Source organism: Mus pahari, chromosome 14, assembly GCF_900095145.1.
Source record: "Mus pahari chromosome 14, PAHARI_EIJ_v1.1, whole genome shotgun sequence".
Classification (NCBI taxonomy): Eukaryota; Metazoa; Chordata; class Mammalia; order Rodentia; family Muridae; genus Mus; species Mus pahari.
The window spans coordinates 39,558,843-39,630,319 of record NC_034603.1 but is presented as its reverse complement, the minus strand read 5'-3'; the positions used below and the strand labels follow the sequence as shown (position 1 = coordinate 39,630,319).

Here is a 71,477-nt window from a genome sequence, read left to right as displayed (position 1 = left end):
TGTTCCTTCTTCCTTTTAAGAAGATACAAACCTGGAACCTTGTTCCATGAAGCCATTCAAGAGGATAGAGGCCCAGGCAGCCTTGGGGAGTATTGTATTTACTTTTCTGTGACTGTGATAAGACATCCTGACCAAGGCAACTAATGGAAGAAAGAGTTTATCTGGGGCCTATAGTTTCAGAGTGTTAGACTGCATGGGTACCATGGCAAGCAGCATGGCAGCAGGCAGCCAGGCATGTTGCTGCAGAGTAGTTGAGACTTTACATCTTAATCCACAAGCACAGGGCAGAGATAGCTAACTGGGAATGTTGTGGGTTTCTGCAATTCCAAAGCGCACCCCAGTAACACCTCTTTCCACAAGGCCATACCTCCCAATGGTCACACCTTCCCAAACAGTTGCACCAACTGGGGGCCAAGTATTCAAATATAAGAGCCTATAGGGGTGGTTCTCATTCAAACCACCAAAGGGAGTGAAGTTAAAAGCACTAAGCAAACAAAAGAAGAAAATTATGCTCATCTCCAGGGGTGATTAGCACCCTCCCAGTAGAGAGAAGAGAGGCAGAGAGAGAGAGAGAGAGAGAGAGAGAGAGAGAGAGAGAGAGAGAGGAGTCAGATGATGGCCCAGTGGCTCTGTCCCTGCTGCCTCCTATAGGCCTCTGGCAACCAAAGGAATCAAAGTGGAAAGTCAGGGCAGAAAGGAGGCAAACATTCTTAAAGGCTGCCTCCACAGAGGATTCTTGCTTCAGCACTTTGGACAGAAGCCACAAAAGAGTAAAATGAAGCGACAATCTGCAAGTGTGGTCTTTCTTTTTCCAACTCAGCGATGGCTGCCAACAGCAAATAACATCATTTCAGGCCGTGGGAGAACCGCAGCTTTCGGGAACTTTTGTCCCGTCAATGTAAATCTCTCAGCACCGCCTTCTGCCTTGGCAAAAATTTTCTTCTAAATTACATTACACATACCCGCTCCCACCCTCATCAGCCATACACTTCATATTTTATCTACTGGGCAATCATCAAATATGCCTTTATTTGATTTGGAGTCTTTGGAGTCATTAAGAAGAGGTACTTTCCTTTTGTGTCCAATAAGAGTCAGCATACCAGACAAAGAGGATACTGGTAGCAATGATGATGATGATGATGGCAATGACAAAGACTACAATTATGATGATGCCCAGAAATCTGAAATCAAGAAGGGCCCACAGTTTGAGGACCGAGTGGAAATATTTCCTTGGGTTAAGGTTAATTGTAGGGGACCTTGGAGTGTCATGCAAAGCCCGCACTAAGAAGAAATTGCAAACTTGAGGTACCATGAACTTGATTTTGTGTAGTACGGATATACAATGACCCACTCCAAAGGCAATAATGGTCACACCCTGAATTTGATCACAGATCACAAGGGCATGAGTAGAGGATCCAAATAAAAGATTTGCTAGTCATATTGCAACAGTGTCAATGTCTCCATTCTCATAAATGTAGCCAGACTGAGCAAGGTTTTGTTAGCAGTGGAGAGCAAAGGGAATTCTCTGAGCTTAGCTAGTCTGCCTCTGGCTTTCATCATCACCCTTCAATAACCATAAGGGAAACTGAGGCAGAGCAGCCCTTGATCCTGGAATCACAATTCAAACTTAGGCAGAAGGCCAGCTCTGTGCCTTTGGACACATGTGATGTGCTGTTCAGTCTGGCCATGCTAGTTAGCTGGTGTTTCTCTTTCTCTCACTTGGCCCTAGAAGCTGTTGGTCCAGGAGGAGGAGGAGGGTGAGAATAGGCTTTAAGGTGCATCAGCAGAGAGGGAGCCACCCCCTTCTAGTGGATGGTATTAAACAAAGAGAGCTTCATCTTCTAATCACATTAACTCACCCCAGGGGGTGTTTCCCGGCCCATTATCACATGGTGTGGCTGGCTGGATCTCCATTTGTCACAGCAAACATCAGGCATATGGTAATGGTCCTGTAAAACATGCCCTGTTGGGTCTTAATGTCTATTTAATGACACCTGCTATGAAGGCTCCCATAACTGAACTCATAATGGGAGATGAGGGGATATTAGGTTTTGGAGAAGGAGAGTTCTCTGAATGACAGGCTGCTTCTCTCCAGGAGGCCCGTGCTGGGATGGGTAGGGTTGAGGCGCCTGGTCGGAAGACTCAGATTTTAACTGTAGCAGGGGTGCTATGAGCCATAATGGCTCAAAGTCCTCTGTCCTAATGCAGACAGGGAGACCGAGGCCCCGAGGGAAAGGAACAGAATGGGCGCAGTGTGGAAATGGGGCTTCGCATCTCTCCTGTTCACCTTTAATCTGTTCTTATGATTCTCAAGCATGCCGCTGCGGAGGAAAGGAAAATAGAAGTTTGGTGGCTAGAGAAAAATCCGAGGCTGGAGATTTAGTTCTAGGAAAAAAAATGTCCAGACTCGCTCCTTCCTTTTTTTTTTTTTTTTTTCATGCTTAATCCCCCATTTTATTAGGACTTATTAATTGTATAAAGTTATAGGTTTCATTATAAAATTTCATAAATATATATATATATAGTATTCTTTTGTCATCTTCAGTCCTGTTATCTTTCGCCAGGCTCCTTCCCACACAGTTCTAGCACAGAGAGGTCTGAGCCAGAACGATTCCCTGACCGTGGAGACTATGGAAATAAGTAGAGTTGGTGCTGGTGCCCAAGGATGCCCCTGGCAAGTTAAACTCCTTCCACCTACCTGCTTGGTCATCCCAAGGCGTGTGGTTTTGCCCTCACTGCCCCAAGTTGGTGAGCTCTGCCACACACGTGTCTCTGGAAAGAAGACGAAAGTGTCTCATGAAGCCTTGTCTCTCTGTGCAAGAGATGATGCCCTCACCAGGAGTCCCATCTGCCTTTCCGTGGCAAGAACTGAGATGTGGACACATGGCTGCTCACTGCAGCAACAGAGTCTGGAAAGAAGGCTATTCTTTCCCAGGGTGCATTAGCACCTCCGTGGGATCCCTGGGTGCTGGGTAGCAGCTGGCTATGGCTACATAGCATCTATTAACTTCTTTGATTCCGACAGCAAGCCTGTGCTATAGTTATCAGTGAATGCACTTTCATGAATGAGGAACTGGTGGGACAAATAAGTTTAGACTATGTTTCCAAGTCTATACAGTCATTCCTTAGAGTAGCAGGGGACAGCATGCTTATCTGTGGATCCTATGGGCTCCTAAGAAGCCTGAGGGCAGGAATGTGTTTTTACCATTTTGCACATCTTCCTAGACCCGCATTACTGGTGTCCAGTTGGTTGCCAGCCTGGCCATTCTGAGTTGAGTACAAACAGATTCCACAAGGTTTGCTTTGCTGCAGGGAGTGTCTTCGCAACATTGCAATCGTGTCTCACTGAGTCCTATCACTGGGTGTGAAAGGCTGAATGGTTCCCAAGTCTGTCCCACCCAATCACAAGTATGCCTTTCAGGATAGTGTCCAAAGCACACTTTTATTAAAGGAAACTGCATTTGACATCGACATATGGTAAAACTTTCATTCCACCTCTTTGCTGGTTCATATGGTCTGAGGAAGAGAAAAAAGGCAAACTCATAATTACTATAGATTTTTTTAACATACCCATGGGTAATTGCTCTTGACTATAAATAAGGACAGTTGCAAGAATGATCATCTCCTCTGTACTTGGTTTGCTTCAGGATAAGAACTATGAAGGGCACTTCGGAGTGCCATTATTTGTGTTTGCATCTTTTTCTCTCATTTAAATGGATATAATATGCCTTATCCCAGGTTCAGGCCTATTCTGTGTATTTCTTCTGGGGTCTAGTATGAGTGGTGGCATCTTACTGACAGGTAATCTGTAGTGGATCTGTAGAGCATGGACCAAAAACCGCAGCCACATCCAGACATTTCACACTCTGATTTCATCATATTCACCAGCTGCTTGCTAGTGTGAACAAGCTGTATAGACCCCGTGGAAGTCAAGCCAGAAAAGACGGTTCCGTAGACCATGGATCCAGTGTTCAGGTAAAACCCCACGAGACAGAGAAGAGGCTGGGGAGACGGCTTCACTCGGGAGGGTGTTGGTCATCCAAACATGAACATCTGAGTTCCATCTGCCTAGAGCCAGTGAGGCACCTGAGACTTTTCATCCCAGGAGGAGATCAGAGGATCCCTGGGGCTTGCTGATAAGCCCGTCTAAGAAAAAGCAATGAGCGAGGAGCGAGGAGCGTCAGATTCAGTGAGAGAGCTTCTCTCAAAAAAGAAAGTTGAGAGTGACTGAGGAAGACGCCAAACATTGACCACAGCCACCACCACTCCAAATACAGGAAGCATAAAAGAGTGGGAATATACCACAAAGGAACCTCCAGAGACAGAGAGAGTAGAAAACTGAGATGGCAGAGGGAGCAAGAGGTGCTGAGGGTGGAGAGAGAGGGGAGGCGGAAACTCCACCTAGGTTATACCATACTGAGTTAGGGGTCTTAATATCATGAAATAAGGTTTCCCCCAGTAGACCCAGCCTAAACCGTCGCAAAGACCCCTCAACCCAAAACTGCTGCAGAAGCAAAAACTGCACTCATTAAAAAGTTCAGACTTTCCTGAGTCAGAAGGTCTGTTGATGAGATCGGGAGCAGAGGTGCTGATGTTGGGCACTGATGAGGTACCTACCTCAGCTCTGAGATTTGGTCTACCCCAGACCAGTTCATCCCGCCTGCCAATTCCCCTGATGCTGCCCCAGCCCCAGATCATGCCATCCAACCAAGTTTTTTTTTGTTTGTTTGTTTGTTTTTCATCAATGCTCACCAGGCATTGATTAGGTTTTAATTGTCTATCATCTGTGACACTGTCAGCCAGGTGCTTTCCTGAAATACCACTGTGTTTTTGAATCCTGCCTCTTGGTCCATATCTGTGTTTCCCTTCCGTCTCCCTGCACATTTCTTCTCAGCAGCTTTTCTAGGCTCATTCAGATTTCTGAGAAGGAAAATATCGGTGGCCAAATGAAAGAAAAGATGCACTTGGTAGTCGGTGGTCCCAGCACCTTTGCCTTGGAAGCAACCAGGGCTCCGTGCTGATGGTGCATGCTGGGAGCTGGGATATAGTGAACCCCTCCGGATCAACTGCCACATGGAAGCACTGATACCCACTTCCAACCTGAATTATAATGCCCATACAAGTTCGATCCAGTGTTGGCTTGTGTGTCACCTCCAGCTCTTCTAAGGTGGCCTTGTGCCTGTGTCATGACATCTAGGTCTCTCACAAGGACCCAGCCAGGGTTTGACAGGTTGGTGTGCTGAACTGATGTCTCTTCATGACTGGGGTAGAAAGGAAGGCAAGTATAACCTGGGGCTACAACTTTAATCTGTATCCTGGTCAGGACTTCAGACCCTATCTGTCTTTTCTGTCTCTTTCCACCCTTCACCCGCGGCTGCACACTGAAGTCACTCCCATGTTAGTCTAAATGAGCCTATCTCTAGCCCCACCTCCTCCATCATTCAAGGCTGAGCTTAGTGCTACTCTGTGCAGAGAGCTTCTCGGATTTCCCACCAGGAAGCAGTTCCTTCCTCTAAACTCGCTGCTCATCTCTGCCTCTTCTAGAGCACTGGTTACGCTCAGCCTGTGGCACTGTCATCTCTGCCTGTTGCTTACCTGTCCCCCTTGCTCGATGGATGTCCAGGTCCACGAGTTGGGATCTGTTTTAAAGTTTGATTGAACTCCAGAATTTGGCCAGTTATTCAAATTGAACAAGTTTTTAACGAACCAATAAATACTTGGCCAACAAATTAGGGGTAGGGGCAGTCAGGAGAACGCTCCTCTCTCAAGCTCGTACTTTTGGAAGAAGAGAAGTGAAAGTCCATGTTTGTCGAATCCAACTCTTTGCAGAATTATTTTGTGGTCTCTTTCATTGGGCCAATTACATTTATGAAGATAAATTATGACAGTCGAGAACCCACTTGCGTGGATTACTGTGTGCTAACTACATAATTAGCGGCCTCGTCTAGGAAGGGAGTTTGTTAGATATTTCCATAAGAAAAAAAGACATTATGATCCATAAAAACAATGAGCAATGATAATTTCATTTTTATTGGTCATTTAAAAACATTCACTGATAATTCTCCCCATGCTTAATAGGCATATGTATGCTTCCTTCAGAATACACCCATAAATGCAGCTCGGAAAGCACTCTTACATAATCGTTCAGCCTCGCTTCCATCATCAAAGACTTTCAAAGACGGAGAGAGAGCATGGGTTCAGCAAGGGCATTTGAACAGGTGGTTCCTATTATCCTGAATTCAGAGCCTGGTACCTGGGACAGGTCCAGCACTCACTACCACATTGTTCTCAAGCCAGAGGAGTTGCACACCTGAAAGCTTTTATCCCTTGCCTTTCATTTGAACTACCAAACAGCCATAAGCCACAAGCTCTTTGCTTTTATGATAACCCCGATGCCTCTGGAAGTCCTTCCAGGAGACCCAGAGCCACAGGCTCAGCTGAAGGCAGAGCTAATTAAACATTAACTGTATGATTGACGGACCAAAGACTGGCAAGTGAATTAATGAAGTTGCATGATAGCTCCTTGGGCCCAGTTGGACAGGATGAGCCATCTCCAGTCCTACCCCTTGAGATTCGGGTAGAGACTTCAGATCTACCACCACCGCTTCTCAACTTGTCTAGAAAGAGAGTCTGATGGTTGAGCACCCTGGGGGCTGGGTGACAGCCTCTTATGTTCAGAACAGCAGCAACAACAAGATGCTTTCGTGCGTTTCAAAAAAACACTGCAAGAAATGATTTCTATATCACTGGCTGAAAATCAGATTCTCCACATGAACTGTGTGTATGTGTGAGAGAGGGAGACAGACAGATGACAGACAGACACAGAGAGAGGGAGGACTGCTGGACTCAAGAGATACTTTTTCCATCATGTACAAGGCCAGCAAACCATTGAGAATAAGGGAATGGAGTTGCTAATTGGCAGCCCTTCAGAGGGAAGAGCCCAACTTCACTGCCTTGGCAGCGTGCTGACTTCATTCTAGAAATGGTATCTGCCCATTAACTAATGCTTTGAAGCGCTTAGATGCCTCTTCCTTCATTCTTTTCCCCCTTCCTCCCCTCTCTCTGTTGGGTAGAGGTATGTGTGCAGGCACCTGTGAAGTTGTGTGTGTGTGTATGAAATATGTACTCACATTTATATGTAAATGTTTGTATATGAATACATGTCTAAGTGAGGTAGAAATTGTGTGCATGTATCTCTGTATGTGTTTACATGTCCACATAGTAGTGTATATGTATGGTCTGTATTTGTATGTGTCTATGTGTGAACTTTGTAAGTTTGTTTGTGAGACTAAAGGTTGTGTGTGTGTGTGTGTGTGTGTGTGTGAAGGTATATGTCTTTATGTTGTCCTCAGTGTTTCCTCATGACTACGTCATCAGAATTCTCCCTATGCAGGACAAGTTGGGGCAGAGGTCATATAAAGAATGTTCTTGAGCCCTTCCTCTGTATATTAGGAGCCTGGCCCTTGTCTTTGTGTCACCTCTGGTAGAGCAACAAATCCTGTGTTCTCTCCAGGATCAAAGTGTGTTTGCCATAGCTTTCTGTGGAACTTTCAGGTCTACAGCCTGTTGAGACAGTTTTGTCTCCTTAAGTGTTGTATCAATGCTTCCTGCAGCATCTATGGTCTCTACTGCAGGGGGAGGCCGGCTCATCATCCACCCTTTCTCTTACCCTCTGCATGCTGTCGGCTTGCTGACTACGCTGTCTATCCTATGACATTGTATAGAAGCTTTGGGAGAAGTTTGTCCTAGAGGATAGTGTTAGCAGAGCGTGAAGGAGCCCAGGTAACCCACCTGTGCTGGAACTGGGCACAACTCTGTAGTCCAACCTCCTGAGGATAGGCAGAGTTTGTTCTGGGCCACAAAGGATGAAATCCCTTGGCCCATCTTTGAAGTGGCACCCACTGTCGTGGCTGTTTCTGTACATGCCTTGGTGGAACTGCTGCCACTTGCTTTCACTGCTTGGGGTCTAGAAAATATCTCACTATAGTCAGTGGAATGGACAGCTTCTCTAGTGGATTATTTTTGTCTTATGACTTATTTGAAAGTTAACATGTGTCTTTATTCATCAAACAGTTAATGGCACCAAATGAAGGCACTGGTTATTATGAGAGCTGCCATTTTTTATTGGGGAACTCCATTCCTTTCCAGTTAAATCCAAGTCATTATGCTATCTGCCTCATGGTATTGTGCCGGGGACTGAGGACAATCATATCCTAACTCTATAAACGCCATCTGTTATTACTGCCTTTGATATTGTCACTGTTACTGAGTGACAGTGGGGGGTGCACAGCATGGGCCCTGCCCATGAGGAATTCACAGTCTAGTTGCCAAGGCAGATATGGAGCCCGAAGCAGAATGGTGGAAATGAGGCTGTAGGGATACCACAGGAGAGATCTTCCAATTCTGACTGAGAGAGAAGAGTCGCCTCCCAGGGGAGGTGGGTCCATTCAGTTTAGGCCGTGAGGGATGTTTAAGAGTTGAATGGTCCAAGAGGGAAAAGAAAGACATTCGAAGCAGATGGGAGAGCTGCCATCTAGACTGACTGAGGCATACATGAGAAATTATACTCCTGGAAAGGAGGGCTATGTGGGTATGTTGCCGGTCTCCAGTGCCAAGCCAAGTGGGCCTCTGTGTTTTCTTCCACAGGCCATGGAAGTGGTTTAACATCTTAAGTAAGGGGTGCTGGTCCCTGCCAATGGTGAAATCTGTCATTGTAAAACTAAATAATTTACTAAATGCTGAGAAATATTTGCAGGATTAAGAGGCCAGCTTTTCAGTTCTTTGGCTGTGCAGTTGTTTTCTGCCAAGGGTCAGGAAGGATGGAGTTACAGTGGGACTCTCATGTTCAGAGCATGCAGCCAACTTGACCTTACCGAGCACCGTAAAGAAGAAAGAATTTAGCACCATTCAAGAATTTTTTCTGGTTTATACACCTCTGAGGGCCTCTGAGGGGGAAATTACAGGGAGGAAATTGAGGCACACACGGTGATGCATAGAAGTTACAGACACACGGGCCAACCAACGCCCCAGTTCTTTTCCTGCCGTCCAGCTCCTTTTGTGGCATTGGGGACAAACAGCTTCACTTTTTTTGAAGCCCAATTTCCTCGTCTGTCAAAAGAGACTAATGCTGGTGACAGTTTCACAGAGCTACAGCACCGTTCCATCTGGGTGCTGGACAGACAGCAAACCCTCAGTAAATGGCAGCTATTATAAAGACTGGCTACAGATGCCTTCCGACCCTGCTGAAGTCATTCTCCCTCAGCCGTGCTCTGAGCAGGACATGTCCAACTGCAGGAGTGTTACAGGAGAGTGGAAGTGAAGAGGGAAGCCCCCTACCAGGAGCTCATGCCCGAGGAGACCATAGTATATCACGTATCCTTCAGCACTTCAGATAAGCGGCCAAGAAGCATATCATGTGTCTTTTTTCTCTTTTGGACCTTTGAAGTATGAGCTATAAATGGGTAAAAAACACATCAACCGCTCTCTCCATGAATATTTATTGAGATAGCACTTTTAATACAGAACCATTTGAAAAGTGAACCTCAGAGGAAAACTGCGTCTTTCTCAGCCATTGATCTTAAAATATTTCCTATGAGTGCACTTGCACTTGAAATATGACACCCCGCTTTTTCTTATTTATTCTGGGTGAAATCACAGGGACTTGGCCTGGATGGTTTTTACAAGCCGAACAGAATTGGCAAAATCATCTTCTGGATCAAAATTCGACTTTTTATTCTGGGCTTTGGTTTGTTAGTTTCTGTCAGTTTTCCTCAAGATGTTTCTGGGACTCACAACAGCCGGTACAGGGGAGACTGGATGCACACGGCTAACAGGTGATACCTAAGAGTGGATGGTGAGATCATCTCTACCGGCGGTGGAAGGGTTGTGAGAGTTATCTTGTCCAATACCCATCCTCACAGGTGAGGATGCTTTTAAAGATTCTCTCAAATAGGATCCTCGCCACCACCCTTCTGCTGTATAGGCCAAGGTTAGAGGAGTAAGAGCCAGGAGGTCTGCGTGGAGCTCTGAATGTCAATGGAATCCATAGCTCTGCTGATGGCAGGAATATGAATGGTTACAGACATTTCGGGTAACAGGCCACGTTTTGACTAACATGACAATAGCACATGCCCTTTGAATGCACAGTTCACTTTGAGGACTCCAGCATATAACAGCCCTGTGGAATGAGGCTGGCTGTGGTCTCTGTTGTAAAGGGTCGCACTTCAACATCAAGAAGCAGCCTGCATCCAGACAGAGGAGGCAGGTGACTAAATCGTCCACTGATTCTGCAGACTAATGGTCTCAAGCCCACACGTGTTGATTGCTATTTGATGAGAGTGCTCACCTCCAAAATACAGATATTTACTTGCATGTATTATCTCTTGCATGCAGGATGAACAAACAAACACAAACCATAAATTTTAAAGAGTTGAGTTAAGAATAAATAGGGGTCAGAGTTTGACAATGTTCTTCCTCGTGCTAGTGGGGTGGAGCCACCATATCAGAAGCTTCACCTGCAGGTGAACATGCTGCATTGTAAAGGACAGAGTACACACGATTCAGCAGAAATAATAAATAGGTGCATTGTATGATCATGTTATTTTTTGAAAAAAAAAAAAACCAATGCTATCTCCCTAAGTTCTACCTGTTTTTGTAGCTAGAGGAAGACACAGACTTAAGGAGGCTGCTTATCATCCGTGTGTCACGTGAGTTGATATGAGCGCAGAGAATGGGGTGAATGTTATTACTGCTTACTCTATCAGGATGCTAAAGAGGAAAGTGGGAAAAAGATTTGGGGAAAAGGTTTCAAAAGGTTATTAAATATGAGAAATATTAACGAAAGGGTGCTAAATGAAAATAATTAGAAGCTATGACTAGACAGGCTCATGTCTATAATCCCAGCACTTGGGAGGCTCATCTGGGCTACATAAACAGTGAGTCCACGACCAGCCTGATCTTCAGACTTGGACTATGTCACAAAACAAAACAAAACAAAACATCTAGGGGTCACTTTAGCGCATCAAGATAAAAATAAGTCTCTCATAAGTTAGCATGAAAAGGAATCAAAACCAAAATGAGTAAATGACAGACCTGACCTGATGAGGTGACAGGGTTTCTTTTGTGTTTGGATTTTAGAATTATAGGTAATGTCTCCCCTCAGCACAGTGACACCATTTATCCCTCGGAGAGCTCAGAAGGACCACGTGACAGGCTCCACGGGCCCAGCGTTCCCATGCGTCCATTCCACACAGTCAGAAAACAGGCCAGGGTCCCTCATGTCCAAGCCCAAGTCACCAAAAGTCGACTTCAGTTGCTTCAGCCTAGGTTACAGGGCTCCAATGGTCCAACGAATGCTGGCCAGGGAGACAAGTCACCACGTCAAACCCAGTGTCTGCTCACGAACATGTTAGAGTTGTCCTAATCGAAGGCGAGGGCATCTTCCAAAGGTGCCCAGACACCTGGTGGTAAAAATCAGTTCTAAAACTCAGGTGGGGGATTTGCCCACTCATTGGAGTTGCTTCATTTTCTACTTCCCAGGGCTGCTGACCCTGAGAAAAGCTTGCTTGTTGATTGAGGAGGTCAGGGTAAACAAAAGCAATTGTCATGGGGCATCTCTGGGAAAATGAGAGATTAACCCTCAGGGCTAATGTAGTTTTAAAGAATAAGAATTGGTGATGGTGTCTGTGCTGGGCTAGTTTTTCTCAACTCCACATCAGAAAATCATCTGGGAAGAGGAAGGTTCAGTTGAGGTACAGACTCTATCAGATTAGCCTGTGGCCATGTCTGTGGGACATTTTAATTAACTATAGATATGGGAAGGCTCAGGGTGGGGCCACCCCTGGGAAATTTGGAAATTTGTTAGAGCAATTAAATGCTAATAAGGTGAAGGCGATGAAATAGATAGTTTCCTTAAAGATTACCCTCCATCACCCGTGGTCAGGTAGAAATGGGAAATAATGTAGTGCTGGAGTCTGATTACTCTGCCTGTACCCTAAGATGATTGTAAATGGACTCTGGATTTGACCTCATGACTTGTCTTCCTGCCCAGGGTTCTTTGGACCGTTGGAGCCTTATAACCTAGTCTGAAGCAAGTGGAGTCTACTTGGTCGTGGGTGGTCTTGGCCCTGTAAGATGTAAGCGGAGCAATACAATGACAGCAAGCCAGTAAGCAGCATCCCTCCATGGTTCCTGCTTCTGCTCATGCTTCACTTCCTGCCCTGGCTTTCCTCCATGATGGACTGTGATTGCTTTTAGTGATGGTGTTTATCAGAGCAATGGAAAGCCAACGAGGACAGAAATTGATACAAGGAGTGGAACCTTGTCTTACACGACTAAGCTATGTTTCCCTGACAGGACAAAGGGCTTCCTGAGATGGGAACCCTCTGCTGAGTGTAAGGGTGGCAGCAAGTGTGGGCATAGATGTTGCCTCTGCCCTAGCTAGGAATAGGACTAGTAAGGTAGTCCCATACAGTCCCAGCCATACCAGCACAGGAGGCTGGGCCGATGCATGATGTCACTGGCTCATTTCCATCTATTATTCTTGTACAATTGAAAATATTCACAAATTTGCATTTGGCATCTCTGGGCCAAGGTAGCTTTTAAGCTTGAAGGTTTGCTCTCTGGCATCTCAAGCACAATTTATCCTCCTCCTAGTCCTACATAGCATCACATGGCTCTTCCTGTAGCTCATTATAGCCAAGTCAGTCCACTGAGAAAGGAGGAGGGTGAGCATGGAAGGGCCCCCGGTGGTACTTGTGGAGTGGTTACCCGTATCATCACTCAAGGTACTCAGAGGAGCAGAAGACAGCATCAGGCCCAGGATGCCACCATAATCAGACCTCAACTGTGCCAGAGCTGGCCCCACTGCCCTTGGCTACTGGGCTGTTTGAGAGGAAAATTGAATTATAATCTTAACATCCTTTGTACATTTGGAAATTTGTCAGAGCAATTAAATGCTAATAAGGCGAGGGAGATTAAATGGATAGTTTCTTTAAAGATTACCCTCCACCACCCAAGGTCAGGTAGAAATCGGAAGTAATGTAGTGATGGAGTCCAATCACTCTGGTTGAATAAATGTCACATGAAAGTAGGGAGTCATTCGGTTTTCTATATTTGAACATCTCATTAGAGTCCGTGCCATTTAAAGATGTATTGGGTGGCAGAAAGGTGACATTTGAGGTCTCTCATGGTAAGCCAAGCCCTTAATTATCTGATGGAGGTTAATGTGTCTATGATATGGGGGAAACCTCAGCATAAAAGGATTAATGGATTCTGTTAAGAATGGGTTTCATGGTGGGCCATGAAACTAGCATGGACCATCCACTGGAGTGTCTAGCCAGAGTGAATCTTTCTTGTTGGTTCCCTGACACGTTGAGGTGGAGACCATGGAAGAAGTGATGGTGGTGTCAGGGGGATAGCTCAGTGGGAAATGTGGTTGCTGTTCAAGTATGAGGACCTGAGTGTAGACCCCCAGAACCTCTGTAATGATGGGCATAGTAGCGTATTTGTAATCCCACCATTCTTGACTGTGAGATGGGAGGCAGAGGTGATGGAAACTGGCAGGGCAGCTGGCTTCACGGTAGCAAGTGTCAAAAGGTTATATCTGAAATAGGTTGAAGGTGAGGACCGATACTCAAAGCTGTCTTCTAACCTTTATGCACTGCTATAACATGTAATACCTATACTTGAGTTCTCTCTCTTTCTCTCCCTGTTGACCATGGTTGTAAGGAACAAGGCTGTAGAAAACCATCACTCATTTCCAATAGTGATTAAGGCAGGTGCCCAGTCTTGACTGTAGAAACAGCGGAAGATGCTGAAGGGTGTATAAGGGTAAGGTGAGGTCAAGTGCAAGAAACCTCAGGTTGGGTCATGACTTCAGGATCCATCAGTGGGCAAGCAGTAAGGTCTTGATGCTGAATGCCCTGGAGGTCTGTGTTTCTCTGTACTCCTGGACTAGGCTGGACGATTTGCTTCTGATGGGTACAGTAATAATCCCAGTAATGTGATGCCATTTCCAAGAACTGGCTTCAGAAGATAGTAGCTTATGGCTTGCTCGCTGTCTCTAAGTGTTATGGATCAAACCCAGGGATTTGTGCATGCTAAATAAACAGTTTTAACCAACCTAACTATACCAAGCCCCAGAAGGGAGACTTCTATCAAAAGAAAAATGTTCTGCTGTAAACTTCGTGGCTGGTTTTAGGTAAGGAACTGTAGAACCATGAGAAGTAGGGAAGCTGTCCCGAGGCAAACAACCATAGCAAGGCTCTGGTATAGAGCCAAGCCTTATAGGCTATCATTAGACTGTCTTTCTGGACATCCATGGACAGGAATTTTGCCAATTGGTGTCCTGTTCTTTTCCAAGAGTTAGGAACAGATGGTTGGCCACAAACTAGCGTGGTGGCTCAAAACCATCTTCCAACACAATTTGGTGTATGCCATATTTCTCTCCTATTCACACCTGCTGCTTTGAGCAGTTACAGCTCTGATCCATCTCTGAACTATTTAACAAACTGCTGATGGCGACACTCCATTAATTATCTTCCAGGATATCTCCCAAACAGCAAACACATGGTTTTATTTCTCAGGACAGTATTAGTATCTTAAAAACTCCTAACACCTAGGTGATATTGGATTTCTATTAGTTCCTCTTTTTATTCTACCTACATTCCCTTGGCCTCCTGTGTAAACCAAGTCTTGTGCTGGTGGCTGAGGTTACAAAGATAAATACAAAAATACCACACTACCCTTTTCTCAGGTGGCTTAATGCTATAATGATGAGAATATATGAATACAGCTTTTCAAGTGAATGGGAAGTGTTGAAGAATATATTTATTGAATTAAAACAAGCAGAAAAAATGTGAAGGAATGAAGAAAAATTATCATTAGTATTTTGTTTTGCCCAGGACACTCTCCATTTGGGGAAACCTGATCAGAATTAAGAAGTCAAGCAAGTGGGAGTCCATCTGCAGTGAAGTCAGGTCCTATGTTTTGAGGGGGCTACAAGAATCCCTCTTTTTTACATGGTTATGTTGATGAGTTAAGCCTAATCAATTTAGAATCCACAAGCTGGATGAGGATTTAGATGATCCTTAAACTTTAATTGTTTTTAAAAGAAGAAATTCAGTGAGCTGAGATACTTGCCCAAGGCCATGTAACAAGCAAATTATCCTCCCAGATGGGAGCCCAGGTCTTCTCAGTTTGCGTCAGTATCTGTATGAGGTTCCTAGCATTTCTGCGAGCTTCAAAGACCTGATATTTTAGGCTTGGCAAAAGATTAATCACCAAGTATTTTATATATATTTATACATATGCATATATATATATATATATATATATATATATATATATATATATATATATATATGATGAGATATATTATACTAGGCCAAGAAAACACATGCTTCATTCCAAGAGTCACTGGGGCTTTGGCATTGGCATCACTTGATCATTCTTCCTCCAGCAGACAGTGCTGCCATCCCCACATGATACAGTGGTTCACTCCCACTTTGGAAGGAAGAGCACACATCTAGCATGTGTCTGGAGGTGGCCCAGAGCACTTCCCTTGAGCAGCTTTCCAAGCAGTAGGGATGCTTGATCAATGGCCTTAAGAAGGGAACGCAAGGACTCACTGTTAAGTGTCTTGGCAATGGATTAGCAGTGAAAAAAGTAGTGTCACTTCTAAATGAGCCAATAGACACATATTTAATTTCCATTGATATTTATATACGTGCGTGTGTGTGTGTGTGTGTGTGTGTGCACACGTGTGGCAGAGGACACCCTTGGGTTTTCTTCTCCTACCACGTGAGTTCCAGGAATTGAACGTAGATTGTCAGGCTTGTCAATAGATACCTGTGATGATTTGTATACTTGGCCCAGGGAGTGGCACTATTAGAAGGTATGGCCCTGTTGGAGTAGATATGGTCTTGTCGTAGCAGATGTGGCACTATGGGTGTGGGCTTTAAGACCCTCATCCTAGCTGCCTGGAAGTCAGTATTCTATCAGCCTTTAGATGAAAATGTAGAACTCCCAGCTCCTCTTGTACCAGGCCTGTCTAGATGCTGCCATGTTCCCGCCTTGATGATAATGGATTGAACCTCTGACCCTGTAAGCCAGTTCCAATTAAATGTTGTCCTTTGTAAGATTTTCCTTGGTCATGGTGTCTGTTAGCAGCAGCAATAAAACCCTAAGACAGTACCTTTACCCATGAAACCATCTTGCTGGACCTCCATTAACTCCTTGAGAAAGGGTTAGAGATGCAGTGTGGAGGTGATGGGATAGTCTAGGGATAGAGCAACCTTTCAGTCCCCACTGAAACCCCCATCCTCATAGCTTCACCTTATATGGCACCCATTCTGAACCTCGTTTTTCTCATCTGTAAGGTAAACAGGCTAAACTTTGGTCAATCTCAGAAACAAGAGTTTCTCCTTCCCCACATGGAAATAATGTCTATCTCTCTCAGACACCGTGAGAACATGGTGACCCATAAGACCACTGATGCCATTATCATCCATAACTCTACCTTCAGACCAAGAATGTCATCATGGATATCTGAACCTGAATAAAGAGCTCTCAGGTACTAAGGAGATAATTCACTCAGCTCATGTTATGCTTACAGCATCAGTTGGAGTTAATGTCATCTCTGCTTGATATCACGAATCTTCATTTTATAGATGCAAACACATTTACAATTTAGGGTAGATTTGCTCATATCCCCATGGTAGGAGCTGGGGTTTCTATACTGTTTCTTCACAGTAGGTAGTCTCAGGAGGCCCTGTGAACTCTAGCTTTAATGACTACGAGGTAACTGTGAACAAACATACTCACATTGACCTCCTGATCTTTGCCCTTTCTCTACACACCCAAAAGACCTCTACTCTGGCATACTGTAGGCATTCAGACATCCCAAGAAGAGCTCAAAGGAAGGAACAAGATATCACTTCATTTGTCCATCTAATTTTTAGTCCACACTGGGGCTAAGGGGGCGGGGCAGAAGAGATGACTCTGGCTGCTTCACCCCAGCTCTCCGCCAACAATACCGTTTCTGCTCTACCCAATTTCCATATTCCAGTTGGCAAAAGCCCTAGAGCTCAATGGTTCACCATGTGCTGTATTAGTTGTCTTCATTTACACTGACAACATACATGCCAAAAATAACTTAAGGAAGGGAGTGTGCACTTTGGTTCACAGTCTGAGGACACAGGCCATCGCTGAAAGAGTAGCAGCTGGAGTAGAAAGCAGCTGGTCACATTTGCTTAGGAAGCAAAGAGAGGGGAGTGTTGACGTTCAGCTTGTCTTTCCTCTTCACTCAGTCTGAGACCCCAGCCCATGGAATGATAACTACTCATAGTCAGGCCGGGTCTTCCCATCCCAATGAACCCAACCTAGAAACTTCCTCAGAGACACGCCCTAAAATTTGTCTCCAAGGTGATTCAAGATCCTGTCAACTTGACAGTCAGTAGTAATCATCATACTTACCTTCCTTTGGAAGGCAGTTTATAGCTCATGAAGTCACTGTCATCTGTTATTTCTTGAAGTGGGCCTCACCTGCAATCTAAATCGATTACTAAGAACACTCTCTATTACCACATGATTTTCTCCACAAAAGTATTATGGGAAACACAACAGGGCCAGGCTTTTACAGTCATTATAGTTGTTATCCTGGTCTTCTTATCTGTCACGCAGAGACAGTAATCAAGTAGTAACTACATCAAAGGGTTGGTGAGGACTAACTGAGACAATGGACTGTCAAGGCCAAGTCTCCAGTAGGAATTCTCTCCTAAGGATATTCAGGTTACCTTCTCGCACTGACTTATACATGCCATTCATCTTGGCACAGCTTCCTACTGAGTCTCTCACATCCAGCCTCACCTGGAAGAAAGCCATCTTCCAATCCCAGCAATTTTCTTCCTTCCCTTAGGGACAGTAAGTCTATTAAGGTCTCAAGTCACCTGGCCATCCTGAATCCTCTTACACATCAAGTAGAGGCTGACAAATGCTGCCCAATATAACCCAGAAAAGTCTATGAACCTTGCTCAGATGGTTGCATAAGGACCAGCCATGACAGCCAGGTACATGGACAATATTGTTGATGAAAGCCCAGGCCAAGTGTTTTACCTGATGATGTGAGTGTCTTTGTCAGGATTTTATTGCTGCAATGAAACACCATGACCAAATAAAAGAGTTGGGAAGGAGAAGTTTTATTTGGATTACACTTCCAGATCACAGCCCATCATTGGAGAATGTCAGGGCAGGAACTCAAGCAGGGCTGGAACCCGGAGGCAGGAGCTGAAGCAGAGGCCATGGAGGGTGCTGTTTACTGACTTGCTTCCCCTAGCTTGCTCAGCCTGCCTTCTTATAGAACTCAGGACTACCAGGTCAGGGATGATACAACTACCATGATCTGGGAGCCTCCCCCATTGATCCCTAATTGAGAAAATGTCCTACTTGGATCTCATGAAGGCATCTCTTCAACTGATGCTCCTTTCGCTGTGATGACTCTAGCTTGTGTCAAGTTGACACACACAACCAACTAGTATGGTGAGAGTCAGATTATAGTCCAGAAAATAATGGGGGGCTGTGGGGCCAGAAGAAGAGGTGAACAGACATGGGAAATAAAGTCAACCTCCACCCCCACCCCCTCATTTTTGGAGAGACTGAGACCAGAGAAGGAAAAGCCCACAGATCATCATGCTCCCCATTATTCAAATATCTGTCTACTCATGTCTTGCTGAGATCAACACACCCAACAGCCAGTGAGATCAGCACGGGGTCAGAGGTTAGAGTAATCAGCTCCTCCCTAGCTCTCTACAGACTGCTTTGGATAGATTGGAATTTAGCATTCCCGGTTTCTGAGTCGAAGGGAAAGTTGAGCCCTAAGGACTTTTGCAGCCATAAGGATAACATTCAGTTCTTCCCCCTGATCTTGGGGCCTCCATGAGAACCAAGAAGCGCTTGCTACTTTTAAGAGGAAAAACTGCATTCTGATGTGCAAACATGCTCGCATATTCATGCACTCAAAATCTAATTTTAGCTGCAAGAAGCTTCATTATAAGATGTTCACATAATTAAGCAGTTTTCTTCCCAGGGCCCGGGAGCCTGTCTATTCTTCTCTCTCATTTACACATCACTGAGATTATCAGAATGTGTTTTAGTTCTTTAAAATTATATATTTTGGTTTTTCCAAATTGATCCACAACAGGAGATAAAATCCATGAAAATTACATGTTTTAAACACAGGTTTGTGCCTTGCTACTAGAGTTAGAATCTGTAGATGGTTAGGGTTTGGTTCTTATTGGGTCCTGATGCAGTTGTCACAATGCTCGCCTTTCCAGACAGATTGACTTTTATGATTGGGCTAGTGGGTATGGCACCATCCTCTACAGAGCTTAGAGATACAGATGAGTCAAATGGACTTCTCTAAAAGGGTGGTCAGATATCCCTGCCTATTGGGTATAGCTGATGGTCAGCCACTACCACAGGACCTTTGCACTCTTTTATACATGCAACACAGTGAACCTCAAGGCTGTGTGAGCTGGTGGCACTCCATCTGAAAGGAGGTAAAGTTCTTAGGTACCTGGTAGCCCCAGGTACTCAAGTTGGGGTACACATCAACCCCAACTATTCAGTTAAACTCTCTGGGGCTGCTACTCTTGCAGACTCCTGGGGTGGTAGGGGAAGTCTAGGGGTGACTAGACTCTGTCAAGTTTCCCTCCACACTTTGCCCTTCTTGGCCTTCCTTTTGGGGTCTATGGGGTGTCTAGCAGTAGGCCTGCTAACTGCCTGCTCTCCGAGGCCTGAAAAGCAGGTGTTTCCTGACTCCCCTTCAAGGCATCATAGACACGCCTAGGGCAGACCTCAACTGTTTCTTCGAAGTGGAGCACGGAGCTATCCCAAGCCAGTACATTTTGATGGAGACTCCAGCCTTCCCGAATTTATGTTGAACTGAGTAATCCTGAGGGAGGGCCAAAGCATAAGTTCTTCAGATTTGGTCTTTGCATGGTGCCTCAAAGATCCTTCACATTCCATTGGTGTGATTTACAAAAGTTATTTCAAGTAATTTGTTCCTCTACTTTGTCTTCAGACTCCTAAACTCTGTCTTCCATGTGATCCATTTTGTTGGTGAAGCTTTTCCCTGAGCTTATTTGATTTATTGATTTTTTTTTTCCTTTTCATTTCCAGTTTGATTTCAGTTTGGGTTTTCTTTAGAATTTCTACCTATTCATTGAATTCTTAGTTCATATCCCAAATTGTCATTTCATTCAGTGTCTTGTTCTTTTTCCACACCTCAAATGTTTTATTCTTATATTCTTTGAGTTCATTCAGGTGTTTATCTGTCTCTAGTTTAAAATTTTTGAACATGTTTATAAGTGACCTTTTGAATCCTGTGTCCTGTGGTCTTTCCCTCTCCCTAAGTTGTTCTCTTTAGGGGTGATAATTTCAAGCTCGGCAATTCTTGTGGGGGTCCAGATTGTTTTAACTCCTGTATTGCTTATGTGACTCCAGTGAGACCTGGACATTGGAAGTCAGGCTGAAGGGTGATAGCCTGCATGGATGAGTAATGCTGGGCCTAATATCCAGGGGTTCTGAAACAGAAATCTAGTGGCAGGCACGGGATGCCTCCTTGTGAGGTGTTGGCCTTCTTAGTTAGGGTTTCTATTGGTTTGATTAAACATAACGACAAAAGCAACTTCACTAAGGTAAGTGAGGGCAGGACTCAGAGCAACAACCAGGAGGCAGGAACTGGGGCAGGAGCTATAAGGAGTGCTCCTTAGTGCCTTGCTCCCCATGGCTTTCTAGCCTGTTCTCTTGGGACAGCCCTGCCCTCACTAACCTGCGTCCACTAACAACAATCATTAACCAAGAAAATGCACTAAAGACTTGCCAACAGGAAGATCTGATTGGGGCATTTTCTTAGTTGAGATCCTCTCTTCCAAACTGACTCTAGCTGTGCCAAGCTGACAAAAAGACTAATAACCAGGACTGTCATGGAGGCCCCAGGGTAATGAGAAACCAAAACAATATACGGCATTCCTTTTGGGTGGCCAGAGAACTAGTTGAAAAAGTCCTATTGCTGAAGATATCACACATCTTGGGTACAACAGACAGAGAGAATTACACTGTATCTGAACTGGCAGCTTCTTCCCGATGGTCAGCTTTCACAGCACTGCAAGGCGCAAGGCAAACTACTGGGGGAGAAAAGACTTTGTCACAGTTAACTTCAATTGTCAACTTGTCATTCCTAGGAAGAGGGAACTTCAATTGAGTTTCCCCCATAAGATTAGCCTATGGCCACAGCTATGGGGGTATTTTCTTGATCACTAATTGACGTTGAAGGACTCAGGCCACGGTGGGTGGTACTATCCCTAGGCAGGTGGGCCTGGGCTGTTTAAGAGAGGTAACTGAGCAAGTCTTGGAAAGTAAGCCATTAAGCAGCATCTCTTAGTGGTCTCTACTTCAGTTTCTGCTTAGATTTCCCTCAAGGACAGACTGTAATCTATAAGGCCAAATAAACTCTTTTTACCTCAAGTTGTTTTTGGTCATGGTGTTTACCATAGTGACAGGAAAGCAAACTAGGGCATTGATGACTTTACCTGAGAACTTTAGAAACTATGGTATCAACCTGCCAGACAACACGTGCCTACTGGTGCAATAATGGCATGGCTGTTATGGGGGCAACCCAGCAGTCTAAGCTTAATTTTGAGGCCCATTCCATAAAAGGGAATCCATGCCCGATTCATTAAAAACCCATGGCTAGGGAGGTTCTAGGCTGTACAGAGAACTTACTAGTGTTGTTTATGTTAGGTTGATGCAGGATCGTACTGTGTTAAATGTGTTTATACGCATAGGCAAATGCTACTCTCAGTTTTCATTGGGAAAACTACTTTCAAAGGTGATGAATAAAGAGACTCACGGCTGCTCAAGATATTGGGAATAAGTGATGGTCGTGTACTCAGCACTAAGGAAGATGTTCAAACTACCTACCATCTCTAAGGATCAGAGAACAAGTCAGAAGAGGAGGTGGTAAGACTATAGGAACTGCAAGGTGGATAGAGGAACTACAGAGTCAGAAAACGCTGTCTTCTGCCCTGACACAGACAACTGAATCAAGATTTCATGGCTGCAGTGGTTGCTTACAATGGGTCAGTATAAGACTAGGCATGTTAGTAAGTCAATCAGAGACGGGTATGTGTCCCAAACAACTCTACTCCTTCATGATGAACAATGCGATACTGATGGATTCTGAGGATAGGTCAGATACTTACTGTCTTTAGTTGTGTCCTCACTGATGAGCTCACCGTGCCCCCAACAAATAGTTCCAAGCCCGTGGTTTCACAGATGGCCCCGATCAAACTTGGTGGGTTACAAAACAAAATAAAAAGACGTGGAATTGGGAACAGGACTTATAGGCAGGTGGTAGAGAGTGATTTAAAAGGAATAGATTCTGCAGAAAGGACATAGAAGCTTAGGAACATATATACATCTGGGTGAGGCAGTTCTGTGGTAATACCCCCACCCTACTGTCCCAGACAGGGACTCCAGCCCCCATGGTCTAGCCAGGGAGCAGGACTGGGTCTTCCCATGACCACCTTCTCAACTGTCTGCACTGCCATTGCTTCTATACGGCTTTGCCTGGGCTGAGGGATGTTTCCCCAGTGCCTTCCTAGGACACTACACCCTGCCAGGGTCACCTTACATGGAGAAGCCCTCCAGAGTTCAGGCTCACCCTGCTCTTCACCCTTCCCAGGGCTCACCAATCCCTACCTCTTACTCCCACTCCTGTACCTTGTTCCCAACCCACACCCATCTCTGAGCCCAAGATATGCAGCAAAGGTGACCCAAGACGGCTATGCGTGTAAGCAGTTATTTTGGTCTCAGGCTGGCAGGCTGGGAGGAACTGTAAAAGGCTGAGAGCAGAATCCATGTTTATGTCCCTCTTCTGTCCATATCTGCACTTAGGGTTATTCCTTCACGTACACGCACACTAGGGTCTCTAGGTCTCTGAGCCTCTGTACACGGGCACCGGATGCACTCCACCCACCTGTCCTTCCCTTCTTAGCAGACCTCATTCTCACTCAAAACCACCTCAAGGCTGCCATGAGGCATTCTCTGACGAGCCTGGGGATGTAGCTCAGCCTTTCTGAGACCACACAGCACATATATTCCTCTGTGATGGGTTTCCCACTAAGACAACCCCACAGCCTGTGAGATGGGCAGTAAGGGGCAAGTGGGAGTTGTCACACCCACCTTCTTCCCTTTGAGCAGCACAGAGGGCAGAGTGGAGGTGACTGAGTAGACTGTATCAATATTTTACTACCCTTTGGTGAAAGAGGACCAAGGATGGGAAGCAAGGTTGGCTACAAAGATAAAGACAGAGAGTGTGGCAGAGGCAGTGACATGGTAGTGGTGCCAGACTGAATGCAGTATCTGGGAGAGCTACATCAGCCAGGGAGAGGCAGCAGTATGCCAAGCCTCTCCAAGGGACACCTAGCGCTTTTTTGTTTTTGTACAGACCAGCTAGCCTTGAACCCCCTACTTACTTGAAGATGACTGTGAGTACTTGATTACATTGCTTCCAGGTCTCAAGTGCTCAGCATGTGGGTGGATATATCGGGGTGGCTTTCACAGAACTTTCTGTGTGACCTTCACAAGGCAGGGACCTGCTAGCATGTGGGGCAACTGGTCCTAGTAGTCCCTGAGACATTACCATCTAGGGTCTCCCCTGTTGGCCACAAACCCCTCCTGCTGCATATGGTCTCCCATTGAGTCTGGAGATCCCCTGAAGGCCAAGCCCCCATCCCATGCTTTGGCCCTCACTCCTTATGGGCAGGGTTTGATGCTCTGGTTTCTCAAAACAATTGGACAAAGAAGCAAGTGGCCTGTAGCTGAAAGAGAGTAGCTGGGCTAAGCTACATAGCAGTTGGTGTCCTAAAGTCAGCATGTGTGCTTGTTGGGGTTTGGGGGGCTCATGTTGCCACAATGTGGCCAGTTGCCATCTACAGAGAAGAGAGAGGCAGAGACACAGTGTTTGCAGTGCCAGGATGTCACAGCACACACATTTATAGGATGCCAGACAAGCAACCAGGGTCATACTATACCGATCAGCAACAGTCTGTCTGTGCACCTCCTGTCCCCAGTGCATTACTCAGATCAATAGTGCCTCCCCAGCACAATATTCCAGAGCCAAGGGCCCCCAAAAGCCAGTTTGTACGCGACTGAACCCAGGAAACCCAGAGCCTTCTGAAGCCTGGGGTATGTGCACATGTGTATGTGTGAGGCAGATAGCCAGTCTCTGGCACGTGTGTGTGTGTGTGTGTGTGTGTCCATTTCTGTCTGTGTGTGCAAAGCTGGGAGTGTCTGACCCACCCCACTCAAGTGGCTTAGGCACATTTAAAATGGTCACTGTGAGAATGGGGTGATGTCTAAGTGTGTCTGAGGATGCGTAACTGTCCGGCAAGGAGTGTCCTGTGATGCACATCCCTCTGGTTAAGCCTTGTGCTGCCTCGGATCTCCTGCACACGAAGCAGCACCTTCAAGAACACCCTGCTGACTGTGTGCCAGCCCCCATGCATCCCAGGGGTCCATGGATCAATGCACTAGAGCAGTGTTCAGCCCATTAGTGTAACCGCATCTCAGCAGGAGCAGGAAATCAGGGTGGGCCTATCATCTGGGCACATACTCCCTGGGCAGTCCAGCCCAGTTGTGGTCACGCAAGGCCTGGTCCACTGTCCTGATATAGCCATTGATCAAGTCCTTCATCTCAGGGGTGAAGGGCTCTTGGTCATGAGGGCGCCGGCCACGCCGCCTGAAGCTGCCCTCTTTGTTGTTCTCAACACAGAGAAGCCGCTCCTCGCTCACAGACACATTGAGGAAGGCCACCATCTCCCGAAGTGTGGGCACCAGGCTGTGCCTCAGCTCCTCATAGTGCACGACCAGCAGCCGCTTCCCATACTTGAGCCAGTCTAGGACATGTGAGGACCACCAGGAGGCATAGCTATTCACAAAGTCCGGCCATTCTGGAGAGGGGAGAGAATGAGTCAGGATTGCCTCTCATCTCGTGGCTACTGGCTCTGGAGGGCCTGACTAGGAGCAGGGTGCTGCCAGCTTTAGACTTCTCACTGCCCACAGCTGACCCATTTGGGAATCCAGGGTGAATCCAGGGTTCCTATCAGGTTAGACCTGGAAGAGTCCTAGGCCTGCCTGGAAAACAGTGACCTTGGGTGCCAAGTAAATACAGTCTGCCATGTGACTAGCAAGAACTAGCTCTCTCCTGTATGTTGCGAGTTCTTTGCCTTTTGCCCTGGGACTTTCCTGGACAGTGAGGAGTCTGGGTGAGCCTGTGGGATCCAGGGCCTGATGACATAGCAGGATAAAAGGATCAAAATCAGATGGTGACCCAAGCAATCCATCTCAAATCAGGATATATAGCAGATATAACAGGACATATAATCCACCTCAAATCAGGGTGATATAACACATATTGAAGTCCGTAGACCCCAATATGATCGCACGTATAGAAGAGGCTTTTGGAAGGCAATGTAGGTTAGAGGAGGTCGTGAGGGTGGAGACCTTGAGATGGGATTAGTGTCCCTCCAAGGAGACGATCTCTGCCACGAGGCTGTGAATGCTGTCTGAAAGTTGGAGAAAGGCCCTCACCAGACACTGAGTCATGCTGCTTCTAGGACCGGGAAGAATAAGGAACTATTACTTAAGCACCCCTATCTGCGGTGCCTTGTTATAGTAGTCAAAGATGTCTAGGAAGCAGGGCTTGAGACCCAGCACTGCCAACCACCACCCAGGCACCTTGATCAAATCAAGCTATTCTGGGCTTATCTGGAAAGCTGTGAATGTATAGTGATTTCCCTTTAGAACACAGTGGAGTTAGTAAGGGCAGCCTCGGAAGGGCTGTTGTGCTGAACCCTGAACGCCGAGCAGGCATGCACACCTTCTCCCCTTCCTGAATGGCATGTGGGTATGGCCTCCTTTTCTAAAGGAGGGTCGAGTTGATTCAGGCAGAGGGGCAGTCAGGGCCATGTGCATCTAGAGCTGTCTCAGCTCTGTGCAAGCTCTAGGTACCCATGACTTCATCACACACCTGGGTACCCATGACTTCATCACACACCTGGGTACCCATGACTTCATCACACACCTGGGGGTGGGTAGAGGAGAGTTTTGGCCTGCCATCTGCATGGCAGTCATAAAAAAACGTCACACTGTGTGGACAGAGCAAGCTTGGAGGAGCTGGGGAGGAAGTGTGAGCAGCCAGGCCTTCCAGAGCCAGGAATGTGCATTCTGATCCTGCTTCACGCTGCCACGTGTCAGTCCCCTGCCCAGGCCATCCAACCCTCACCTTTGCTCTTCCAGTTGCGGTCAGGGGCATAGCCCAAGTGTCCAGCGCACTTCCTGTTGAATTCAGCAACTAGGGACCGGTAGGGGTTCCGGATCAGCAGGATGGCCGAGTCAAACATCTCAATCTCCCTCCGGCCACTCTCGTGCGTCTTCACACAGATGGTGCGCCGGCTCCGCCAATGGTCCTTCTCGCCCTTGAACCCTGCTCAGGAGGAAGGAGAGGACCTCTGTGGAGGAAAGAACCCTTGCTCTCATAGGGGGTGATCCTATCTATGCAGGAACACAAGGACTGGTGACATCTGAGGTTCTGGGGGACAGGATGGGGACAGGCGAGGCCCCCACAGGAGTGACTCTTGTCTCAGGGAAAGTATGCACAGGAGGTGTCTACTAGTGAGAAAGATGTTCGTCTCATCACGAGGCAAATTGTTTCTTGCAGTCCCTAGGAGTCAAGGGGTGGGGTCCTGACCCTAGACCCAGAAGGTGGCACATGCTGGACTTTCCTATTGTAAAGAATTTTACCCCAGGACTAGAGGGATGGCTCAGCGGTTAAGAGCTCTGGTTGTTCTTCCGGAGGACTCAGATTCAATTTCCAGTACCCACATAGCAGCTCACAATTGCTTGTAATTCCAGTCCCAGGGCTTCTGATACCCTCACACAGACATATGTACAGACAAAATACCAGTGAACAAAAAAGTAAACTATATGTAAAAAGATATCCTTAAAAAAGAATTTCGTTCCAGATGAAGACTGAGGCTCGGAGTCGGTGTGTGACCTGTACAATGTCACACAGCATTCTGACAAATGTAGAGCTCTGTTCGTATGCCCTTGGGTGTCCCTGTAAAGCTCCTATCTTCTAGCCACCTCTCACTGGAGATAAGACAGCCATCATCAGTCAGTGGCTGACCTCATGCCATATCCCACCACAGGTCCCTGGATTATCATGTGATTAGGGAGTCCCTTCTGCGGGCTCCAGGGCAGTTCTGTTGAAGGCCTTACCCACAGCATTTGACAACCCACAACCTAGTATCCATGAAAGGACAGCTGTCCTCCAGACCAGCATCTCTGCTACCTGTATGCATCCTCCCTTGGCTCCTTGGTAAATACTGAGTGCTCAGAACCCGAGTGACAATTGGTTGGAAAGACCAGACTGTCCTCATGGGTCCCCAGAGACACAGGATTCCTTAAGTTCTTATGGCTCCTTGTGCTGGACTTTGGATCATTTGATGGCTGATACTGTTAACTCAATAAGCGTGGACCTGTCTAGGAGACAAACCTGGGGGTGGCAGGAGAGGGATAATACCTGTGAGGGATTATGCAGCCCCTGGCCATGCCTATGGGGATTATCTTGATTGGGTTAATTGAGGGAAGAAGACCTACCCTAAAAGAAGGTGACACCATTCCCTGAACTGGGATCCTAGACCCCACAAGAAGAGGAAACTGGCTGAGTACAAGCATTCATGGCTTTTGTTCTTCCTGACCACAGATGGATACAGTGTGACCAGCCACTTCAGTCCCCCGCTCCCTTGACTACCCTGATGGACTCCATCTCAAACTGTCAGCCAAATAAGCCCTTGCTCCCTTGAGTCGCTTTGGCTAGGGCACGTTGTCCCCATAACAGCAAGGATAAATACAGAAGCACTAAAGGAATAAAAGCAGAGGCTATGGTCTAGAAGGTGGTGTGGCTCACATGCAGAGCCAGGGGCTCAAGGGAAGAGAGCAGAAGAGACCAGAGAATGGGATGCTGTGGAAGGTCTTTCCGGAGAGGTATTGCCTAGAGTCCTTATCTCATAGGTCAGCCTTGCCCAGGACACCCAGCTTAGGGAACAGGTTCCATAAGTCTCCACAGTCTTGGCTTGGAGTTTTGGAAACAAGAGTCCAGATGTCCCCCTTTGGCAATGGTCGAAAGACACCTGTTTCTACAACGGCAGCAGGGCTTCCTGGGCCTGGAAAATGGAACTCTCGAACCAGAAGTGAGGATCCCCACCAAAACTTGCTACTGCCATGGGCCAGATACCAGAAGACTTTGCCTTGGGTGACCTTACCAAACATGCCAATTATGACTATGAATGCCAGGCTGCTTGTCTGAGAGCTAACAGCCCAGGTGCCTCCTGGCACCACTGAAGCTGGCTATACCACGATTTGGCCTCTATCTACATGTATATCCAGGCAGCTGGTACAGGCCTTCAAGGCAAACATTGTAGGTCACTGCAGCCCGGGTACAGGGGCCAGCCAGAGAAAGCAGGACCATGTGCTTAGCTGGCAACTGCCCCCGTCCTCGTCCCATCTGCAGGCACCCTGAGCATCTCTGGAAGATGGGGCTGGGTTACACATATGCACAGCCAGTTTGAGAACTCGTTGCCAAACACAGACACATCCATCCTCCTGGGTTGTTTTTTGTTTCTGACAGTGTTGGAGGTTCAGCAAACCAAACTCCGGCTAAGAAACCCAGAGCAAATGCTGTGCCACTTGACAGCTGAGAAATGCATTCTGCCAAATTCAGATGCCACTTGACTTGTCTGAGGGTCTTCCTTCTCAAGCAGCATGCAGACTTGGGCCATTTAAGTTAATTTACTCAGTATAACGAGGCCTCTTATTTCTCTAAGGGAAAGATTAGAAAACATACAGTTCTTGCCCATTTCTGGACCAATTTAAATAGCTGCTTTTCTATTTTTTTAAAATGAGCTACCCCTTTGCCTAGAAAAAAAAAAAAAAAAGAACGAACAGATTGAACAGATTAATGTTCATTCTTAATGACTAGGGGTCTATGGGAAAATTCTAGCGTTCCAAGGAGGGCTGGTGCTGTGAATAGTCCTGGTGCTATTTGTATTTTGATGCTAATTCCGTTTTCTCAGGAGGAGCGTCAGACGAGATGGAAATCTCATACACAGGTGGAAGTCATGTACGCAGGTGACTTCTTGTGAACCTTCTTTCCACCTTAACTTGTAAAATAAAGGCTAGAGCTGGTGATTGGGCAGGGGGAGGGAAGGTGGAGCTGAAAAGTTTGGGGGGGGGGAGAGGAGAGAAGAGAGGACGGACAGGAGGAGGAGGGCGGAAGATGAAGAATAGGACGATCCAGATTCCACGTGGCTTTAACTAGCCACAGGTAGCTATGAATATCTTATAAAGGACTGATAATTACAGGACAATTTGTCTTATCTAGGTGGGCAATTAATATCATTATCAATTGGCTCTGAAATTAATGTGTGGGCATCTTGTGAGTTGAGAATTTACTTATATAAATCTGACTTATAAATTACAAGCCTCTAGAGTTTTGATATTACCGGGTAACTGGGATTTGGGACCGCTGACCACAGGGGGTGGATGGCTGGGAATGTGAGCGGAATCTGCCATCAGGAGAACCAGGCGTTGGGCGGTCTCTGCTTAGTGCTAGTCATGGAGGCAGCGGGGTCGCCGGGCTGGAGAGTAGCCAGCAATAGCACAAGTTGGCTTGTGAGAGGGTTACGGCTTGTCCCCACCCCCGCCACTGCAAGCCTGGCTTACCCTTGTTGTACAGGGTTCCATCGAAGTAGTAGCTTCCCGTGTAGAAGCCGGTGGCGTGTTCAATCAGGTGCCTTGCCCACGTGTTCCCAGCTCCGGGGAAGCTTGACAGAGCCACAAACCCCTTAGACTTGTCAGGCAGGAACTTCCTGTCTGTGCACCGGGTGTCTGAAAGTCCACAAGTCACCATGAAGTCCCCAGAACTGTGAGCTCAGATCCATGGTTGGAATCCTCTGGACAGGGACTGCTCTCATTAAGGGACCTGCCACCTACACCTTGTTCTGTAGCTGGCGATGGCTGGGAATCGGGTGCTCTAGAGATTCTTGCCCCACTCTGTCTCTCTGGGACAGTCAAAGCCTCTTGACAGAACACTGAGGACTCCAGATTCTGCTAGGGGAGGTGGACAGGGCTGTGTCTGGACCTAGCCATGCCACTGCAGTGCAATGAACTGAAGCTGGGTAACTTGAGTCCCACAACTGTGCTTATGCTCCCGCCCCAGAGCTGCTGGCAGAAATACAAGTTGCTGGGGTATGATCCCTGGAGACACTGAACAACAGTGGGGATGGTTCTCCCGGATGCTCCTCCCTGAGGCAGCCCTCCTCTTCAGACCCTAGCCCTCTCCATCAGTCCCTAATCCTCCCCATCAGTCCCTAGACCTCCCCATCAGAACTTAGTCCTCCCCACCAGTCCTTAGTCCTCCCTATCAGTCCCTAAGACCAGCACAGGTGATGTGATGATGACACTCACCTCGGGGGAGTGCCAGCACATGGGGGCTTCTGAGACCTAAGTACCCTTCTTGTGGTTCTGAGTCTTAGCCCTTGCATTATCCCACTGAGCCTTGCTCTCTTTGCTCTTCCTTTCTGCCTCTTATGCTACCATTACCAAAGGCTCATATTTCCAAAATGAGCCTGGTCTCACCCTACCTTCTCTCTCTCTCTCTCTCTCTCTCTCTCTCTCTCTCTCTCTCTCTCTCTCTCTCTCCCTACTCAAGAGACTGGACACTCTACATACCCTATACCCTGGGGTTGCACAGTCAGGCATACCTATCCTCTCTAGCCTTAGGAACTCTATGGTCCAGGAAGTATTCAGAGCTCACCTTGCACGGGTGTCTGGTAGACCTCGCAGTAGCCAGGTATCCCTTGTGCCTCTGGGGCCTGGCTGCACAGTGCTCCATCCACGGCATCCCGCAGGCTGAACTGGGGGGTAGGGTAGGCACAATAGCAATCCCAGCTGCGGAGGATGGCCAGAGGAAACTCCTGTGGAGAAGGAGAGGAGGAGTGTGAGGTGAAGGAGTGGCCTGTGCCTGTAGCTCAGGTGTGAGCTAGACCCTTGTGGAGGTGCGGCCACTCACACAGGGTCAGCAGGGATGACCACCAGGCTCTGTGTCCAAACCAGAGATAGTCAGAGCAGTGAGAGGTGACTTCTACCCTGCAGGAGCTCAGAGTGGACAGTGACAAGCCGACAGTCACCGCACTGCACGAGACACACCATGGGAGGAGAGGTGAACAAACTCCAGCAAGCTGAGCAGGTCTTAGAACTGTGGCATCTGACAGGAGCGGGAGGGTGGTGAGGCTATCGGGGAAGCCAGCTCTGCTGCCACAGGGCAGCTCAGGGTGTGGTGTGCCACACTGTTAAACAGACCTCGAGCCCCTCGGCTTAAAGGTCCCACAGCCGAGTTGGGGCAGATCCCTAAAGTCTTGTTTTCAAAGATGGAAGAGTAGAGAAATACAAGTCTTGTTCCTTCCTGACATGCTCAGATGATAGGGCCTTTCTGAAAATGGGAAGCCTCCCGCCAGGCGAAGGAACTGGAAAAACCTCCTTTGGAGGCCCCAGCCATCTCTCAAGTGGGCTCCTGATCCTCTCTGGAGTGTCTGCATCATACAGCAGAGAGAACATTCTGAAGACCTGGATGTGAATTCTAGCTCACTTGGTGTGCAACAATGGACAAGATGCTTAGCCACTCAGAACCGCACCATAGACCAAGGGTAATGAAATGTAACGGGCAGTCTGATGGGTAGATGAGCTGGGCCCCAATGCTTCGGCACTGTAGGAATGGACCATTTTTGGCTTCCTTATCCAGTTAAGTGTTAACCACAGCTTATTAAAAAAAATGCACCCACTTTCCTCACATATGTGAGCATCCACTATGTGCCAGGAGGTAGGAGGGACATTCAGCCCTACCCCCTCGTATCCCAAGGGGAGTGGCAGGCCTCTTAGGCACTGAGCCTTCGTTAACAGAGGGAGGCAGTGGGTGGGTGTAGGATGATGTTTGCTGAGAAGGGAGCCGGCGCTGCACAAACCTTTTTATTTTTTGCCCACAGCAAGAAATCTCATAAATAAATAAGGAAAATCAATAGCGTTTTCTGTGCGTGGCTTGGTAAAGCCGAGGAGCTGTGCGCTCGTGTTAGACAAGAGATAGTGTTGCAGCCAGGGGAGGTGAGGCAGAGCCTAAGGGATACAGCCAAGAAGCAACGCTGATTGCTGACCCTCCACGGCGGAGTAGACCCTCTCCTCTGAACCCAGCAACCCCTGACCCCCACCCTCATCCTTCTTCATACCAGGATGGCACTGTGCTTGCTGGCATAAGGGGCCGACAGATCCAATCATGTCTCTTACGTAGACTCCACGCTGCTTTATAGATAAGCCTCTTTGGTGGCCTGATTCTCATCACAACTCAGCCAGCTTTTCTGAAAGCAAGCTTCCCTGTGGGGGTGGCCTCTGAAGTCTCCACCATCCCCCTTGCGCACATCCGAATCCTGCCTCATCCCTCAGTAGTACCTTCATCCCAGCAGGGACTCCCGGGACCCCATGTTGCCCCTTGGAAGCACACAGTAGTGCAGTGGTGTCCAGCTCCTTCCAACACATATAGGCTGTGAGGGTGGAGTTTCAGAGCGAGACTCCTTATAGAGTTCATTAAAATGAAGCCATCGGGTTGGGATGGCCCTTCATTGTGAAGGGAGTCCTTACAGGCCAAAGCCCAAAACATCTAAAGGCAAGCATCCAAGGATGGTAGGAGATGCAGGCCAGGGAGAGGGGCTTTAGGAGAAACCGAGGCTGTGGGTACCACCACCTTGTGGTTCCAGCTCTAGAGTCCAGGGCGAGGTTAAGGTTAATGTGTGTTGTTTAATCTGCCTGGCTAGTAGTACTGATACAGCAGCCCGAATCAGCTAAGACTATTCCTCAGCTATCAAGTCAGGCTCCCACCTCAGGGCCACTACACCTGCTGTCCCAACTGCCTGGAATGTCCCACCTCATACACCCTCTCTCTCTTTCTCCCAGCCACCATCTCAGGGAGGCCTTCTCTCTGCGTACCCTTTTCCAAACTGCAGTCCCCTCCCACCTCCTTCCTCGCTGTGCATGGGTTCCTGATGAAACGCTCTCACCCCAAAGTGCACACAGCTTGGTCAGCCTTGACGGACAGACCTGGAGACAGGCGGTATTTCCACCCACTTCAAGGTTCTACTGTCCTTTCTCCAACATCTTTCTCTCCCTCAACTTAAGCGTTCCATTACCAGTGATCAGCGGTATCTATTCTAGAACGCCGTATAAATAGAATCACCGGGTGCGTGATTTTGCGAGCCTGGCTTCTTTCATTCAGAAAACCATTCGTCTCGTCTGTCCTCATTGCTTTACATGTCGGGAGCTCATTCCTTCTCCCTAGACCATAGAATTCCACATGTGGATGGACTGTGTGTTGACCAACTCACTCTTTGATGGCCGTCTGAGCCGTTTCCCGGTTTTTAGCGTGAATTAAGCTGCTTTGAGGCACCTAAGGATGAAGATCTCATGTGCGTGCACCTGCCCATCCTGCCTTGTTCTTCTCCGATGTGCTCACCACCACACTGCACATTGCTGACTTTACTTCTTTAACTGGCTTGTTGTCTGCTCCATTCCTGACAATGTAAACAGGGAAGGGATTTCTGTGTCCTGTGTGTGACAATATCCTTGGGGTCTAAAACAGTATCTAGTGTGTGTCAGGAGTTTTAGTAAAAGTGTTTTATATATGAACAAATGAATGAATGAGTGAATGAATGAATGAACGAACATCCTTTCTAGATTCTGCCAGCATCGAAAGCTCTTGGCAACGAACCATGCTGTACTTCTTCAGAGGGGATGAGGGAGGAGAAAGCGGCTATATCAGAGCAAGCCCTCCCAAGCCCAGGGCCCTGCTATCTGAGATTCCTGCTGAGGCCAGCAGTCTCTCTAGCCTAAGTGTTCTGCTGAAGCCCATGGGCTCCGGGGCCTCCCCAGTGACACTGGTGTTGTGGTTCACTTCCATCGTCATATCCCAGGGCTGCCCGTCTCATATGCCCATCGCTGCCCCCACCAGTGACCTAAACCTTTCTGCTTCCCTGAGTGGATTAAACTGTCAACTTTCCGAGTGTTTGCAGAGCAACGGGAGAGCTGCAGACAGTAATGCAGTTTTATTTACAACATAACCGCCTCGGCGACATCACTGGATTCTGAAAACACAGAACAATTTTCAGCCCCGTGGGATTTCGAGGACACGATTTCCATAAAAATTAAATATTGATGAATCTTATCTTTCTGCCAACTTCCCAGCTCTACCATGCCCCTGCCCCCACTCCAACCTTCAATGAGAGAAAAAGACAGAGGGATGGAGTGTGTGTGTGTGTGTGTGTGTGTATGTGTGTAGGGAATTGAAAAAAACCCAGGCAGAAAAAGCAAGCAGAAAAGCCAGAGCTGTGTGGGGCTGCTGGAGTCAAGCTGAGTAGGGAGAGCCAGCTAGGCCTGTATCCTGGGACACAGGATGATTCTGCACCTCTGGACATGAGCTACGGTATCTGGGATGGGGACTCAGTAGGAGTGTGCACCAGGCAAGGACCAGGTCTTGAGACAGAACAGAGCTCTGTAGCTTGCCTGAAGCCATGAGCAAAGGCCTAGCCTCTGGCTGTATAAATCTTCATTCACAAGAACGGGGACTAAGGGCTGAAGTGATCTCTGGTGCCTTTCAGAGAGTACTTAAGAGCTGTAGTTTGGGGGTGTAGGTACGGCTCAAAGAACAGTGCCAGAGGCTTCACCTGCAAGACCTCCAGCACCTTCTCAGTGCAAAGCCCTTTCCACACATCCAACCTCAAGATGCTGGCGGCTCACACTGAACTCCCTCCTATGCACACAGATAAGTCTAAGCATGATGGCTTGGGGGAAGTCAGAGTGTCCACAGAGGACCTGTGGGTATCACTAGTGTGGCATTGTTTTGGGAAGGCCTGAGTCCATGGGAGATAGACAAATTAGACCAACTCCCAGAGAATACCTTCCATGAAAGCCAAACACCATCAAATAGAGAGTTGGTGAAGATCCATCCAACTACAAGGAGGCTGGTATCCATCAACCAAGGCAAGATCTGGCTTCTCCCGAGTCAGCTGCTCAAATGTCCCACCATCTAAGGAGCCAGGTTAGGCAGAGGAATCACCATTGTCACAATCACTGTCTGCCTCAAGAGGCACCGCAAACATAAATCGTGACATCCCTGGATCTGTGTCATCTTTGAGTAGGCATTCTCACCTCATTCCACACAAAAGGTGGAGGATATGAGTGACAGGACCAGCCTGCATCACAAATGAGGATGTAGCTGGCAGGGCCTAGGACTCAAATGATCACAAGTTCAAGTCCTTCTCTGGACCAACTTGAGAAGGACAAAGCACAGTTGAAAAACATATCAAGAGTCTTCCATGCGTGCACGTGAGACCACAAATCTTCAGCTCCCTTGTTAGCATAGTTCCAGGGAACAATTGTGAATGTGCTCATAGGTAAGAAAATAAAATAAAGAATACAAAAAAACCCCAAACAAATAAATAATAATAATAACAATAATAATAACAACAACAACAACAACAATAATAATAATGATAATGATAAGGAGGAGGAGGTGGGCCTAAGATGGAGCCACCCATAAAGTGCTGGCTTGGCAAGCATGAAGATGTGAGTTCCAGAACCCACATTTCAAAAGGGCAAATGGGGTGGTGCACACTTGAGATTCTAGACTTGGGGAGGGAGATTCAGGTTGATCCCCGGGGCTTGCAGGCCAGCAAACTTAGCCTACTTAGCAAGTTTCAGGCTCGTGAGAGACCCTGTCTTAGTAAAACCCAAGGTAGACAGTTCCTGAGGAATACCACGGTTGTTCACCGGCTTCCAGGTCATGTATGCACACGTGAGTTCCTATGTGTGTGTGTGTGTGTGTGTAAGTGCATGCATACACACTCATATATACAAGACAAAAGACAGGAAAGAATGGAGGGAGGGAGGGGAAGGAGAGGGGAAAGGAAGAGGGAGGCAGAGAGAGGAGAAAGGAAGGAAGGAGGGAGGGGACTGAAAGCCACACAGCCACAAAAACCACAGCACAGTGACAGAAATGCGCAGGCCACAGTAAAGAGAGGATGAATGTAAGAGGCAACAGCCCAATGTTTACGTTAGAAAACAAAGTGCTTGCATACACAACTAGAATAAGGTCAAAGGACTATGTATGTTTTTAGCTGTTTTTTTTTTTCCTAATGCAATAAAGTTATAATTAAGATTTCTTTTTTTCGCACCTTCAGCTTTTCTGTAACAGTTACCTTCTTACCTTTGCAACCTTCTTAAACAATGAGTGTTTTAAAATCACATCCATGGTTCAACATCACAGGTTCTGTTTAGACTTTTGGATGACTCTGCTTTGAGCAGTGCTAGGGATGGAACCAGGGTCTTACACACACTGAGCAAGGGCTCTCAAAGTGAGTCGCATCCTTGGACCTTGCTCCTTTGAGATTACTGTATCATCCAGGCTAGTATTAAACTCACAGTCAACCAGTCCCTGTGCCTCTTGAGTGCTCAGATTGCAGATGTGTCTCACCCTGTCTGGCCTAAAGCACCATTCCCAAGCTACTCCTGGAAAGTACGTATGCAACCCAGCAAAAGAAACTCCTTTTCTATCAAGGCTCACAGACCCCACACTCCCACAGATGCTACCATTGACAAAGACCAGAGTGCTACATGGTTACTGGGGGTCTCCCTGGGGCAGACCCTTCCCAGCTACTGAGACTCCGGGGAGTTTAGTCAGAGCAGGTAAACTGGGTGGAAACAGGTGCAGGGTCATGCCTGCCTTTCCAGTTTCCCAGGCATTACAACTTGGGGACAGCCACAGCTTAGTAACCTGCCGCAGACGGTGTCAGACTTCGTTGCTTCCCATTTTAGAATTCTCACTCCCACTACAGTCTCTGCTCTTGCACACAAATATCAGTCTTCAAATTAATCACCCTAGACGGAACCAGCGCACAGCAAGTTATCTAACCTCCTCCACCCCGGCTGCTTCCCACCTTGTATGGAACGACGGAGGCATCAGGATCCTGAAAAAGGAGCCGGCTTCCTTCTATCCAACAGGGATACCACAAATTATACAAAGCTACTTTGCATGGCTTTAAAAATGCATTACCTGGGGTGGGTGGAGAGATGGCTGAGTAGCTTAGAGCCCCTTCTGGTTGTTCCAGAGGTCCCCAGCTCAGTTCCCAGCATCCAGTGTGTGGCTCACAACTGTCTGTTACGTACAGCAGGGGATCTGATGCTCTCTTCTGGCTTCTGTAGGCACTGCACTCATTTCACATGGCTAACTCATACATACATAATATTTAAAAATATATTACTTTTCTCCATGGTGTAGCCACTGGTAAGGAGCCCACGCTACCATAAACAATCCCTCACTCAGGACCCTGAAAACACGCTGGGTCATCAACATAAAGATGTGAGCGCAGAAGAGATGCTAACTGGCGAGAGAAAAGGGATCAACAGAAACAGGAGGGAAACAGGAGGTGATGGGGTGCGTTTGATAAAAATACACTATTTGTACTGGGAAAATGGGGGAATGAAATCCAATATTATACATAATTAACGTATGCTAGTAAAAATGGATCATGAAGAGGCTGGCTCTGCTCTCAAATGTTCTTCATCGTTCAGTCATCTTCTGGAAGCTTCTTAAGTCCATGTTAGCTAACTACTACAAAACTAGGGATCTTTATCTATGAGGCCATAAAAAACACTTGATCGGATAGCTCGGAAGTGGGGGTGCTGCAGGGGGCAGCCTTGCTCCTCAGCTTCCAAGCACCACCTCTCACACCTACTACTCTGGGCCCACACCCTCCGGCTTAGCTCTGCTCCGCTGAACACTCTGCTGTGAGCATCCCGCCCCAACTCGCTCCCCCAAATGTCTGGACACATTTTCAATGTCTGTAACACAGTGTACTGTATGGTTCTAGTAGACCTTGTCTACTCTCACTGTGTGTGGCATCTGAACTTATTTTCTGGCCCAGTGAAGAGGTGATGAGGTTGGTGCTGGACAGTCCTGCCGTGCCACTGCCACTGGACTGTCTAGGGAAGGAAGTACTCGGTACAGCCAAGTGTGCCACTGCTGCTGTGCCACCACCCACTCACCTTGTACAGGAAAGAAGCCGGGATACGACTCCCTGCAGCAGCCATGGTCAGGCCAATTTCCAGTGTCTTCCCTACCCAGGCCTTCATGCTGAAGGTGGGATTCAGTACCATGGGGAAGGCACTGCTGTACATTCAAGTTGGCTCTCCAGGGTTATGGGTCTTACCTCCAGAGATCTCGGTCAACGTGTAAAGTTTCAGTTGTGACCCTTGAGGGGAAAGCTGCTGTTGCTGGCTGGGGGTCCTTGCTAAATGTCCTATCATGCAGACCTGAAGCAATGAAGTCTTCAAATCTCAAGACCCAAGGCTGAGGCCTTGGGTCCCATTATACCACCATAGAAGAGGGAGACGAAGGAGACAGGCCTGGCATCCCGGGGAGCAGAGGTATACTCTGATACATCCATCAGTGGTGTTTTCCTGGCTCTGTTCTGGCCACGGCTGGAATCCCTTACTCAAGAGCTCTATCATAGGCTGACCCACTGCAGCAGCTTCACCAAGCATCTCTGAGGCTGACACTGAAGAATGCTGCCTCAGAGGAGGATCTATGGAGGACTCTCCTGGTCAGATGAACTCTCCACCCACATCAAGCCTCCAGGGGATTTGGCTGGTGTAGCAGCTCTCTACCCCTCCTCCATCAGCTCCACTCACCTCACTGGTCCAAAACATCCTGTCTCCTGACAGAGTGTCATGCTACTCCTAGCACCTCACCACCTACAACACCAGCAGCAGCTTCCTGTTTCCTGTTCTGGAAAACTAAAAGCCAAACAAAACCATACAAAACAACTCACTGAACATGACGGTAGACATCCAAGGCTCTTTGTAACTTTTCCCCACTCTGTCTTTCAAACTGACTCCCAGAAGCCTCATCTGTCCACTTCCCTCATCCATCTATCTGCTCACACTGCCCTAGATGTTTCAGGTCCTCCCCAGAAGTTGTGGTCCTCCTCCCCTTTAAGGAATCTCCATCTCCTTCAGCCACTTGCCTCTCAGTCATGCAACTTGGCTCCTCCCCAGCTAAGCTATCTCTACCTAGCCACACGCTGTGCCCCACTCATCTCTAGGCTCTGCTGGCACCCAGCACATGATTTTTACCGCTGTAAACACTCAGCTTATGCCATTGGGCCAAACCCTGCTAAATGTGGATTGCTAAAAGCCATTTTCAACTTGAGCGCTGTTAAAGGTGACTCTACCACAGCTGCAAACCCCTGCAGCTCTCAACAATGAGACTGAAGGAAATGTCCCTTCCTGCTCTATCTGGCCGGGGACTGGGGCAAGAGATGAGTGGACTGATTCCCACGGTTGATGCTCTGAGGATGTGGCCACGTCTGAGAACTGCAGGCACCTTTTCCATGTGGCTCTGATGAGCCATGCCTGCTGCAAACGCTAGGGCTAAGCCAGTAACTCGCCCTTGAGATGCATCTGCAGGGGAGTCAGACAAGGTGCTAAGGTGCAAAACGGCTTATGATACCGGGAGCCTGCAGGGATCTTCTGGCACAATCCACTGTAAAAGTGTAGCGATGTGGATTTGTGCCAGTAAATATGAAGGAGAGCTGAGAATAGCAAGGAGTTTCTCATCTTTAAATTATTGTCTGTAACCACCAGGCAGGGCTTTCTGGGCTGCCCACGGGGAGACACATCCAGAATACTGGAACATTTTCCTAGGACACCCCCTCCCTAAAGGAGGAGAACCCTCCAAGAGTGGCTAGGTCCCCTCCCACATCTCCGGAAAAGGTGTAAAGTTAGTACAACCTTTGCCAAGGGCAATCTGGCAGCAGACTGAATAACAAAGCTACCTCCTGAACCCAGCATTGCCTGGGAGAGTGTTTTGGTTTTGTGTGTGTGTGTGTGTGTGTGTGTGTGTGTGTGTGTGTGTGTGTGTGCTTTCCTTACAGATTCACTCATACAAAATGACCTAAACATAGTCTTTGCGGCACTGTTTGTAAAAGCAAAAGACTAGACACAATCTAAAACCTGAACAGTAGGGGTTTGGTTAAATAAATTATAGGACATCTGTGAGGCTGGGAAAGACTGGAGTTCACTTTCTACATCCATATGGAGTGATCTCTAAGGGATGGTCTGGTAGAACAGGGCCAGTTCGGAAGAGTGCAAGCACTGTGTGACCAGCAGCCCTGGGGGTTTGTAATAGACCAGTCTAGGATGCAACTGTTTGAATATTCAGTTTCTGGAAACAGGCTGTGGGAAGCCAGGGCAAAGAGCTGCCTCCCAGGGAGAAGGCTGGGTGGAAGAGAGGTAGGAGAGAGCCCACTTGCCTTGGCATCTCTTTCCTGTGTCCTACACAAACAGGTTACTCAAACCTAACCCCGGGTGTCCAAGCCCTCAGTCATGGCGACTGTACTTTCCCTTTTTCCAGTTCTTTTTGTCATCTCTCCCTCACCTTCTGTCACAAGGAGAGGTTGCAGTGTGTAAAAGCACAGATGGTGGATTCAGGAGTCCTAGCTGTGCCCCTGTACCAGCTTATCCCTCTGCAAACCTGAGCTGCCTCCCGCAGCTACCAGGGAGGTGAGGAGGTTCCCTGCTGAGAAGATTAAAGCAGATAGGCTTTGGAAAGCCCCTGGCCCCTCCAAAGCAGGTTCTGCTTTTCTCTGGCTCTAAACCAGTGGCCTTCTACATTCTGGAGGAAGCTGGGGTTAGGGATCCTCTGGGGGAATGGCTCAGAATTTCAGGTGCTTTATTTCCTTCTAGCCACAGGCAGGGCTGGCAGTTGTATGGGTGTCCTTATTCCCTCCCCCACTGAATTCTGTTCCCACCATGAATGCGAGAAGAGAAAGTGGTTTCCCAGGGTGGATGCATAAACTGACTTCTGGGGTGACTGTAGTGTGACCTATGAACCCTGATGGCAGTGGCTTTGAAAATGCTGGCAACACAAAGCAGAAGTACATCAACAGTCAACAGTCAACAGTGTACTCAGGAGAGAGGAGCGTGCCTATAAAAGCTTTGTTCGTCTCCACCTTCCAAGGGAAGCATTTCCAGAGAAGCTGAGGAAGCAGGAAGAGGGCAGCACCCAGTGAGGTTGCAGGGGTGGGAGGAAGAGGATGTGGCCACTTTAGTTCACTGCAGCTGCCCCTGCTCTATCCACCCCAGCCCCCACTGTCATCGTCATCACAGGCAATGCCCTTTCCTCCCCTTAGCTCTGTTCTGTCACGCTGTCAAAACCCACAGAGGATCGAGGCTACTGGGTCTCAGCACAACTGAATCAGCCCCAGCTCCCAGCCCACCGTCACCTACAGTCACTTGCAAAAACACAGTACCCTCCACAGTTCCGGAGATGACTGAATCCCGGCTTAATACCCCCAGGCTCTGTGGTCACACAGCTCCCTACCACACCTTACACACTCCTCCTGACTTTGAATTTGGCAATCCCCACCTGCCTTTGACAACTCCTCATCCCATCACAGATTGAGTACACAGAGTGGGGACCACAGAGCTCCACTCCCTTCTGAAGCCTGGATTGAACCACCGGAGTGGTATGGCCCCTGCAGTCTGCCACAGCACTCAGCACAGACAATAGAAAATCCATCAGCTGTCCGTAAGGGTTGAGCTGGCACCTCCGAGTTCAAATAAGGTCGATTTAACACGTGATGCCTGTGCCAAGAGTTTCCATGCAGAAAGGCACACAGACACATTCTTCCAGCTTAACAATCTTCCCTATTCAGCCCCAGACCACAGTGGGTGCTACCCGAGAACTACCCAGGACATCCTCTGCGACCATAGATATCTGGCCTGGCGCAGCCCTCCCTCCTTGGCTCCCACCTGGGCGAGCGGATGTGTGTGGTCCAGCATGGGTCCTGCCCCTACTCTGAAGACTACCATGCACACTGTATGACTCAAGTATCACACAAAGGTAGTTCTTACTTTCTGGGAACAAAATCCAGAGCAGGTCTCCACAGTCATGTTGGCCTGTGTCACGGAGGAGGAGAAGGTGTGGGTGATGTTCTCCGGCAGTGGGAAACACCCTCGGTAGGTGGCGGTGCGCCCTGCAGGGAAGGAAATAGGGTGCTGATGAGAAGTGGCATCTGGGGCCGGCTTTGGGTTTTGCCACCTATGTGACGATACTCAGGAGGGGCCAAGATCACGCAAGAGAGAGGGGAGTAAAGGGTTCAGGTGGGATTGAGCGAGCCTCTGAGAAAAACCCAGAGGGGAACCATGGTCACCAGGGTCTCTGACAAAGGCTACGCGCGGCTGTAATGCCGAATTAAGGGATTGCTTTTCCCACCATGCCTCTGGTTGCAGGGATGAGGGAAGGGGTGAGGGCAGGGGTGAGGGCAGGGGTGAGGGCAGGGGTGAGTAGCTGCTTTTCTTTCCTTAATTTTCCATTTTACTCATGATAGCTTCCGCAGTAGGTGATGTGACAGGCTGACAGTCAGGGAAGTTCAATGATCCACCAGAACATGCATGAAGGAAAAAGTGGAGCTGCCTGCGTATCTGGACTGCCCACTGCCTCTTGCTGTGCTGCGGCAGACAGAGCCCTCCGGAGCCTCCCAGCGGGGCTGCCCTCACTCCCACCTCGAACTTCTGCCTGGATTCTAGGAATACTCCGCAATCCTGTGTCACAAAGGAATCTTCTTGCCAAGTTGTTCTTCAACCTTCTGGTGGAAAAACTCAGCTCGCTCTTTGGTTCCCTTGGTACTGAGCAAACCTTCTGGAATGTTCCAGCACCAACTGCTTGGGGATAAGTTTCTTGAGATGGCATCTGATTCCCATCCCACGCTCCTCTTCATATAAGGTCTCCTGAGGCTTGGTATCTTCTCTCAAACTTGTTCTACCTGTCACATCTCCTAGCCAGTAGCACAAACTCTCCACAGCCTTGTGCAGTGTGGGAATAATATTTTTTTTCTTATAAACAGTTAAGTGTAGGTAAGATTTGGATGTAGAAGCCCATCCTGACTGACCACAGAGCCAGGGGTTTGGGAATCAGTGCATAGAATTAGGAAGGCCACTTGTTGCAGAGAAAACAGCTAACGTTGAGTCTTCAAAACCTGGGCTGTCCAGCCTGTCACTAGCCCTGTGTCACAGACTCAAGGACCATCCCTCACTTACATCCTTAAATTTCTGATGACTGTTAAGGAGACACTGTGTGTCCCCGTGACAGCTGCTAACAGCTGTATCTCCTCATACACACCTGCTCAGGGAGGGTGTGCCAGCCAAGGACATTAGCATCCTGCCCCCCAAGACTCTGTGTCATCCTGTGCCAAGGTCAAGCCACAAAGAACAAAGACTGCATTCAGGCCACAGAGCTAAATCACTGGCATGGGACAGACACTGAGAGGCACGTGGGACGGAAGGGCCATCTGGGCAGACAGAGCATGGATAAGGAGAGTGACCAGTGTTCCAGTGGGTCCAGGTCATGGCAGGGTGGTGGGACAATGCTGGCTATGAGACTCCAGAACGAAACTCTTCAGAAGGAGACTGTGTGTGGTCCCCTTGGCTCCCTGCACGCAGCCTAAAACACAGCAGGTGCCAAGGGATGCTGCGTGAGTGAATGAATGGGATGATGGGGTTCAGCATGACCTATAACAGGGGAAGCAACCCACGAGGCTTGGGAAGTCATGGACAAGGTCTGTGCTCATCACTGACATGGCTGTAAGTGGATAATGCCATTAAGTGTAAACTGTTCTGTAGTCCCGGCTCTGTGTCCCCAGGTGAGAGAGAGAGCCTTGGGGCCATTTAGGGCAGAAGAACACTGTCCAAGGAAGACACTGCTAAGGTGTGAGGACTGAGCCTGATCCCAACTGGAAGGTAAAGGAATGCTTGTGACTATGTCCCAGCAGCCTCAGTGCTGCAGTTGACAAAGGGTGGCCACCTGATCACCTCTGACAGCCTGTTAGCAGAGCTCCTGGAGAGGGCAGGAGAACGCAAAGGTCAGCCACACAGCTGGCTGCAGAAATGGCGTCTCCGCCACTGCCGACGTGAGCCACGACAGCAGTTCCGGCCCACTCAAGACCAACGGCTGGCCCGAATGACCAGACCATCTCTGTCCCTCAGCCAATCAAAAGCAGAAGCAAAACAACTGTCTCCAAGTTAGCGACGACTGAGCGGAGTGGGAAGCTGGGAGGGTGGCCCAGAGTCTACTTCAGGCCTGGTCCTGCTGGGGCTTGGGTGTGAGGCATCAGGGATCAGGCTAATCATCTGCCGTGAAAGAAATGAAGGATCTGAGAAGCTAGCATAAGCCAGTCCAGTCGTCAGGAAGCCTGTGCAGGTATCCAAGTGACAGGGTAACCTCATGTCTGGCATATGCTAGGCACCAGTAGGTTTCTGTTGCATTACTATACTCACTAGCAAATCCTTGGGCTCGGGTATACACAGTCAGTGTCTTCCCTCCAGGGCCTCTTGGCTCCCAGGCACAACTGCCAGAGGCAGGAAGCACCTGAACAGCAGTCAGGGAAGGAACACAGTCAGTCTCCCTCTACTGTGGCCCTCGTCACAGTGGCTGTGGCCCATCATGGTCCTCAGGCCTGGGCTAGTTCTTCTCAAGCTGTATAACTTTGAATTGTAGGCTCGTCTTTGGTGAGAATTTATCGTGAAAACCCTCGATGTCGGCTGGCATAGCTCTCCTGAGAGAGACTTTGTACTTGTTCCTCTAAGATCCTCCCAAACCCCAGAACTAACTTTTATATTGAGCTTGCAGACCCAGGCAGATGAACCCCGCCCCCTCCCCAATTATTCGCAAATGCAGAGCTGTAGTTATACAGTCTCCAAGTCTTCTGTCGCCTCAAACCGATTTCAGATGGTCCAGTCTACCACCCTATTGCTAGAGGTCTAGCTCTACCCAGAGGAGTTAGAGAAGACTGGAACCCAGAGAAGAAGTGAAGCGAGCCCTCTGAAGCCACACAACATGCCTTGCCTTCCTATTCAGTTCTGAAAAGGACAAGGGGAGGTGTCTAGTCACAAAGCCAGGCCATTAGGTTTGGATGGCCCTTACTCTCTATCGGCAGCGGGCAAGGGGACAGTCAGGTGTGGGTGACAGGGAAAGAGGGAACAGATTCTGGCCTACGGGCTGTGGGTTAGGTGAATGGGACTTCGAGAAGAGATTGGCACACTCACGCTTCTTGGAGCCTGGCTGCTGCTGCCCAACGCTGTACACGGAGAGCCGGCGCACAGCCCCACACATGGAGCCTTTCTCTCCCTTGCACTCCTGATTGCACTCCTTCAGGCTGACACGGGTGGCCGGCAGCCTGTTCCCACAGTAGCACTCTGCACCGGCCTCCAAGCCAGCATAGATATAAGACCTGCAGGGACACAGAGTGTGGGTGAATCCAAGCTGGGCCCAGAGCTAAGGCTGGAGTACAAACTATGGAGAGGTCAGAGTAGGGGATGGCAGTTGGGTCTTAGGGATGGACTTGAAGTTGAGATGAGGTCTGGGTGAGAAGACAGGGACATGGCCTAAAGCAGTGGTTCTCAACCTGTGGGTTGTAACACTTCTGGGGGTCAAACAACCCTTTACGGGGGTTGTATATCAGTATCGTACATATCAGATATTTATATCACAACTCGCAACAGCAAAATTACAGTTATGGAGAAACAGTGAAGTAATTTTATGGTTGGGGGGAGGTGTTGCACCACAGCATGAGGAACTGTTATTGAAGGTTTGCAGCATTAGGAAGGTTGAGCACCACTGGCCTAGGGAAGCAGGCTCCATCCAGAGTTAAAGGTCATTGAAGTGTAGGGGTAATGTTTTCTTTGGAATAAACTATTTAGCTCCATTGATCTGTCTCATCAGGTTGGAGAATGAATTTCCATTCCATCTATGGCCTCAGGTTATAAAGGACTACACAGTGATGTGTGGGAGCACGGTTCTCAGGAGGGGTGCAGAGCTCTGAGGTACAGCGTTTGCCCCTTGCTGTGGTGTGCACACTCACACAGATGACCTCAAGCTGCCTAAACACAGACCACAGGTGGAGATGTAAGTGTGCTCAGTGCCAGCACAGCACTGGCCTGAAGCCCACACAACAGATGATACTGTGTGGCCCTGCCGGCTGCCCCTTCTCCTCCTTATACTCACAGCATAATAGAACAACATAGGAAATAGAACCTGCAGGGTATCATACAGGGCCACAGCTACAGAAAAGTGGACCACGGGAAGAGCCCAGAGTGAAAGCCAGGGTAATGAAGTTCCAGCCGGCTGCTGTCTCTCTACAGGAAGAGATGGTAGATGTCATCACTTGCTACCTCTGAGCCTCAGTTTCCTTAAATAGGGAGAGGCTAAAATGAGACACAGGCGTCCTCCTGTTCAGCCTCGCCTTTCTGTGAGCAACTAAGCATGGGGAAGGCAGGCCCTGTCATTGCTTTCTCCAGGCATAAAGGGAGCAATGATTCATGACTACCTAAAAGAATAGGGTGGGACTTGACTTACAGAAAAAAAAAAACGTAAACGAATCTATGGTGCTAGAAATAGGTGAAGAGTGCTACGTGTTCACACTCTCTGCCTGTTTTCTAACATGAACACACACACACACACACACACACACACACACACACACACGCATGCACACATGAAAACACATGCACATATGCACATGTGCACTCGAGTACACACATGAGCTGTGACTGTCCTGTTAGTAGAGACAGATGGCTGATCACCACAAGGAAAGCCAATAGTATCTAGAAAAGTGACTTTTGTTGTAAACACAAGTAGACAGGGATTTTCTAACCGCGGGACTGGTGCTCAACTTTATTTTAACTGAGGTCCATTTGTCCCTTTATTTCATTTTAAACAGATGAGTAAACTAGTTTTTGGTAGGTCTTCATCCTCATCTATAGGCTACTCAAAGAACCCCCATGGGTCCAGGGCGTGTCCCTAGCACAGCAGGGATGGAAGCCAGGATAGCTGCTAGCATGCTGATGCACTTTCGCCTGGGAATTAGAGTCTAATGAATGGAGGTGTAATGGCATCAGGATGGCCAACCAGCAACCACGATGTCCCTTGGTTCTGAGACTATCTTCTAACCTCGTGCCAGTGCCGTCAACAGCCCAGCTCAACACTCACCGCTCAGCACAGGCATCCTGGCAGTGCGACACGGTCATCTTTCTCAAGTCGTAAAACACTGCTCCCTTCAGGGTTCTCTCCTGGCCCTCTTCACTGAAGCATCCCAGGTAATTGCCTGCAAGGACGAAGCACAGCTGAGATCATAGGCCCAGGAGCTGGGGAGGGCCCTCGCCATGGGCTTCCACCCCTGGGAAAGTCTGCCCACCTGCTGCCAGTGGGGAAAAGCTGGGATCTCCAGCCCTGCCTGGCCCACGCACTTCTCCCGAAAGTAGAGGGGATGAAGGGCTCCTCTTCTACTTCCCCTCAGCACAAGAGCCAAGTGGGCAGCTGGGCAGCTTTCTGCTTCTTTGCTCAGTTAATGGCCTACTGTGTACATAGTTAACAGCCTACTGTGCACCCAGAGGTAGTGCCAAGAACCCAGAGTCAGCCTGACTACAGCTTGTCTCCACCACCCTCTTTCCTAAGCTTGGAGCTGAGTTTTCAAAAAATAAAATAAAATAAAATAAAAAAATATATATATATTCATTGTACGTATTGGTGGGGTACAGTGTGATGATTCAATAGGTGTGTGGAATGATCAGATCAGGGTAGTTGGCAGTTTTACACCTGAGTCCTTGCAACACTGGCTTAATGAGCTCACCCTCTCTTCCCTTGCTAGACACAGAGAGGTCTTCTGCCTCTACTATGGTCCCAAGACACAGATTTATCACCTGCACATGAGCCACAGGGAGCTTGGAGTCCTGGGGACGTCTGGAATTAGTTAACCTAAGAGTTTCCCATAAGCAGGGGACTCTTTAAAACAAATCTGCCGTGCTTTTCTAGCGAGGGCAAACAGGGTCTGTCAGTTTTGAGGCAGGTGTCCACGTGGGAGCTGATGCAGCCAAGTGACCGTGACACCCTCTGCCATACCCTCGGCACTTCTCCAGTCAGAGACACTTGGGGATGATTCCAGAGGGCAGCGTCACGATTGATCTGAGCACGCAGACACCAGTGGGAGTTGCCGGTAGCCCTACCCTGTCACCGACAGGAAGGAGCTGCCTCTCAGACTTGCAGAGAAACTTGGGAGAATGCGAGCGCAGCCCCCAAGCGTGTAAATGTCACACGCATCACTGTTTTGAAGAAATGGCATTTGGAAATTTGCAAACACACTCTCACATGCACCCGCTGTGAGAACGGGATAGGACACCTGCGCTGGGGCTGCACACACAGCCTATGCATGCTCTTGCTGCTCAGCATCTCTGAAACCGTACCTGGAGTGTGCACCAGGAACACGTATCAGGCTCTCTAGCAGCCTCGTGGCTTCCCAGGGCTGGCAGGAGAAGAGTGAGGTTATGATTCCTCAGAAGGAACAGTGGCTTCTGCTGCAGGGCAAGGGGAGGGGCGCCCCACCATTCACTCCTGAAGCAGGGAGGGGCTCTTCTGCCTGTGTAAAGGCTACTTTGGACTCTGCTGAAGCATCTCAATTGCCATGCCTCAGTCTCCCCAACTGTCATGTGGATGCACATGCGCCTTTGCTCTGGGTCAGTTCCCTCCTCCCATTTTGCCAGAGCTTTTCGCCTATCCTAAGGCCGGAATCCTTCCCCTAACACTTCAGCTCCCCCCCCCCCAGGGTCTCAGGACTCTAAGATGTTGTCTTAAAAAATACAAGCATGCTAATTACTGGAATAGTCAGCCACATCCCAGCCATCAACTTGCTGTTAAAAAAAATCTTCTAAACCGGAAGCCTCCTAGAGGGTAGGGACAATATCTTTATCCCAAGGGACTCATCAGTATTAGACACAATATCATTGTTATCACCTAGCTGGAAACTGGGTCACAGCTCCTACAAACCAGACTGGTAGTCCCAAGGCCTTGGGTATAAGAGCAGAGGAACCCCTCCACAAGGAGGGTGGACCAGCTGGCTACACCCTGATCCGAGTCTCAGGGGTCTGAATTCCTAGATCAGATGACAACCATGAGAACACTGTACCACCTAGGGCTCCAGGGAATCTCAGGTGAGAAGACACCAATAAGAGGAAGCCAACAGTCACTTTCTTCTATATTGTCCCTCCTAAACTCCATGCCTCCTGAGGTCACCTCCATGGAGGGCTGAGCATCAATACATGTGTGCTTAGCACAGGCACCTGCTCCCAGGTGGGAGGCTGCTTCCCTGGATCCATTATATATGGCTGCAGAAAAAAATCCCACCGAGAGCAGTAGGCATGAATTATTCTCTGCCCATCTACTTTACAAAAGAAAAGCAGTGTCCGAGAAATTCCCGATGTGTTGGTTGATTCAGAAAAAAAAAAAAAAAAAAAGCCCATCGTAGCTTTCAACTAAACATTCCAAACACAAGGAGTCACAAGGCTCAAAAGGCTTGGTCAAGACTTGCCAAAGCTGGGATGGAGTGTCCCTATTTCTGAGACTGGGACAGTGGAGGTTCAAATTCCTGCTCTGCCAGGACAGGGCTATGTGACCTGAGATGTACAGGTCGCCCTCCCTAAGATGCAGGCTCCCTATCTACAAAACAGGGACAGGGTACCAATTCCAGAAACTGGAGGTTGTGAGAATTCCACAAGACAAGGCATGTCCAACATTGAACAAAAGGCTGGGAGTGTCAGGTACCAGGAGCGACTGTTTTATGTTTAAGAGTTCATTTTTAATAATATAGAACTCTCAGTTACTTTACAGTCCCTGGAACTCAGGTCCTTCATTGTTAAAGTGGCGAGAGCACTGCTTACATCAGTAGGCTCTTTGAAGATTAAATTAAACAAGACGACAGATGGACATCTACACACAATGGTGCTCCATACATAACAGATGTTCAAATAAATAACATCTATTATTATTCTGATCCTATATTCTAACCTGGGACCTAGTGGGACAATGAATCAGTAAATATTAGCTGAATAATTAGCACATTAATAGAAGAGAGGAAAGCAATGATTTCAACAGCCAGGCTGAAAGAAGTGGCTGACTACCCAGCATCCTGGTGTCTGACCAGCAGGCGGAGGAAGCCCCCACCCCAGCCCCAGCATCCTGGTGTCTGACCAGCAGGCGGAGGAAGCCCCCACCCCAGCCCCAGCATCCAGCAGCCCCCATCTTGGGGTGCAGCCAGGGCTAGAGACACAGATGGGCCCTCTGGGTTGTAGGGGGAGCAGAGGAGCCTTTTGTCACTTAACATAACAAATGACTTATCTAAATCCCTGACCGAGGCAAGAATGTGCAGGAAAGCAAGAACTTTCGAGGGATGTGCTGGGACGCTCCGGAGGCGGATTTATTACTTTGGGCTGAAACGAAGGCGATGCATTACTGCCTGTGACTCTGCATCTGTTCATTTGCACATCAGAATGGACAAGTCGTGAGGCTATTAACGATGGCTTTGGAGATATTGGAATGTCTTTGGAAATTACTATCAATAAAAAAACAAACTGGCTATGGAGAAGTTACTATTTTTCCCCTAGTAAACTTACTGACATTTTATTCCATTATGGATGTTGTCCAAGGTATAATGAAATGCGCAGTGATTGATGGAGACTTCTGCAGCTTCCGTGGCTTGCAGGATCCCTTTCAGGGGATGGCGGGATGCCCGGGGCTGCAAAGAGATGCTCCCTTTGTCTGCAGTCCTAGCAGCTGGTCTAGGGCTACACTGTGAGGCACTCTCTAGACCAAGGAGGTTGCTTGGCCGTGCAGGGCCAGAGAGTTCCCTAAGAGAAAGGCACAGGGGCTCCAAGGCCAGTGTTCTGCCTTCCTCTGGGCTCTCTGAAGACTTCCAGCATGCCACCACATCTCCCTCAGACACTGCTTCTTTTGGAGTTTGTAGGGAGACCAACTTTATCTTTAAAATCCTGAAGATTAAAAATATTTAATCTCCCATGGGGTGACAGTGCCCATTGACCATTCAAAGTCCTCACTGCCAAGCCCCGGGCCTGGACCTTGGATGCTGCATTGTACAACCCTGTGACCAGAGTTAACCCTTTATTTGTTTGGTAATTGGGGTACTCCAGAAATCACGGACAGGGACTATCAACAGGTAAGGAGAATCAATAGGTATTTTTATTTAATAGCAGCTGATTACTGCCCTGCTTACATCTGTGATTTCTCCTGCTTTTATAGGAGCCCTTCCACCACTACTGTGTCTTTGGAGGTAACTAAATGGTTACCTTGGACATAATATATGTATGGCCAGAACCAGATTACCAGGCCACTTAGTCACCAGCTATAAAAAGGTCTTCTCTACCTCAAGCCCCATGCCATGTCTTAATCATCCTCCAGGAAGTCTGTGCAGTAGTTATCTGGAAACATAACTGACTCCGCCCCAGACAGAGCACTCAAGGGTCCAATGCAAAACACATATGGGGACTAATGCAGAGTGAACACATATTGAAGACTAATGGTCCTCAATAAATGAGGATAGGGAGAAATGAAGAGAAGACTCCAGGTCAATTTGTCCAAGGTCATAGAGCCATGAAGTGGCAATAGGAAGAGGGACTCAGCTCTGTCTCCAGCAAAGATGCACTTCACAAAACTTCCTCTCAGGAAACCCACGGGCCCTCTCCTGGCCATTGGCACTTTAGTCTTAATTAATTACCCTAGTAATGTCTGCTTAGAGACCCAGTTTCTTGGTGTGTTGGAGAGATTACAGAAGACACACACATATAAAATGAGCTATATCGTCAGTCCCTCTGCCTCGTTACATAGAGGCCAGGCTAAAGAACTCACTGTGAGGAAAATAGGCTGGATGACATCTGGTCTCAAATGCATCCTTCCCAGGAGACAAGAACCCACTGCCTTCTAGTCTTTCCTTTGTTGGGCCCATTGAGTCATTTCCCCAAGGCAAGAGAAGCTTGGGTTTATTATTCTCAGAATAAATCAAGGATTGGGGATGTGACTCAGCTGTGGAGGATGTGCCTAGTACCCCAAGGCCTGAGATCTGAGTTCCAGCAGCACACAGATCAATCAGTCAATCAATCAACCAATCAATCCCAAATCTTAGGCCTTCCCTACCCTAGGTCTGATGCTCCACTTACCTCATCTCCTACAGTCTTCTACTTAGCCTTCTAGGCTAATAACCCTGTAGACTATGCTTAATACTCTGTGTGCTCAGCTTAGTACTGTATGTGCTCTGCTTAGCACTCTATGTGATATTCTTAGTACTGTATGTTATATTCTTAGTACTGTATGTTATATTCTTAGTACTCTATGTGCTATACTTAGTACTCTATGTTAAGTGCACTATGCACTATGCTTATTACTCATGACAGGTGCCCTACAGACTATGCTCGATACTCTGTTTAGTAATCCATGCACTCTATTTTAGGGACAGGAGCACCACCTCCTCTAATGACCTAGGGCACAGGACCAATTAAGTTGGTGAGAGGATGATCAGAGAGGACTGAGCTCAGCTGCCACCCAGGCACAACTTCAACACTTACTGTGTGCTCTCCAGGCACCCAGCATGTTCCCTGGGCCCTGCAGAGAGAATCTACAGAACTGAGTGCAAAGAGCACCAGGCCAGAGTAGAGCATCTTGACTTGGGAGTCCCAGGAGTATGAAAACTGATCCCATCACCACCGACCCCCAGGCCTGCCACTCCAGGGTGCCCCGAGATGTGTGTTCTGCTTTGCCTCCGTGCCCTGCCCATCAAGCAGGCTCCCTCAGCCTGCTCCTGCTCCAGGGTACACATTTCCCGGCTGCCTTCCTTCCTGCTGCTCCCCAGCCAGGGTTTCCTGGGGTCACCGCCCAGATCTACTCGCATCATCTGAGTTCTGGCTTCAGACTTAGGTTCTAGAGACCCCCAAACTGCAAGAATAATCTCATCCATTTACTCAGCTTTCCCACACTTCAGTGTCTTCCTTGTGAACTGAGGAAGTGACAGTGTCAGACACAACGGCTTCACAACACAGCAGCACTGGATAGACAAGCCATTTTTACTAAAGTGATCATAGGTTTCAGTTAGAGGGCGAAGTAATACATTTGCCTAGTGGTTCTTGGTTTATGAGTACACCGGGATGGCCTAGAACAGCGGTTTGCACCCCCCTTTGGGGGCTGAATGACTCTATTACAGGGACCACATCCCAGATACCCTGCCTATCAGATACGTACATTACTCTTGATACAAATGTCAAAGTTACAGTCGTGAAGTAGCAGTGAAATAATGTTGTGGCTGGGGGGTCACCACACCATGAGGAACTGTTTTAAAGGTCACAGCAGTAGGAAGGTTGAGAACCACTGACTCAGAGAGTCCATACAGGGATTGCTGGCGGCAACCAAAGAAAGAGATTCTGCTCTGTTAAATGTATAAGGACCTGGGACTGCACAGTTACCAGTTCCCACAGGCAGCAGCTGCTGCTCTGGGACCACCCTAAACATCCTGTGACACTCTGCTCCAAGATACTTCAATACATCTGTACAGTAATCCTGGGGTCAATGTCTCTATCTCTACCTGAGAGGATCCAGAGACAGGTGACATAATCAAAGTCACCCAGGAAGCTGTGACTGAGGCAAGATCAAGGTCAGAGCTCTGGGGGACAATATCACACCCTTTAGCTACCACAGGGCCAAAAGAAGAGACAATACATATAACCCTTAGCACACTTGTGGCAGAAGTAGAAAACCTACCTTTGTTATGGCTGGCTGGTCCAGAGGCCTCTGGACCCAGAGTGGGTGGCCCCTGCGGGTCACTGGTGAGGTGGTGGAGCCAACGCCTCCGCAGTGAGCTGCGGTTCCTCCGGGGCCAGCGGATTCCAGGTGATAATCGGGCCAGAGGACTCCTTAGTGTGTCCACATCAAGTAGTAGGTCAGGGCTACTGTGGGGATCACGAAGGCTCCTGCCGTCCAGCAGACCCACGCCCAGTGCCACGGTGGCCACTGGTAAGGCCTGCAGGCTGCTGGGAGCCCGGAGGGCCTGTGGGAGGGCCACTCTGGCCCTCTGCAGGAGCAGCAGGCTGCCCGTCATCAGGTAGGCGGCCGTGAGGAAGAGTAGCAGGAACTGTGTTCTGCGGAGAAACTTCTGGAGTCTGAAGAAAGGTTTGGCCATGCCCCTGGGCAGCAGGGCTCCCAGCTGGAGCCTGGGGACGGCTCCTAGCACCTGGGCAGGAGGGACGCCAGGGCCTCCGAGGGCATCATCCCAGCATCCCGACTCTTGACACCGGTCAGCACACTTGTGGGCTTCTGTCCCTGTGGGTTTCACACGTCACCATCACTTCTCTCCTGCAGCCACAAGCCCCTTGGTGGTAGCTTCTGCCCAGGGGTCACCATTTCCCCCATTCCTTAGCTCTCCTGGCTCTCATCAGTCTCAGGAACCTAGGAAAGTGGAGAAAGAGCATTGAGGTGAAACAGGATTCATCCCTCCCTTCCTGGGCCAGGGAACTCCCCAGCCCTATGACCGATTTACCAAGAGGGTAAGTAATCTCTGTGTCAGGAACACTGGACAAAGGGTTCAGATCCCACTTCTGCTGCTGGCCAGCTGTGTGACACTAGAGAAATTGCTGAACCTCTCTGGGCTTCAGCTCCCTCATCTGTGATGTGAGGATGATGCTGGTTTGGACAGTGGCAATGAAGGTCCAGTAATGATAATAGCAATAAGGCGGAGGAAGGAAGCAACCATGGCTTCCACTGAGTCCTCAGTGACCGCACACACTCAGCAAAATGAGTTATAGAGTCATATCATTGTACTCTCACCAATGTAATGGGATAGATATTGTACTGTCCCCACTATACAGATTGAAAAAAGAAAAGAAAGGAAGAGTAATTTCCTGAAACGCCCCAGCTGGCAAACCCAAGAGCCAACAATGTCTCTCTCGAGGTCTGTTTTCTCAACTACTCTACAGCGCAGCCTGAAACATAGCTTTACTGTATAACACAAGGATGCCCCACACAGGCAGGTGTATACTGAAGGTGCTTAATAAATGCACACAGTGAGCTGCCTCCCTGTGATGCTGCGAAGCTGTGATCTACATTCTGGGAGCAGCCTCTACAGAGGTTGGTCACTGACTCTCACTAAGACTGAGGCAGGCTTGCACGGTGCCCTTGTTAATGTTAAGCTGCGGTTCCCCCACTGGCGGCATCTCTAAAGTAGCTATTAGGGTTGGTGGGGGCACTGCAGCTGCCAGGAGCTGGACTGCTGTGTGAGGAGGGCCCTGAGCACAAGGACAGGCTTGTCCCAGAAGAAAGGACCCTGGAAGCGTGACTAAGCTGCTGGCCGTAACTAACATGGTGAGGGCAGCGTTTCAATGGCTGTTCTGTGCACAGGCACGGCCTGCTGGGTGTGAGAAGAAAGACAATGTTTTGGCTCTGGGGCCCAGCATTTCAGGCTGCAAGGAGGCTGGGGGCCCAGCAGACCATCCAAGGGGGCCCAGACCAGCCTGAGCCTTCCGGATTAAGTTCTGAGAGCTAAGGGGGCTGAAACCTCCAGGAGGCTAGGGGTATGGTTACACAGGTCCTCATCAGCAAAGGACAGTGGAATCCAGCTGAGTGCCGAGGACTCTGCAGATGGTCTCAGAGCTTTTCCTTTCTGTCTAAGCTGGTATGTCGCCAGACCCACCCCTGCCAGCCTCAGATTTGTAAAACCACAGAGAAAATCCCACGAAATCCGGACTGATCTGTCTGCCCCCAGCTTGGGCTCCTCCAATCCACAGCACACAGGCTGCCGGGGCGAGCGAGCCTCCTTAACACGCGAATCTGATCAGGGCTGGTGTTCTTTCTGTATAAACCTCTTTTCAATAGCTCCCTAGAGCTTGGGGATAAACTGCAAGCGCCTTAGCATGGCACACAAGGTCTCTTGGTGAATCCAACCCTCAGAGGCTCTCAATGCCTCACTATCTCAGTATCTCCAACATGCGCACATGTGACATATGCACTCTATGACTGCAGCAGGGCCGCCTGTATCCAGCGTCTCTGCCTCGGTTTCCTCCCTCTGTCTGGTTAATTTATGTATGACCCCTAAGGTTTAGCATTAATGTCACTTCTGCCAACCTTTCCCTGGTCACATCCACCCACAGAGAAGGAGAGAGGCTCCCTGGTTCCCAACAGCCTGTGCTAAGTCCATCCCAGCATGTACCACTTTGGTGCAATTAACATTGTCTATCCAACTTCTTGATCATCCTCAAAGGACTCTGATCAACTCGAGTACATGCCACCCCCTATTTACTTTTATCACTGTCACCCAGCATGAAGCTTGGCACAAAGGGACACCTCAGCTGTCTTTGCCAGTGGGGGAGGTGTATATATATATATATATATGAACTCTGACAGCAGAAGTATGCTCTTGAGGGGTCTGAGAGTAGCCAAACTTCAAACTCCATTCATGCATAGCTGGGAGGAAGCCTGAACTAGACAGATGCTGAGCAACATGTGGGCCACCACTGGTCTCAGCATCACAGAGCTGATGTGTAAGATGTACTTGGGATTATCAAGAACCCCTAAATGTTGGATCTTTCCTGTGCTATAAGAAGATTCTCTGGAACGTTTATGGAAGGGTTCTGGATGCAGGAGATCCTAGCGTAAAATCCTAAAACCTAAGTAATAGGCAAAAAAGGTAGCACATCTGCTGTGGAGAGAAAGTTTCTGGTCTAGGTGGGTGATGGTCCCATCCCTGTAGCCGTGCACTGTGACTTCCATCTTATGTGATAGATTGGATCTGCAGACATGAGACAAGGAGGGTAGCCTCCTTGTCTACAAGTAGGTGTAAGACAGCAGAGACAGCTGAGACCTGGCAGAAATCTGGCCACTTTTCAACTCTACTGGACAGGGAAGTCCAGTGGCTGGCCCTCTGTACCCCAGAGCCATTGGGGTCTTCACTATCGCAAACCTAATCCTAAGGCAGGACCTCAGGCGCCTTGTCTGTGCATGGGTAAATGGGGATGGTTGTGCTCTGGTTGCCTGGACTGTGACACACACTGGCTCTGAATGCCACAGAGGCACATGGGAGCTGCTGGAGGACAGACACACAGCAGGTGTTCCCAGGAAACTGTCTCCTTCCTCCTGGGCCTCCTACTCCCAGAATGGGCCCACCAGCCTCCTCTTGCTTGAAGTTGATCTAACTGTGGTTGGCAACTGCTTAATTTTCAGTGACATCATTTATTAGGCCCCCGCAGTGTGAATAAATAGATTAGATGGCCTGTGTACCTCATGAGCCCCTGGATCCTCATGGGAGGCAGACGGCCTGCTTCCTGTCAGTTGAGAACTGTCCCCGTACCTGACTAGGGAGTCAGTATTCACACCCAGACCATCTGCTCCTGGAGCTGTCCTGTGCCCAAAATTCTCCCTGCCCCTTTCCCCACTTGAGTTCTGGCTCTGGACGTGGTTGATTCATTCTTAAAAAATTTAGTGTGTCTCCATCACAGATGTGAAACTATGCCAGGCAAAAACTCCTCCTGTTCTGACCTTCCCAGTCAAACCTAAGAGGCCCTGCCATGAACTGGCTCTAAGGCTGCCTCTGCGCTCTTTCCCCTCTTCTGAGATTCTTCCTCATCTCCTGAGCCTTGCTTCACAGCCGACTTTCCTGATCTGGGACCCTCGGCAAGGGACTGTTGAGCATACTCCCTGTCCCAGAACCTCCACTTGAGGCTCTGTCCAGCTTGGACAGATGCCTATCTGCCACCTCGCTCAGTGTTCTCTACATCCTTGGAACTATTTTAGGGCTTAGGGAAGGAGTCCCTGAGAGAGCCCAGGAACGAGAGGAGAATAACTGAACGGAGGCTTCAGGAGTCTCAGAGAAGAAAAGCAAGTTCCTAGTGCAAGGGGGACTCAGAAAACCTGGGCTCCGGAAGAGGGCGGGTAGCACCTACCTGTGGGCCAGGTTGGGGGTGGGAGCACTAGGAGAGCTCGCAGACAGAGGAAGGGAAAAGACAGGAGAGGAGGGCTAGCTAAGACTGGCCCCTAGGGTTCAGTCATGTGACTCCACCTCCCTTCTACCTTCTGGCTAGTGATGAAATGCATTAATTGGAGAGCAAATGACCAATGCTCCCCACATGGATCTTAGCCACTGTGGCCACCAAGGGTGACTCAGAGCTGTCTGCACATAAGGCGGCATCCAAAAGACAAAACACAAAGTCCGGCAGGCTGCTCCTCAGGCAAGGTAAGGACCTAGGCAGCAGCTGCTCAGAGTCCCAGGTCACTGACCAACTAGAAGCTAGCAGCTCTATGCTTTGGAACCTCAGTGAAGCTGCAAGTGGGGCTGGGCTTCGGGTGTTCTCCCACCCCTCACTTCACCTTCTCCATCCTCCGACGCTCTGTTCAATGCTCGTCACCTGAAGCCCATCCCGCTCCCAGAGGCTGTGCCCTCCCAGCATCTCAAGAAAGCATCTAGCCTAATGCATAGCACTAGTTATGCTACAGCTTGCAGGGGCCACGGGGCAAGGAGGAACTGGTCCAAATGCCTCCATGGTCACTCAGTGTCTCGTTTTTCATCTCACGTCCAGCCTCCTCCCTCAGACTGCTCATTACAGAACCCTATGTGCAAACCAGTGTTCCTGGCCAGCGTGAGATGTTTCAAGCTTCCTGATGGTGCATGTTAGTCAGTCAGCCAGGGGTGCTCTGCCCAATCCACAGGCCTGAAATATTTCCCCACCCTCAAGGCTCAGCTCAGTAACACTTCCTCCTTAAAACCTCCTCGACCCCTGAAGCAGAGTGGATCTGTAGTACTGACAGAGAGGCTAGATACATGGCGACCTGTGGCTGGGCTTGGGTCCTACTTTGAGTCTGCCTGTTAATATCTCTACATCGTCTCTCAGCATTGTCAGTATCTCTGATGGCTTCTGGGGACACTGCCCTCACTCCAGGGTCACCTGCACTCCTGGCCTGAGGCTGAAAAGGGGGGGTAAAATACCCACAAAACACAAACCCGCAGACCCTTGCTGGAATGGGGTAAGGGCTCCGTTTTTGAAGAGGCAAAAACTCTTTGAACTCAAGGGAAAAAAAAATCAAATACAAATGTTTCTGGGGCTTGGGGAGATAGCTCAGCGAGCAAAATGCTCTCTCGGAAAGCATGAGATCCCCAGCGTTCCTGCGAAAGCCAGGCACGACCGTGCTTCTATAACCCCAGTGTTGGAGAGGTGGAGAGAGGTAGATCCCAGAGACTGGCTGGCCAGACAGTACAGCGGAAGCAACCAGCTCTGTGAGGTAGCCTGGCTCATAAAATAATATAGAGGACAGACGTGGTGGCACACACCTTTAATCTCAGCATTCTGGAGGCAGAGGCTAGTCTGGTCTGCCAAATGAGTTCCAACCAGCCAGGGTTGTAGCAAACCCTGTCTCAAACAAAACAAACAAACCCCAAACACAGTAATGTGGAGAACAGCCGAGAAGACTGCCTAACACTGACTTTTGGCCTCTGCAGATGCTTGCACACACAGATGTGCGCACACACACACACACACACACACACACACATACCCCACAGCCACATACAAAGTTTCTTTAAAAGTATTAAACAGAACAGTTAATTAATCATTTCATATTATATACATAGACCCACTGTCACATATACCATGATGATCTGTCAATCACAAATAGTAAGAACAGCATTACTAAGGTCAAACTCCATTCAATGCAAATGGGGTACACAACCTTCAGTGGACTCAAGGCTGAAGTTTCCTTATGAACACTAAAGTTATAGATGTCACATTAGAGGTTATACGTGGTTTCACACACTACCAAGTGTGTGACATGAATGAGCAGATAAACAAACGAATGAGTGATCTTCCCACAGGCCCATGACGTTAATTTATGAGTCATTATCACTGTTACATAGAGGCAAAAGGTAAAACACTGGGGGCTAATTAACTCGAACAGAGATAAACGGCTAGTGCTAGTCGGAACTCCGGCTTTCCGATTCCAAGTCTGTGGCATCACTTGCCTGTCACATGGCCCCAGTATCAGCTGGGGACACTTCTGTGCCCTGTGCTGGAGTGCCACATGCAGCTAGGATTTTCCCCTCTCTATTTGGTTGACCCAGAACCCAATCCCTCACAGCACAGTCAGTCACAACCCCTTCAAATCAGCCCCCTCCTTGGTTCATCTCTCTCCATGATTCTTCCCTTGATGGTGAGTTTCTGAGCGTGGTCTTGGGCCTTGTACAGAATGCAACAGGTTAAGTAGGTGTTACAACGTCTTTCAGGGTCTTGGATAAATCTGGATAGGTGAGTCAGTTAGCCCTGTCTTTCTCTGGTTCCTTTCCTGCCAAAGGACAGGGACTCAAGCTATGTGAGATGGCCCAAGACACCTTGAATATCCCTGTCCTTCCTTACTCTTGGTCCCTTCATACCACGGCAATCACCTTCTGGGAGGGAGCGCCCATCCCAGCGAAGAGGAGGAACCACGATACAGAGGCGCACAGCATTGTAAGATTTGCAAAACGAACCCAGCCCAATTGTCATCCACTTCTAGTCCCTCCCTAAGGAATTACATGTGTAGAGTTTCTCCCTGACCATGGCCCATCAAAGGGGCACATAAGGATTGTGTTTTAGATACAGGTTGACATGGTGGCTATTGACATCAAGGTGTGGAGAAAATAGGGAAGAGATGAGAGAGAGAGAGAAAGCAAAATTATGAGGTCCAGAGAAAGATTAGGTCATGTCCCCCAAACAAGCAGTGCTGACCTCCAGACCAGCCTGGGTCAGATACTGGGATGCCACCTGTGAGTATGACTGCCACTCCTGTTGTGTGGACATAGACCCCCCCCCCCCCAAGGTTTAAAAGCCGAGCTGCCCTCAAGTACTTGGTCTTGATTTCACAGAGAGCGGGTCTTAGGAAAACTGGCCAGGATGGAGCCAGATGGGAGTACAAGCCTGGAGTGTCTGTAAAGAGAAGTGTAGCTCTCCCATCAGACCCTGCTCACATATGGCTCAGCCTGGACCTGGAGGCTGTGGGTTCCCAGACTTGGCTCAGTGACTCTCCAAGAAACATCTGTGTGACTCGCTGACTGGCGCCGCAGTCTTTGGGTTAAACTAGCCAGGCTGAGGCTCACATTTAGCAGCAGGCCAAATGATGTCCCAGAAGGTGCCACCTACTGGGGAGGCAGATAGAAGAAAAAGGACAGGGGGTCTCATCTGTCTAAATTTAAATTGTTCTCCACTTCTGGTCAGAACATAGGACAGTACTGTCTATGCCAGGGACTTCAATGCCCATTGAAAAGAGGGATCTCCTCACCCCAAAATAAGTTCCTCCCAAAGATCTATGGGACAATTTTGGGATGGCTGGGAGTAGTCATAATGTCAGGGAGATAAGGGGACAGTTGCCCCCTACTACCCCCAGCTTGGTAGCTGGCCAAGCTGCCCTCAGCCACTACAAAGGAAGATGCCTGGCTCTTCCCTGAACCTGGGGGCTTAGCAGCCCCTCCCCACAGGCATCTTCTTAGGGGATCTCAGTTAAGAATATGTATGTGGTAGGAGGCCATGCTTGGAAGAAACAAAACCTACACAAAGAAAGCTCTCTGGCCAGCATGTGTAGTCATTCAGCTAGATAGCCACCAAGTGAGGACACTGTCGACAGAAAGAGCCACCCAGCCCAGCACAAGGCTCCTCTAATTCTTACAATCCCTACAGTCCTCACTTCCTGTATCTGATGTTGGGGTCCTGATCCCACTTATGGGTTCCTACCAAATCTGGTCCGGGTATCTCCCTAGACATAAGAATGCTGTCCCGCAACAGGAGAGAAGAGGTGACAATAGTACTGGGGAGTACCGAGGTTGTCCATTCTGTCTGGAAAGTAGCCTGTAGCCTGCAAAGGACAAAAGTACTGGGGAGTACCGAGGTTGTCCATTCTGTCTGGAAAGTAGCCTGTAGCCTGCAAAGGAGAGTGAGGGCCGTGGGGGCTGGAAACTGCCAGTCTGTCGGCAAGCAGATGGGGCGGAGCAGAAGTCCTCTTCCCATTCTGACTCCCGGTGGACTAGCTGGTAGGACTAAGACCATCAGCGGAGCACAGACACCCAGAAAAGCAGTTAGACAGGCTACCCTGAAACAGCTGACCCAGCCAGGGATACTTCTGACTAGCAAAGAAAAACACCACACAGAGCATCCAGCCACGAATCTCCATCCACACCTTAGAAAGATGCAAAGCGCCGACCCCGGGTAATTCCTCCAACAAAATACATACGTTTCTGTTTTGCCTCTGCCTGTGTTCAAGTTCATCAAGAGACGGGAGAAAACCCTTCGCTGACCGGAAGCCTGGCTTGGGAATGGAACGAGAGAGGGGGAGCAGCTTCTGACGAACGTCTCCACCTAGGAGGGAGGCAGTGCGCACCCCAAATCCTGCCCTCAGCCCGACCGGGGACACAGACCGGACGTCCCCGGGCTCCTGGCAGAGAAGCGGCTGGTGCAACTGCCTGTGCACATCCAGTCAAGACCAGACGTGGTGAGATGCTACCCACACATCCGCCACGGTCCTGGAGCGCCGGCGCCTCGCCAGCGCGCCCTGCGCCCCAGCAGGTGCAGCCCCGCGCGCACCCAGTCGCATCTACACAAACTTGTTTGCCCGCGGCGGGGGTAGATCCGGCTCGCAGCCCGTGCTAGGGTCCTGGCTGGGAGACCTCGAAGACACGACTCACCCCGCGATCACAGCCGGCTGGGGCACCCGTCTTCCCGGGCGCCAAGCCCGCAGCCCGCAGTGCCCAAAGCTCAGACGCCCGTAGCAAGCGCACCCGCGCTCCCAGGCCCGCGTCGCGCAGCTCCCCGAGGCTGCGGACTTCCACGCTGAGCAGTGGCGGAGCGGGCGGGCGCCCAGCTGAGCCGCGGGCGCGGAGTACAGCGAGTGGCGGGCGCAGAGCGGGCGAGCGGGCGCCCGGTCTGCACATGCTCACTCGCGCGGCCCGGGGACAGCGGCCGGCCTCCTCCGGGTCCTAGAGGCTTCCGCGCACCCCCACCTCTTCTAGGCTCCCAGGAAGGGTCGCAGCTTGGCTTTGTAGCCGGAGGTGTGTGGGTGATCTGTCCGGGCTTGCGAGACAACGCACATACCGCGGGTGACACGCACTACTCGCCACCGCCAAGACAAGATGTTGACCACTCTGTTGCACCCGCCCAGCCACAGCCTACCACTGCAGCCTAGCCGGCTCTAGCACGCACCATGGTGTTCACACCAGACACACACAGGAATACACTGGGCATCGCCTCTCGCAGCAGTACGCCGCCACACTCAGATGCAGACGTGGTGGCAGACGCACAGTGACTGATACAAATACACACTGAATCACCAGACACCCACACTCACACACTCTGTGCTCTGCTCCACTCAGAAACAAGCTAGGACACGGACAGGTGCACACACATACACAGCCACACAATTTGTACCACTCTAATGTAAATAACCAGACACACACTGGAATACTGTCCCATACTGGGGAAGCTAGGCACATTCACCTAACTCTCTGTGTCACACAGCCACTCAGAAACAAGCACTTGCTAGAAACACACACACACAATTTGAGACAGTACCACAGAATTACAAAATGGCAAAGATAACTAACACCATCTCCTTACACACCTGGGGTTCTGCCAGCAGCTTATCACTCTGCCCACATTGAGAGAGAGAAGGCCACATAGGTCTATATACAACCCCCCCCTTTTAAATAAAGGCTTACCCCACTGAGAAGCTCCGCTCCCCCTTTCGAAGCCCCCAAGTCACAGCATCTACCCTGCTCTTCCTGGAACAACAGTGGGTATACTTCTCACCCAGGACTGACAGCCAAGATGCTCCTGGAGGCTGCTGGATGCTGGAGTCAGGATGAGAGGAGGCATCAGGAGCAGGTGGCCTCTAACGGACTTCCTGAATGGAAGTTTTTTACTTCCAACTTCCGCTAGGGGCAGAGCTGCTCAGCCACTCAGAGAAGTGGGCTTTCAACAGGTGCAGGGCAGCAGTGGGGCTTGGGAGGGGACCAGTAGAAAGCTTCTGTAGGTGCAGTGGCCAGGCACCCTGGTGGGGAAAGGGCTTGTTGAAGTTTGCACAGAAGAGTCTTGGGTCTGGGGATGAAGGCTGAACTCTCTAGAGCCTTGGGAGTTTTGGGTAGGAGCAGAGGGAGGGAGGGATTTTGTGCTATCTCAGCATTCCAGGCCTGCAAAGAAAGTACCCTCTGCATAGCCTTTAATCATGGTTATCAGCTGTAACTCGATGAACCCCTCTTACATTGTTGTCTTGTGTTTGAACCCTCTTCAGGACTGACTGCATAATTTATAGGGTCTGTGCCACAAAAAAAAAAAAAAAAAAAAAAAAAAAAAAAAAAAAATCCAAGACACAAAGGTGTAATTTTTAAACAGAGTTTAGGGTTATTGGAAAACAGACTCTTGTGTCTTGCACAGGCCATAAGTCCATGAAGTTACCCATGGCCCTCTTATATCCTTTGTCCCACTTAATAGTTATGACAAACTACCTTCATATGCATCCACTTCAAAGACGATGTTCTTGATGCACAAAAGGAGATGGTTGCCCAAGGGTTGCCGCGAGGACAGCCCAGCGGACCTCCAGATGCGCTCCTCGGGATTCTGGGCACTGCCCTGCAGCTGCTGCTATTAGGGAGGAGATGTCACCTAGAGCAGCAGCTGCCCGAGACATGGAGCTGAGTTGTGTGTGTGTGAAGTGTATGAAGGGTGGAGGGGATGTTAAGGGAGGAGTCCCATGTCCTCTGACTGCACCTACAACGGGCAGCACGCTAGGAAGCACCTCCTGGTCTCCAGGTAGGTACGCCTGCCGACTTGACAAGACACTAAGAAAGGAGGTGCAGGGAGAACCCATAGAGTAGTGAGTTGAGAAAGGCATGGGAAAGGCAGTTTGGGTATTAAAATGGGCATGAGTATTTCTGTGCTGGAATAAAGCCTTCCTCTTTAGCACTGGTTGCAGATAAAGATTCAAGAAGCCAGCTTGGCTAGCCCTGATAGCAACTCCCCTTTCAAACCATGCCAAGCCCCTCCCTGTGCCTAGATCTCCTTGCCACATAGCTCAGATCCACTGGTAGTTGGCTCCGTATCACCTCTTCCCATATGTCAAAGGCATCCTAATGCCCCATGGACTTCTATGGTGGTCTCACCACAGTGTTAACACAGATCCAGGTACTTCTGAGTAATGCGGTCACCCCTGCTTCCTCTGCAAGGCTAAGACTGAGAATTAAAATAGTCTCAGCTCACACTACTCCTGTCTCTCTAGGTTTGTCTGTTTAGTCCATCTGTCCCTGTTTATGGACTTTTTCATTAGAGTCCAATATATATTGCCTTCTAACTTAAAGCCAGCTCCTGGGGTTTTCCTCTCCCCTTCCCTCCCCCATCCTCCCCTCTCTGTCCCCTCCCCTTCCCACCTCTCCCCTTCCCTTTCCTCCCTTTCCTTTGGCTGGCCTCCCCTCCTTTCTCCTTTCATGTCACTGAGAGAGACGCCCATCCTGTGTTAGATTCCTGTTGAATACTGGACACTGTTGAGCCAGTCCACTACAGAGGCCTCCGGCATGGAGACCTAGACAAGGAACAACCCCCCAAATCTGGACCAATGTGTGTGTAAATAAAACAGCACCGGACACAGCATGCGATCTATTTTTGTAAGTATTCCATTCAAGGGTTTTTCCTGAGGACCAGAAATGCCACATGCTGTTCAGTGTTACCCAGAACCCCAGGTTTGTAGTGTCTGCCCCTTCTCTAAGTGGCTCGTGGTCCAGGAGGCCAAAGGAAGTCCAGCTAGAGCACCCGCCCACTCTCCACTCCCCAGCCCTCACAAGATTGATTACTCCTTTCACTTTACATCTTTACTGACTCATTGTCCTTTCTTTAACCTTCAAAGACCCCACAGCTAGAATTTGAGCCCCCAGATAGCCAGGGGGAGTTTCTCTCATATGGAGCTATTCCATAGCTAATCCTTAGTGCATGCTCATTCAATATTCATTAAGACTTATTTATTTATTCTTTTGTCATTCATTTATTCATTCATTTGGCTTGTGAGAAAGTTTTACTTCATATTCCAGACTTCCTTGGAACTTACCCTATAATCCAAGTTAGTCTTGAATTCACCTGCAATCCTCCTGCCTCAGCCTCCCAAGTGCTGAGGTAGAATTCTCAACCTGTGGGTCACAACTCCCTTTGAGGGTCAAACCACCCTTTCACAGGGGTTGCATATCAAAATCTGCATTTACCACATATTGATATTACAATCCATAACAGTAGCAAAAGTATAGTTATGAAACAGCAACAAAATAATTTTATGGTTGGGGGTTACCACAACATGAGGTTGTATTAAAGGGTCACAGTATTGGGAATGTTGAAAACCACTATGCAAAGGTTATAGGTGTGAACCAGTTTGATGGTTAACACTATAAAGTTGATAAGCTCTAGAATCACACCCACCAATGTCTCTGGGCATACCTGTGAGAAATTATCTAGAGTAATTCTCTGGACCTGGCTGTGTACAATTATCAAAATGATCTTGAGGTGAGAAGACACATTCTCAGTTTGGGTGATGCCATTCTACCAGACAGAACAGGTATAGAGAAAGGAGGGAGTGATCAGAGCACTGTATTCAGTGGTCTCTGCTAACTAAAATTGATACAATGTCTCCACCTGCCTTAGGCTCCTGCTGACATAGCTTCTCCATCATGAAGAACTGTATGCCTCCGAACTATGAGCCAAATAAACCCCTTCTTCCTTGAGTTGCTTTTGTTCCATATTTTGTCTCAGCGGCAAGACAAGCCACCATGCCTATCTCAAGCGTAATCAATTTCTAAGGTTCAATATGTGTAACATGACATTTTCCAGGGACCCTGGTAGGTTCCTAATGGATGCTGTATTTCTTCTGAAGAACTCAAGAAACTGCCTACACTTTCTCTGGTTGCAGACATCTCTGTTGGTCCCCAGCCATCTTGCTACCAGAGTCAACTAACCACCACTGTGACCTTGGAGAAAAGGGGGAGGCTCACTCTATGGTATCCACCTGTTGGTGTGGAGGCTGTGCCAAAATGAGAAAGCCAGTGCCCGTCAGCACTTGGAGCACTCGTGTCTGAACACTTCCCTCTTTACCCATGCAGCTATTGCTCCACTGCTCTGGCCTTTAAGGTCCTGTGAGGACGGAGAGTCCTCAAGCAGCCTGTGAAGGTTGCCTTCACTCCTGTACATCTTCTGAGGATGTGACATTCAAGGATGGGGAGACTCTTTTGACAACATCTCCGAAGAGAAGACCCAATTTCTTTTCTCCCTTCTAGTTTTTCGCACAGTGCCATGAATGCTTCATGCTGTACCTTCAGCAAGACTGGAGGCTGGCTAGAGTCGACACTTTGCTGGGGTGTAAGTATTGATTTGCTTTCTCCCGTGAATGCAGCAGTGACTTAAATGTGCCTCTGCAAAGATACTAGCTCCACACAGATGGCAACTGCACCCCCTGTGGAGATGGGCCTGCAGAAGGCAGAGCTGTGGGGGTGTGCAACAGGGCAGCAAGCCTGTGCCTGCCTGGGATCAGGCAGCCTCCCTCAGTGCTGGTCTGACTTCAGAGAAGCTGGAGTCCCATGACATGGACCAGAAACCACAGAAAGGTACAGCAATCCAGAGGTGGTAAAAGGGCACAATGCAAAAGATTTCTTTTGTTGGCGTGATCTGAGAAGGCTGTGTTGCCTGGTAGAAGGTCATGCCTCTGGATCCTGGTGTCTAGATGAGGAAAGCGTATCTCTTCTCTCAGAGGTAGCGTTTTAGTTTAGTTTGTTTTGCTTTCACTCCCACTAGCACAGTATCTAGTCTTCAGCTCAAAGATCCGGGAGCAATTTCAGCTTTCGGTCTTACCATTTAAGAATACTTTTCTTTGAGGCTCTAACTGCTCCAGCTTGCGTTATCTCTGGTGGACCCAGGAAAAGTCAACCAAGGACTAAGAAAGGATTAGTGGTTCTAGATCCCATTGAGAATGTTAAAGATTCACAGAAGAGGTCAGAATAATAACATTGGCTAGAGTTCAGAAGGAGTTGTTCTACATCTCGTGGATGACTTTGAGGAGCTTAAGACAACAGTGGGGGTACCTGTGGTAGGAAAAGTCAGGGTTAGGCAACAAGAACTGGGCAAGGAGCTCGAGGATGGGCAGAATTGCCTCACTCTCACGATGAACAACAGTTTCTCCAGGTGGAATCTGCTCTGGTGCCGATGATCTGAACACTGGTGAGATGACCAGGGGTCTAGAAGGTCACATCACCGTGACTGACAGGAGGAGGTGGTATGAGAGAGGACTTGCTCTGCTCTGGAAGGAAATTCTCCTGAGGGGGAAACACTACAGCATCATGGTGCAGGCTGCAACATGGGAGAATGTTTGATGTCTAGGTTGTGCTTCTAGAAGAATACAGAAGTAAGAGACCCTCTGATGATTCTTCCATGTCCCCCATCCCAGCACTGAACCTAACAGCACAGCATGTACTGGAATGAGAGTCCTTAGATGGGGGTTACAGACGGCTGGTTCCATCTTCTATTGTGTAAAGGTAGAAACTGGGTGAGTCCGAGGAATGGAAAGCCATGAAGAACCTCAACGTGCCAGCGTGGGCTGGAGTAGGCATGAAGTCCGTGGTGTCAGCCGTCAGCTAGAAGGTGTTAAGCTAGCAAGCAAGCCCTGGTACAAGAGGGTGGTGCAAGTGACTCCTCCCTGTTTTGCTCTCTCTGCCTATCCTGTCTACCCACCAGACGCTGATACTTAAAGAAGCAGCAGCTCGGCTTTGTCCCGCTTTTATAGATTTCCCTGTAAGTCTGTCACCAAAGGTCTTGAACCTGCAAGTGATCTCAATTAAGCTACTGGCATACTTCTCACATACAGCACTGGTATAAAAGACCATGTTTCAATTTTTGAATAAGTTAAAGCTCACAGTCAAGTTGCACAGAGAATGGGATTCTCCCACAGCTCCATTCATTTTCCCCGTGGCCAGCATCTTATGTCTCTATGGTTGCTTTTGTCAGGACGGAGACCTTGGCTGACATTGGTACATGGCTGGTAGCTAAACTCTGAACTTAACGTGGATCTCACCAGTTTCCCCCATTAACATCCCTTTTCTGCCCCAGGGTGCCATGTAGGGCTGCAGAACGCTACGAGCTATCTTGTCTGCCCGGTGAGCATCCTCTGTTGATGGTTTCTCATGGTGCCTGGGCTTTGCATGACCTTGACAGTCTCAGGACCACTGTTCAGGCAGAATATACTTTAAGCTTATTGCAAAACATTGGGTATCTCAAACTAAGGTGGTTGTAGACGCTCCTGGCATCATGGGTCCATAGACACTGGCCTCTCAAAGCATAAGGCCCTGGTTCCAGGAAGAGAGAGCAGGACAATGTCTTGAGGAAAGGCATGGAAGAAATGCTTCCACAGGAGAGGTTCTAACAGATTCAGGGCTGGCAGATGGTTGGAAGTTGAAATCATATTCTGGAGATATCAAGTTCTGAATGTGCTACTGGCAGATTATCAAGAGACAGAGCCAGGACATAGGGCCACGTCTTCATTCCCCATGCCTCCTGCATCCCAGGCATCTTCAGGACATGGGTGGGGATACTCATTCTTTTCCCTGTCTCCTCTGCATCTTAGGTGACCCACAGGTACTGGGGAGACTTTTGATAGGAAGAGTAGCTCTTCCCAGCCTCCTTGTCTAACTCTGAGCCTTCACTCCCTGTGGAAAGATCCATCCATTTCCCTGGTGATGGGAGCTCTTGTTTTCTCTGTGTATCCACCAATATCTCTAGTCCTCCTTGCATACTTCTTCCTCAAGTCTCCTCCCTGTGGAAGACTTCCCCTGTGGACCAGTGAGATGTCCCCACTCCATCCCTTCCTCAGACATCTAATTGACTATAACAGAAATTGTCCCCTTCTTCTCTAATGCCAGTCAGAGGCTAGCCACTCCTTCCTGATGCCAGTCCAGGGAAATTTCCCCATCTCTCCCCACACTCTGTAGTGGGGTCACTCCTCTCTCTTCAGCCACACGAGGCTCCAATAGCCTCCACTCCCAACTTGTTCCCTGTCTCATCCACAGGTTCCTTTTCCTTTCTCGTTCATAAGGATGATCCTGAAAGTTCTGTCCCTGATCCTCTTTTCTGTTTGCTTTTCTACACTAGACCTATTCTCTTCTCTGCTTCAACTCTACCCTCAGCCACAACTGGCTACCCAGGGTCTCTTTTAGAAGGTTCATTGGCTTCTAATACCTCTCATCCCTAACCTTGCAGCAAGCGTCCCTTTCCTGTCCCTGAGCATCTTCTATCCCCTGAATGCCTTCCCTGGAATCATGGCTCTACCATCCTCCAATGGCCTGATGTAAACTCCCGAGTGTTAGCTTCCATATTTCCTCCTCCTTTGCCCATTATCTCATCCATCAGTCATCTATCCCACACCCCTAAACCCTATTTGGACATCTGTCACCTCAAAGACCCTCTCTATGGTGCTGCCTGCTCAACATGGATGGGGACTTGACAATTCCCATGTGGTGCTCTTGCTGTGCACAGATAAGCTCAGCCTCTAGGGCTTGGGCATCCAAGGCCTTTCAGACCCAAGCTCATTTGAAGTGGAAACTCAAGAATTCTTTGGAAAGTCGGTTGAATGCTGTTTTGCTGGTGCAAAACCAAGAAGGAATGTTTTGTTAAAGTGGACACAGGTGTGAAAGGCTAAGGCAGACCTGAGAAGGAACATTTTGCCGAAGCAGACACAGGAGAGAGGATGTTCTGCTAAAGCAAGCACGTGGAAGGACACGTGATGAAGGATTCTTTGCTAATGACAGACGTGTAGTAGTCATTGGGTAGTTGAACTGCATTTGTCAGGATGCTGTAGAGAGAGATGCACTAAAAAACTTCTGGTGGTGTGCTGCAGTTTGTTGCCACTTCCAAGGACTCAGATTGATTGGATGCATGTGCTGAGGCAAAACCCGGGGAGGACACATGATGTCTGGAGGGTATGTATAGGATTCCATGGAGTGACATAGCAGAGCTTGGCTTGCTGGTGCAGCTAGCTGTGCAACGCTTGTGGGTCTCACTACTTAGCTGATCTTCGCTTCCCTGAGAAAGGCACAGCTGAGAACTTCTCCTGGTGTCCCTCTGGGTCCCTCCTGCTGATTTGAGCTGAGGCTCAGGCCTGGCTATCTCTGCTAGGTAACGTCACCACCACTGTTGCTAGCCCAACTCTACTGAACTGGACTGTTGGTGTATCTGTGAGGTATTTGTGAGTGGATTGAGCTGCCCCGGCCTGCAAATCTGTGAACTGACCTGCTGATTTCCAGACAACACAGATGGGAGTGGCTCGAAAGAACCTTTCTAAACAGATTCACTTCTCCCAT

General features: G+C 48.8%; 1 protein-coding gene across 4 annotated transcripts; it reads right to left on the bottom strand.

Annotated features, from left to right (window-relative positions):
• Window positions 1-24,022: 24,022 nt before the first annotated feature.
• Wscd1 (WSC domain containing 1) lies at window positions 24,023-63,908 on the bottom strand. 4 transcript variants are annotated; one of them, XM_029546332.1, is made up of 9 exons: window positions 63,307-63,343; window positions 53,867-54,550; window positions 47,267-47,381; window positions 45,325-45,509; window positions 42,136-42,257; window positions 30,941-31,100; window positions 29,848-30,012; window positions 26,348-26,548; window positions 24,023-25,013 (listed from the first exon to the last, which is right to left on the bottom strand). In XM_029546332.1, the coding sequence occupies exons 2-9, from the start codon at window positions 54,282-54,284 to the stop codon at window positions 24,661-24,663; spliced, it is 1,719 nt and encodes a 572-aa protein (XP_029402192.1). In that variant the 5' UTR covers window positions 54,285-54,550; window positions 63,307-63,343; the 3' UTR covers window positions 24,023-24,660. The 4 variants fall into 4 exon arrangements, with proteins under 4 accessions (XP_029402192.1, XP_029402191.1, XP_029402194.1 ...); XM_029546331.1 differs by lacking the exon at window positions 63,307-63,343 and adding an exon at window positions 62,793-63,009; XM_029546334.1 differs by lacking the exon at window positions 63,307-63,343 and adding an exon at window positions 63,822-63,908 and having other exon boundaries at window positions 24,025-25,013.
• Window positions 63,909-71,477: the final 7,569 nt, after the last annotated feature.

Excerpts from the sequence above, each read along its gene's own strand:
- Wscd1 (XM_029546334.1), bottom strand. The coding sequence starts at position 54,284 with ATGGCCAAACCTTTCTTCAGACTCCAGAAGTTTCTCCGCAGAACACAG. Across the intron at positions 45,510-47,266 it reads CAGGATGCCTGTGCTGAGCG|GTCTTATATCTATGCTGGCT; the intron begins GTGAGTGTTGAG and ends GTGTCCCTGCAG. Across the intron at positions 31,101-42,135 it reads CTGGATTTTGTTCCCAGAAA|GAGTTTCCTCTGGCCATCCT; the intron begins GTAAGAACTACC and ends CCTTCTCCACAG.